The sequence below is a fragment of the Arachis hypogaea genome, chromosome 2, assembly GCF_003086295.3.
Source record: "Arachis hypogaea cultivar Tifrunner chromosome 2, arahy.Tifrunner.gnm2.J5K5, whole genome shotgun sequence".
NCBI lineage: Eukaryota > Viridiplantae > Streptophyta > Magnoliopsida > Fabales > Fabaceae > Arachis > Arachis hypogaea.
In genome coordinates, this window is record NC_092037.1 from 10899391 (window position 1) to 10971479 (window position 72089).

Genomic DNA, 72089 nt, shown 5'->3' on the forward strand with positions numbered 1-72089 from the left:
CACTAATTAGATTCATTTGCAGAATCATCCTTATCTGTTACCTGAAGAATTGGCTCAAGATATGAGACAGAAAAAATACAATAAATATTAAACGTAGAATAAGTTAACAACTAGTAAAACTAAATAATGCTTGTGGATAAAAGAAAATCTAATAAAGAACTGAACTTGTTAAAAACATAGTAAAATTAAGAATAATTGTAATGCTGCAATAACATTTGTTGACTAATATATCCCATATGAAAGTAATATATAAAAAAATATACATAAAAAATTATACAAATATTATTTCTTAAAAAAATTAGGCTCATTTTTTTTATATTGAAAACATGTGTGTGTTATGCTTCGTTATGGACACTAGGGGTGCAATACAGGTATGTGGAACAGCTTTATTTCAATCTTAGAAGAGAGAAATCGGACCGTCCGATTTCTTTGATATGAATTTTTGGTGTTACAAATCAGACGGTCCGATTTGTATGGAGGGAAAATTTCGAATTTTGGACATTGAAATCGGACCGTCCAATTTTAGTGGATTTTAATTTTTTTATCTTAAAAAATGCAAATCGGAACATCCGAATTTAGTATAATATAAATATTTCAACGGTCCAAATACAAATCGGGGGGTATGATTCCTTTTGTTTATAAGTGTATATATATATCTGTGTGCCATTCGAGTTTCCAAATCTCTTCTTTTCTTTTGAGTTGTTCTTCTTCTTCCTGGAGCTGTTCTAGTTCTTTCTTTAGTCTTTATGTGTATTTCTATTGTTTTAGTTGAGTGCTAAAAAATTGAGGGTGAAAAATTTATAGTAATGTGAGTGAGAAATATGGATGATAGAGTCCTCTTAAAAATATATCATTTTGGTCAGATTTTGTTACAAACATCTGAAGGAGTGAAATTTGTCTGTGAAAATCTATTAGATATTGTTATTTCGTTCATAATCTCATTCGAAGAACTAAAAGGTGTGATTTGTGAGAAGATAGATCCTGCGGTGGCAAGAAAAATATCATGCATTTTATACAGATATCCTATATCGGTATTTGGCAGATTCGTTCAATTTCAAACCAGATATATAACTGATGAAGCGAGCATGCAAGAGATATTTTCAGTGTATATGGAAAGTTGCGCTCAGATGCCGTTCATTGAGTTGTATATTGAGTTTGAGCAATCTGAGGCCGACTAAAATATCGAACGAGAAGATTACAAGAGTGATAGTGAAGAAGAGTTTGAAAGCAATTGCGAAGTTGTTGGTCAAGAGGGAGATGAAGTTCAAGGTGATTGCACTTGGGAGGCAAGTGTGACGGACGTGGCAAATGCGTTGGTGAACAACCATCCGTTTGAGGAACCATCTTTCATGCGAGCGTTGGATTTGGAAGCCATGCATGCTCCGGAATTTCCTGAATATATGAATGCAGATACGTGATGTAAAATTGAGATAATTACTTGATGTAAAATTTATTTATGTTAGTATAACTATAGTGACTAACGATTCTTTATGTTAATATTAAACCATAGATTAACATGGTAGATATCGATTTGACATATGAAGATTTATTTATGTTAGTATGAAATTTTTGGTATGATTGAGTTACTAGTTATAGATAGATTTGACTTTTAATTTCAGTTATGAAATATTTGTTTATAAAATTTTTAAGGTACGATTGTTTTTGTGGCAGAAATTCCTATTGTCGCAGATGGTGAATTTGCTGTTGGAATGGAATTCAGTTCCAGGGAAGCTGTTATTATGGCGATGAAAGATTATACTATTCGAAGAGGTGTAGACTACAGAGTGTGTGAGTCGGAGCCACTAACCTTTTACGCCAAGTGTACGCAGTATGGATCAGGTTGTGATTGGCTTATCAGGGTTAGCATGATCAGCAGAAAGTACTGTTGGGTTATAAGGAGGTATAATGGTAGTCACACTTGTACTAGAGCAACCATATCACAGAATCATCGAAGCTGGATTCAAACACTATTGCAGAAGCGATAAAGCCGTTGGTTGAGGCTGACCCCTTGATAAAGGTGAAATCAGTTATTGCGGAAGTGCAGTCAAAGTTCAATTACACCATTAGCTATCGAAAAGCATGGTTGGCTAAGCAAAAGGCAGTGAAAAAAATTTTTGGAGGTTGGGAAGCATCGTATGAAGCTTTGCCTATATGGTTTGAGGCAATATGTCATAAGGAGCCATCAACATTCGTCCATTTTGAGACTATGCCTGCATATCAAGGTGATGACTTGGTTACTGATATCCGGGTGTTGTCTCAAGTCTTCTGGAGTTACTATCCATGTATTAGAGCATTCAGACATTGTAAACCCGTTGTCCAGGTAGATGGGACCCACTTGTACGGAAAGTATAAGGGTTGTCTGTTGGTTGCAGTTTTACAGGATGGTAACAACAATATTGTCCCAATTGCATTTGCTATTGTGGAGAGAGAGACTTCTGATGCATGGCACTTCTTTCTTAGTAACCTGCGACAACATGTGGTTACTTGAGATGGTGTGGGACTGATCTCTGACCGACACGAATCCATCAATGCAGTTGTGGCCTGCAGTAACGGAGCTTGATCGCCTCCTAGAGCCTTCCACATGTTTTGCATCAGGCATATAGAGTCGAATTTTTTAAGAAAGTTTAAGGCACCTTACCTGCAGAAACTTGTGGTCAATATAGGTAACACCTAGTAATTCGAAGTGCATAGTTAACAGAGTTATCTTCATGCAGTGATTCTCATCTATGTGTTTTTCTCTGTTTTTTCTTATTGCACAGGATATTTGAGGGCAATCCACGCGTACGAGTTGCGTTTCTAGAGTTTACGGGAACGAGGTGAGGCTTATACTAACTAGTTAAGCCGTATCCCCTGCGAACAGTATGAATTGGCATTCGATGGTGGTTACAGATGGGGACACATGACCACGAATCTAGTGGAGTGTATCAACTCAGTCTTGAAGGGTGCACGAAATCTCCCTATCACTGCACTTGTCAAGGCAACGTTCTACAGGCTTAATGAGTTGTTCACATGAAAACGATCCGAGGCGGAGGCCCGGATTAATGCTGGACATGTTTTTTTTGAGATTGTGACCTCAAAATTGCATGCAAATCAACTTGCATCAGGAAACATCCAGGTGAGTTACTTCGACAGGCAGAATGAGGTCTTTGAGGTGCGTGAGATGCCAAGTGGAGTGGAGTATGCCGTCGATCTCCGTCGACACCGATGTGACTGTGATGAGTTCCAGGTGGACCGTATTCCTTGTCGACATGTGTTTGCATGTTGTGCGAATCAACGGCTAGATTGGCAAGTGTATGTACATGACGTTTATAAGATAGACCAAATTCGACGTGTTTACCGAGCCAGGTTTAGGCCACTTGAGAATCCTACTACATGGCCTGCTTATAATTGGCCTCGATTCGTGCCCAATCCGTTCTTGCGACGGGTTGCCAAAGGTCGCCCAAGGATGACTCGTTTCTTGAACGAGATGGACACAAGAATGCTACGTGGTCCTAGGAGGTGTAGGCAATGTGGTGCCGAGGACCACAGCCGTAGTAGATGCCGTCAAGCCGGAGGTGCAAGTGCCGGCAACAATGTTCAGTAGAGTTATGTATTTCACATTTTATCCTGCTTAATGTATGACATTTGTGACTACATGTTTTATCCAATCCCTATATGAATTTTCACATTTTACTCTAATCTTTGTCTTTTGATGGTTGTTATTGCTTTTAAGTTGCTTTAGTATTGTATTTGTACCACATAAGATTTTTTTTTTGGACGTGATACCAGATAATGTTTTAAACTTTTCTTTCTATCAAGTTAATGTATAGGCCCAATTAGCAATAAAGTTTTCACGGTAAAATATGCTATGTACCAAATTTGGATCAAAACTTAATCACATTCATGTGCATTTCCAATCAAAATTCAAGGTTGCAACAACAACAATAATTGAAGGAAAAATTATTGATATATGACGATAGCAACCGATATCAGTTCATGATATTTCCGCCTTTTTCAAACATAGTAATGATAGAAACAAAACCTAAATGATAGTCATGAAAAAGTAGTTAACAAGGACATAGAAAAGTTTAGTCATACACATAACTTCTTAAAAACAACATCCACTACTTTCTTATGGACCACTTTACATCTTTCACAAACTTCTTGCATTTTTTGGCGACCTTTTTGAACACAAATGGGGTGAATCGATTAGCACTACGACGAGGCGGATCAACCCTCAGATTGTAGGGTTTGCCTGTCTCAGCTGGAGTCTGTGTCTCACCTGTACATATCTTAATTTAACAACCCATCCAATGGTGAATATAAAAATATTAATTAACAGCACCATCTAAAGATGAATCTAATAATACTAATGAACCGCACCATCCAAACATGAATTTAATAATAGAAATGAGTAGCACCATCGAACATGAATCCCATTATAATACTAATGAACAGCACCATCCAAACATGAATCTAATAATAGAAATGAGTAGCACCATCAAACATGAATACCATTATAATACTAGTGTTAGCGGACCATCGATTTCTTTGTAGTCAAAACGAGAAGCCCTACATAACGACCTGTATAGGTGTGTTAGGCATGCCGAACCCCAACTATACTATCCGATACTGCCAAAATCACGAAGCAAAGGCAGAAACTTCCAGTGTACACCTACCCTAGACTTGTCTCCAAACAATATCGTACCAAATAACAACATAATATGGCACTTCACGTACCTCTGAATACTGTCTTCATCAATGCACTGAATACACTCCTTTAAATCCCGAAGCCATACCAACTTTATAAAGCTTCCTCTACAGTCTGACTTACTCGGCACAACTCCAAAAAGGTGCAAACACTCAACTTCTAAGGCTTCATGGCTACTCAAAGTCACTCCTGTCACTGGTATACCGTTGGTCGGAAGACCGAGAATCAAAGCCACATCTTCTAATGTCACAGCACACTCACCAACTGGAAGGTGAAAAATGTGTGTGTCCGAATGCCACCTCTCAACAAGAGCATTTACTAGGCCTTTCTGGCATTGAACTATTCCAATTTGAAAAACATGATAAAAACCAGTAAATCGTAAATGTTCCTCCATAGCATGATTGTATCTATCCGAAGACAACAGGTGATTACATGTCAAATTTCGTGAAATCTACAAAAACATAACAAATTATTAATAAATTAATAGTAAACCTAATTCAATATAAAAGGCCCTAATTCTCTAATAATAGTAACTAATTTACTAGACCAACACTAATTTAATAACTAACATGCATGCGCATATATAGAAACAACTAACTTAGTAATTATTTAACTATCATTATTAAAAACATTTCGATCGAACTAATTCCCTAATAGTAGTAGCTAATTAAATTTTTACAATAATGCTAATTCAACACTTTACATCAAAATTATTAATAATTATTAATAATTCTAACTTTTTAATTTAACTCCAACATACTGGTATGTTACGTAAATATTTGACTAAATTTCTTGTTACATAATTATTTATTTACATATTCATAGTTGAACGAATAATAATAATTCTTAGATCACCAATATTTATTATTACTAACTAACTATTAATAGCAACTAATAATTAAATAAATCTAATTCTTATTCAATTAATAATATTTCACCTATTATTAAATCCTCAACTACAACAATATATTTACATTATATCAATTTAAATATCCAACAATAAATAACAATATAAAATTACCGTAACAAAATATATCAATAACATATATCATATATTACACAAAATCTAATTCTTAACCATAATTCTCAAAATTATTAGAAGAAATAATTAGACTAGCCGTAAACACATAATCTATAAAATTATTACACCAAGATCTAAACATATATTTTCTACTAACCAATCATATTAATGTAATTCAAACATTCTTGTTCATTACAACTAATTAAATCTAAATATATAATTTTTTACCTAATCCTTAAATATACATTTCTAAACTTCTAAAAGTAGTAATAATAAATCTGTAATAATAACATAAATTTTGAAATAACAAAAATTAAAAATTTAACTTACATAATTAGAATGGCAGAGATAATTAATAATATGTAGTTCAGGACGATCAACATCTTTAACTTTTTTTTGGCATTATAATTTTTTTTACAGTGCAAGAAGCAAAAATTTGTCCTAGTAAAGATGAAGAAGCAGAGAAGAAATGATGAAACTTGAGATGCAGGAAGGGAAAATGACTTCTGAAGGAGAGTGAGACTTCAAGGGAGAGATAGTCACGCATGGAGGGGGCACCGCTGCTGGGGAGACTGCATGCTCGACACCTGGCCTGCAACCAACAAATCGGACGGTCCGATTTGCTCCCCTCTAATTGGACCGTCCGATTACTCACCCCAAATCCGGACCGTCCGATTTTAGTTACGCTGACACCACACTCCAGTATTGCACCCATGTACCCCATAATGATGTCTCACACCATTCCTAGCTCCATAACAAAAATAAAAAGCGAAAAAATTACTAGTTATTATTTTGTAGAAATTTCGGTGCAAGAGGAAATGCCAACGATCAGAGGGGATGGAGTGCTAAGATGATTAACAAAAGCAGAACCTTCACAAAAATAAAAAATTTAACAAATTAAAACAAAAATATATCTAAAAGCAAGAAAAAATCTGACAAAGTATAAAAAAACAGATAAAAAACAAGACAAAACTTAACAAAAAATAACAAAAAAAGATTTAAAAAAAGATAAATTTAACAAAAAACAACAAAAACATATAAAAAACAAGACTGAACCTTTAAGACGACAGTTGCGTGAGGAGACGAGGAGGAGGGTGGCTTCGTGACGGAGAAGTCAACGACAGCAATGTCACTAAGAGGAGGAGGCGGTGGCGTGACTGAAAGGATCGAGGAGAAGGCGTGAATGAGAAGAGGAGGTGGCACCGTGACTGAACAGAGGTGGCGTCAATAAGAAGAAATAGTCGGCCGCATTATGTGACACTGAGACTAAGAGAGACGACTGACTTTTGAGAGAGGAGATGAGTGAGTGGGACTGTGGGAGTGTTTTATGAGTGAGAGAAGATACTAATTAGTGATTAGGGTTTGTTTTTAGGTGGGGGCGCGGGATTAGGCGCACAAACAACAGTAAAAATAATGAAAAATGCTTAAGGGTATTTTTTGGGTTTTAAACCCTCTCAATGAAAAATACGGTTAAAAGTGAGTTTTCAATCTTTTTTTTTTCAAAGGTAACATGATATTTATTTATTAATATAAAATAAATAAGAGATGTGGGTCCACCTTGGACAACCATACATCAATGTAATAGAGGGAATTCCAAGCAATTAACATTTCTTTAACTAAAGCATGACTAAACACAACTAAAACCACATATTATGACTCATTTGTCTTCTGCATCTCCTCCATGGCTTCATGCGCTGAAGTGATAATTGAATCTGGTGAAGTACTTTTATTTTCAAAGACAAAATGGTTCCTCGCGATCCAAATCTTCCATAGAATAACGGCTGCCAGTGCTGAGCTCTTCCTCCAATGGTGTCTTCGTCTTGCTCCTTCCATGAACTGGCTCCATCGCTCCTGAAATTCCCCTGAACTGTTTTGCATCAGGTAAGCTCATAAATCTGACTTCTGTAAAACTTCTTGTGACCTTGGGCAATCAATTAAGCAGTGATTTACATTTTCCCCCCAAATTGTTGCATCTAGGGTAGATTTCTGGGACTGTTGGTATCCTTTCATGAAGTCGAGTACGAACTGGGAAGCCGTCATGCAGGGCTTTCCACAGGAATACCTTAATCTTCGGTGGACATTGAAGTTCCCACAACGAATTCCAGAGTCTCTTTTTCTTCCACAAATTGGGTAATTGGCTGATTGGAGAATGCACCATTTGAAAAGCTGTATTATAGCCTGAAGCCACTGTGGACCTGCCGTCCCTCTCATTTTCCCAGGTAATCCGATCTTCTCCAACTTTTATAATAGGAGTTTGTAAGATTTCTGATGCAATTTCTGGATTGAAATTATTTTTTATTATATCATCCTTCCACTGTCTATTATGAATGAGTTGATTAACCCAAATTAAATTAGGGTCTGTAGATGTTTGCTGTTGTTCGGATATTGACTTTACATTTTTAAGCCACCAATCCTCCATAATTCTAATCTGAATGCCTCGTCCCACTTGCCAATGATTACCTTGTTTGATAATTTTCCTTTCTTCTAGTAAGCTTCTCTAGGCCCAAAAAGGATTTCGCCCTGTATCTGCCTGTAGGAAAGAAGAAAATTTAACATATTTGCTTTTGTAAATTCTGCTGATTAGAGAATTAGGTTTCGTGATGATTCTCCAGCCTTGTTTAACCAACATGGCTAGATTAAATGCTTTCAGGTCTTTAAAGTCTAATCCTCCATACTTCTTTTCTCTGCAAATTATATCTCACCTGATCCATTGTAATCTTCTTTCCGACCCCCTTTGCCCCCACCAGAAATTTATCATCTTTCTCTGAATCTCGTCTAATAATGTGTCCGGGAGTTTGAAACAGCTCAAAATGTAGATCGGAATAGCCGTAGCTACTGCTTTAATTAAAACCTCTCTCCCACTGACTGACAATAATGATGGCTTCCAAGCCTGTAGTTTCTTATCAAATTTCCCCTTAATAAAGTTAAAGGTATGAGTTTTTGATCTATTAATCACTGCCGGCAGTCCCAAATACTTATTTTGTCTGCCTATGTGTGGAATCTGAAGTAGTTGAGATAAGCGTTCTCTGTTCGGACTAAGGGTGTTCTTGCTATAGAAAATAGATGACTTAGAGAAATTAATTGTCTTCCCACTAATATCACCATAGCACTCCAGTATCTCCATCAGCTTGTTGCATTCTACCTCGTTTGCCTTGCAAAAGAGAATGGAATCATCTGTAAAGAATAGGTGGCTGACTATAGGTGGTGCACGAAATCGCAATCACACTTTTGCAATTCCGCACAACTAACCAGCAAGTGCACTGGGTCGTCCAAGTAATACCTTACGTGAGTAAGGGTCGATCCCACGGAGATTGTCGGCTTGAAGCAAGCTATGGTTATCTTGTAACTCTTAGTCAGGATATCAATAATTCTCAGGTTTAATTGTGAAAAGTAAAAGAACATGAAATAGATACTTGTTTTGCAGTAATGGAGAACAGGTTGAGGTTTTGGAGATGCTCTATCTTCTGAATCTCTGCTTTCCTACTGTCTTCTTCTTCAATGCACGCAAGGCTCCTTCCATGGCAAGCTGTATATAGGGTTTCACCATTGTCAATGGCTACCTCCCATCCTCTCAGTGAAAATGTTCAACGCGTTCTATCACAGCACGACTAATCATCTGTCGGTTCTCAATCAGGTTGGAGTAGAATCCAGTGATTCTTTTGCGTCTGTCACTAACGCCCAGCCCTCAAGAGTTTGAAGCTTGTCACAGTCATTCAATCCTTGAATCCTACTCAGAATACCACGTGACTCTGTTATTGCAACACGTGCCTGGCGATTTTGGAAGGTTTCAGCAACCAACTTTGGCGCCAAAATGCATATAAGAGCCAAAGATTGAAGGGGATTGACACACATTCACATCCATAGACTCATTTTACAAGTTTTCTTAGATATTTTTAGTTAGTTACATATGTATAGAGAGAAACTCCAACCTCTCTCTAGGATTCATCTTCATTTTCTCAATTCTCAACCATTCCTTGGTGAGATCTATTGCAACTCTCATTTTACTGTGTTCATGTTGTAGATCATCTTCTCTAATCTCAATTAGTGTTTGTAATTGTTCAATTCTCATAGATCTTAGATTTAACTTTGTTGTTTTGGATTCTATTGATTCATTGAAGATCTCATTTTCATTGTTGTTCATTGTTGATTCTTGTTAATCTCTTGTGTTGAATCACTTTGATTCTAAACCTCTTCTCAATTTTACTATGTCTTTCATTCTTGCTCTCCAAATGTTTGAGAAAATGCCAACTTTAGATATGGAGTAGCATCCCCTCACTTGGCCTAGTGGTTGAGTCATTGGAGACACTTGAATAATGGATGTCAATTGTTGATTAAGAATTGAGAATTGCTAATTGACTTAGAGTGCACTAAAGCTAGACTTCCCTAGGGTAAGACTAGGACTTGTGACTCAAGTTAGTTACTTTTACTTGACTTTCCTCTATAATTAGGGGTTAACTAAGTGAAGCAACACTCCTTTGTTATCACAATTGAAGGAAGCTATAGTGATGGAACTTCCAATGTTCAACCTTGGCCAAGGCTTTTAATATTGATTGATTGTTGTTTTCTTTTATTAGCACTTTTATGCCACACTCTTCAAGCCACAAAAGATCACTTAACCACTAACATGCATCCTTGTAGCATTCCTAGGGAAGAACGACTCGGGAGACTAGTACTCTCGGTTATAGATTGTAGAATTGTTTGATGATGGATTTTGCGTCGGTTTAGACTATACTACGATTGATTACTCGATAATTTCTATACCGGCAAAAATTCATTCATCAAAATGGCGCCGTTGCCGGGGAATGCACATGAGTGCCATGTTTTTGGTTAATGTAAATATGTGAATATTGTGAATATGTTTGTCTTTTGTTTGTTTGTTAGTTTTCATTAGTTTTAGATCTCTATTAGTTTTGTTCCTATTTGCCACTATGAATTCTCATTCTTGTGGTTTTGGATATGACTATGACTATGTTGTAGGCGATGAAAACTTGAATGATGGCTCACATTATGGGAGAGATGAATTCTTAGGAAGAGAGCCATATCCACATGAGCAATCATCATGGCAACCTTCCCCTTCAAGTTACTATGAAGGTAATCCTTCCCATAATGCATATCATTCCTATGGATATGATGATTCTTATCATGGTTATACCACTCAACCACCATCATTCTATACACCATATTCTCAACCCACATCTTATTTCCACCAATTGCCTACATATGATCCAAGTCTATATCCCCTCTATGCATACCCTTATGACGATTATGAACAAGCAACCCTTGAATCACCACCACTCCAACATCTTTACCTTCCAACCCAAGTCCCCATGAATGATGCACTTGGTATCATTCTTCAAGAGCAAGAAGAGCTCCAAACCGCACTCACGAGTTTCACCTCTACCCTCCAAGAATTTACGTCCCGTATAATTCCACCCTCTACCAATAACCAAATAACTTCCCACCTCAAAGCGTTGATGAATCTCCTTTCCAACTATATCATGATTTCCCCTCTCCGCCACAAACCTCCATGGAAGCATATCAATGTCCCTTAATCCAAGAGCAATATGATCCCACTTATGTTAGTAAAGCGGAACAAGAATTAAGGGATCGTTTCAAGGAAGAAATGGATCGACTTCAAGCAACCATCCGTCAAAAGATAGATTCTTGGGATTCATACGACAAGCGAAATGAGTTCACGGATGATTGTGAAAAAGCAACCAAAGAGGGAGGTATGAGGGAGACTTTAGAGTCTCAAGTTGAGTGCAAGGAAATGGAGTGTATGTTGCAACAAGCGGAGGAAATGAAGATTGTTGAAGATAAAGAAGTGGAAGAAGACCTAGAGGAGGTTAAACAAGAAGAAAGTTCCATCGACGAAAATAACTCTACATCAAGTGACAATGGTGACCTTGTTGAAGCTTCTCCCATCGAATGTGAAACCGATGTTGCGGAGGTTGCGCAACCTCCAACACATGACTTGATCAATGATAAAGGTTTGGAGGAAGTTAGCAAACAAGAAGAATTTAAAGAAAGTTATCAAAAGATGGAAATCATCATGGAGGAGCCAAAGGAAGTGGAACCTACAATGTCAAGACCATTGGATATCTTCCTTGCTAAGTCGCCGTCCCAATTACAAATCGGGTGGGTAATCATCTCATCCTTTAATTTTCTTGGCCCATATCAATATGCGTTGTTAGAAACGGACGGTCAACTTAGAACTCTTTGTGGGCTAGAGAGTAAGAACGAATTAGATGTTGGTGGACAATTTGAATCAAGGTGCATAAAGGATGGAAGATCAAACTTTGAGTTTCAAAAGTGGAGTGAAACCAAATTCAATGGAATTAGGATGATGAGTATGAGTTACAAGGAGAATTCAATAAGTTTGTCACCCTATTGGAAGCATGAAGATCAAGAAGAAAAGGGGTTGACAAATAAAGTATGGGACCCCGGAACATACATAGAGCACTATCAACTTAGGGACCTTGTTACTTACTTAGGCCCCCTTGATGGCCTTGTACATTTAAATTGGGATCCCGGAGACTATTGGAAGAGCAAACACTGGTGGGGATTCGAAGAAGAGTTCAAGCATAAGCCACCCTAGCAAGGACTCCACCAAATGTCCAACTTAAGGACTTAAACTAAAAGTGCTAGGTGGGAGACACCCCACCATGGTAAACTCTTTCCATACTCTTTTAATTTGGCTTAATAAGTGATTTGAGTTACCATTGTAGGTAGTTTTTCATCTCATAATTAGCTTGTTTGTGTACATTAGTTGCTAGCATATTAACATGCATGTTGTGCTTAGTAGAAATAGAATAAATCTCAAAACCAACTTGCATTTTAGAAAGTATGTGGTTTTTGACTAAATAAGGTGTTGTAAACATCATGGGGAGTCTTTGGGCAATTTAGAGCTTTTAGTCAATTTCAAAAAAAAAGGGGGGGGGGGGGGGGGGGGGAAGACGCGTGCGCACGCTGCACGCGCACGCGTCCATGAGCGGATGCACCACCATACACCTTCCAGAGAGTTGGGCCTCTCCTAGGCCAGCGTTGTGCCTCAAGCCCAACTCCTAGCACGCGTGCGCGCACTACGTGCGTGCGCGTCCATACAGCAATAGGGAAATGCACGCGGACGCGCACCTGACGCGTCCGCGTCGATCTGCTGCTGCAAAATTTTGAGCCAAGCCCCAGAGAGTTGTGCTGGATTTGGGCCAACTTCAAGCCCCCAGCCCAACTCATTTCGCGCGGACGCGCACATGCCGCGTGCGCGCCCATACACCAAGAGAAGAAAAAAACGCGAGCGCACGCATCGCGCTTGCGCGCCCTATAATAAACTGCCAATATACGCGGACGCGCACATGCCGCGTACGCGCAGGTCTAGTAGTGCAACCTTCAGGACATTGACCAGAGAGTTAGGCCTAATTTGGGCCAACGTTAAGCCTCCAGCCCAACTCCTCGTATGCGTGCGCGCACGGTACGCGCACGCATCTTTGCCTATTTTGATCATCCACGCTTGAGCGCACCGCACGCTCACGCGTGGGGCCCAAGTTTTCTCAATGTACGCGGACGCGCAAGGTGCGCGCTCGCGTCGATTAAAAAAAAGGGACAACCCTAATACGCGAAGAGCGTTGCGCAGTCGCGCACTCTTTCTTCTCCCTCACCATTTTCATCTGCTTCTTCTTCTCACCCTCAACCACCGCTGCTCCGCCGGCTACCACCGCACGGCCAACCCCTTCTCTCACCATAACCCCCCTCACCCATTATCACTCCCTCTCATTCTCCCACTCCCCTCCTTCTCTCATCTTCCCCTTCCCTCAACTCCACCAACCACCATCATCACCACCGGTGACTGCACCGCCGTCGCCACTCAACCGCACATCTCTTTTCTCCCTACCATCTTCTTCCTCTTCCTTCCGCCGCTGACAGCAACCGCCGCCGGCCACCACCATCACACGGCCAGTCTCTCTCTCTCTCACTCATCCATTCTGCCCTGTCTCTCACACACGCCACCGTGAACACCCCTGACCCATTTTCTTTGATTTTTGCTCTGCTCCAGGTTTCTGCTCCAACTCCTGTAAATTTTGATTTTGTTAGCTACTGTTATTTTTCTGTAGTTAGTTAGAGTTGATATTTTGCATGTTAGGATTAGTTAAAAAATAATTGCGGTTAGGTAGCTAGGACTGGATAGAGGATTCTAGGCCTGATAAGTGCTCTGTTTGTGCATAATTTGCTATTTGTTTCCTTGGGTGCTGTATGATTGATTTTGGGTTGCTCTTCTCTGCAATTTGTGTTGCTAAATGCTATCTGATTGCCGTTGTGCTTAATTGATGTTGTTTTCTATGCTATTTGTGCTATTTTGCTATCCGAGAACGTCCGATTTTAAGGCGGAATGCTGCCCAATTTTCAAGAAATCTGTTTCCATCTTAATCTCTATTGTAATTTGGGCTAATTTCCGTTTCCTTTTGACTTCCCGGATCTGCACCAATCATGGTGAACATGAACCAGAACTTCTATTTTCTTTGAGCCTAAATATCATCATACCACTAATCCACCTTTCTACCTTACTAATTTCTTTAACCAATTAACCTCTACTCACATTTAACCCTCTTTAACCATTCTTTCAAAAGTATGATGATATTATTGCTTATTGAGTAAGAGTTGTTGACTTTAGTGAACAGTGCATTCTTGTTTACTTGTTCACTTATGCTTCCTTGTTTACCAACTCTTTTCAAATTCAGTTCACATCATGATTGTTTATTAGTCAATTGATATTCTGAACATGCTTTCTCTGTTACATGCTAAGTGTCTCATTGCTTATATGCTATCATATTTTTCAGGATGTCGGATAAAGGAAAAGCTATAGCCACTGCCTCCAAGAAAAGGAAACATTCTACACCTTCTACCCCCTCCCCCCCCCATTTATAAGAATTATGCTAAGAATCCTCTAAATGACGAAGAAAAAGAAAATCAGCTGTTACCTTCTACTGACCCGACTAAGTTCCTCAATCTCTACTGTGAGTTTCGACTTTCCAAGTATCGGACAACAAAACTGAATACCGAGAAGAAGCTTGTTCTCCCCAATGATGTCCGACGGTCCATTACTAGTCGGATCCTTGAGTTGGGTATAGATTTTGTTGACAGAGATTTGGGAGATATCAACATTTCTTGGGTTAAGAAATTCTATTGCAACTTCTTCTGTCCTACTTTGGATTCAGTTCAGGTGAGGGGTAGAGAGGTTATGATCACTGAGACTGCTATAGAGGAGGCATTACAGTGTCGGCACATTACTGATGACATGTGTGCCCGTCAGCAGGAAGAGATGGCTATCCATACCATGACCTTTGACTATGAGGCGCTGAGGCGCGTGATTGGTTTACCAGATGCTACTTGGGTCATGGATTCGGGCAACACAAAGCCCAAAGGGATGCTCTTTGCACACTTGAACAAGGTGGCCAAAACTTGGCAGATGATCTTCGCTCACTACGTCTTGCCCACCACTCACTTTTCTGAGATCCCTATGGAGATGCTACTCTTGATTGGCTGTGTTATGGAGGGAAAGGAAGTTTATTTTTCCCGATTGATCCGACATAGCATGTGGCGAGCCCATATTCGTGGCCTCCTGCCTTTTCCTGTCCTGATTACCAGCATGGCATCACTGGCGGATGTTCCTAGCCATGATGATGATGTGATACCACCGCCGCCAGAGGACAGTGCTAAGGAGGTCACTATTCCTTGGGGCACTTGGGTGACTGAGAGACCCCCGGCTAGACGCCGATCTAGAGCTAGAGCGGTGGTGGGACAGCCGGACCTTCAGCAGCCCCATCCGCTTCTACAGCAGCAGCCCCATCTTCGACAGCCCCTTCTTCAGCACCTGAGCCGACTTACCTACTGATCCAGCGTCTGTTTCGGTTTTTAGAGCGCGAGAGGCTCCATGTCAGACGCCGAATGGATCGGATGGATCAGGCGCTCATCTCTCTTGGTGCTGAATTACCTCCGCTTCCCGACTCTCCGGCCTCCGATGAGCAGGATCATCAGGAGGGGGATGCGGAGGCGCCGACTCAGCAGGATGCACCTCCAGTTGCTCCTGACACTACAGAGACACCGCGGACCCATGAGGAGCCGGTCCCACAGCCACAGCCAGAGCCAGAGTCTACCGTTGTACCTTCCACTGATCCTCCGGTTTAGCATCGAGGACGATGCTTGATCTTAAGTGTAGGGAGGGGACCGGTGAACTTTTCAGCTACTCTCCTAGTTATCTTATTTTGCATATCTTTTGTATATATTTTGATGCATTTTGAGTTTATTTTGGATACCTTTACTGCTTATTTTGGATTTTAGATATGTTGATGCTTTTGGATATTTTTAGATGTTTTAGATGATAGCTTTCATACTTTTAGTTGGATTTATCTTTATACATTTTTTGCATACATTTTCTTTTTGCATATCTTTCTTTTTAGTTTGTGGTTGTGATTAGAAATCATACTTTGAATTGCAAACACTTAGTCACCCTTTTTGCATAAGAAATTGGTTTTAAGCGGAAAAGAAAAGGGTAAACTAAGGAAATTTTTGCATTTTTCAATCACAACAATGCTTAGTCAAATATTGAGATTTTTCAAGAAATTTAAATATAGGGCATTAACCCAATTGATTGAAAGAAAATTTTTGGTGAAACTTGCTTGAATTCATACTTTGTGAAGCATGTATTGAATTAAGAACACAAGCTTGTGAGACTTGAGCCTATTAATGTGGTTACATTTTATAACCACTTATTTTCCATTCTTGTGTGAAATTGCTCTCTTTCTATGATTGTGATCATTGATTTGCTTGATTCTATATGTCCATTTATTTCTTGTATTCATGCATTTATATGATTGAGGCCATTATTTCATTAGCCCACTTACCCAAATAGCCAACCTTTTACTCTCCATTGTTAGCCAATTTTGAGCCTATGCTTAACCAACTTATTCTCATTTTAGCACATTACAAGCCCAAGGCGGAAAACCAATGAAAGTTCTTGTTTGGATCTTTGATTAGCCTAGGCTAGTGAGAGTGTTTATTATTCAAAGTTGGTGAGGCTTGGGAACATTGGATGGGACAAAAGGGGTAGTACACTTTCATATTTTAGAATTGGGAACACATTCATGTATTGATTGAATGTATAGACCTTATGCATTGATGTCCTTGTGTATAGTTTGAAAAAAAAATGAAAAGAAAAAAAAAAGAAATAAAAGTGAAAAAAAGAAGAGAAAAGAAAAAAAATGTAAATAGAAAAAGAAAGAAAAGAAAAAAAAAAGAAGAGCAATAAAGGGGACAAAATGCCCCAAAGTGAAGTCAATAAAAAGGAATCAATGCATAGGTGTTATGAATCAAACAAGAATGCATGAGTATGTAAGAAAAAGTGAAGAATGAGTAGTTAGAATAGTTTGAATGTGTATAGGTCATCATATAGTTAGGTGGGAAAGTCTATACTAATCAAAGATCTAAACTCTAGTCCACTTAACCATAAATGATCCTACCTTGACCCTAACCCCATTACAACCTAAATGAATGACCTCATTATGGATGTATGCATGCATTGAATAAGTGTTGATTGTTAGAGGAAAATCAAATTTTGGAAAGCATGATTAGAAGAGAATTGAGTGAATTAACCCTTAAACACTTGAGTGAATAGAGCGGATACACATCCGGTGAGGGTTCAAAAGTTCAATTACATGGGTTCACTCATATTATTTATATTCTTGCAAGTTTGAACTCTTTTTGATAATTCAATACAATTGTGGTTGGGACTTAATTCCTATTGCCCTAGCTCTTGTGCTTATGCATGTCTCTTGGGAATTGATTTGTTTGAACTAAGCATTTCCAACTACTTTAGGTAGTTGCATTTAGATAGGACTCATATAGTTTAGTTGCATTCAATAAATATCACACCCCTTAGTTCCTTCTTATTTTAGCATGAGGACATGCTAAGGTCTAAGTGTGGGGAGGTTGATAAACCCCATTTTTAGGGTTTATCTTGTATTGAATTTAGAGTATTTTGATAACCTTTTCTCACATTTAGCCTATGAATTGGCGTGGTTTTGTAATCTCTCCCGTATTTGTGCCTAAGTGTAAAAACATGCTTTTAAGCCTTTAATTTGATAATTTTAATTCATCCTTGATTCCATAAGATGCCTTGATGTGTTTGCTAGTAATCTCAGGGTGAAATAGGCTAGGCATGGATCAAAGGAAGCAAGGAAGGAAGCATGCAAGTGGAGGGAAGCACAAAAAGCCAAAGAATTGATCTCGGCCAAGCACGCGTACGCGCACAAGGCGCTCGCGCGCACATCGCAGAATTAGCCAGGGACGTGCACGCGTACCGTGCGCGCACGCGTCGTAGTCCGCACGTGATTCTGTTATTGCAACACGTGCCTGGCGATTTTGGAAGGTTTCAGCAACCAACTTTGGCGCCAAAATGCATATAAGAGCCAAAGATTGAAGGGGATTGACACACATTCACATCCATAGACTCATTTTACAAGTTTTCTTAGATATTTTTAGTTAGTTACATTTGTATAGAGAGAAACTCCAACCTCTCTCTAGGATTCATCTTCATTTTCTCAATTCTCAACCATTCCTTGGTGAGATCTATTGCAACTCTCATTTTACTTTGTTCATGTTGTAGATCATCTTCTCTAATCTCAATTAGTGTTTGTAATTGTTCAATTCTCATAGATCTTAGATTTAACTTTGTTGTTTTGGATTCTATTGATTCATTGAAGATCTCATTTTCATTGTTGTTCATTGTTGATTCTTGTTAATCTCTTGTGTTGAATCACTTTGATTCTAAACCTCTTCTCAATTTTACTATGTCTTTCATTCTTGCTCTCCAAATGTTTGAGAAAATGCCAACTTTAGATATGGAGTAGCATCCCCTCACTTGGCCTAGTGGTTGAGTCATTGGAGACACTTGAATAATGGATGTCAATTGTTGATTAAGAATTGAGAATTGCTAATTGACTTAGAGTGCACTAAAGCTAGACTTCCCTAGGGTAAGACTAGGACTTGTGACTCAAGTTAGTTACTTTTACTTGACTTTCCTCTATAATTAGGGGTTAACTAAGTGAAGCAACACTCCTTTGTTATCACAATTGAAGGAAGCTATAGTGATGGAACTTCCAATGTTCAACCTTGGCCAAGGCTTTTAATATTGATTGATTTTTGTTTTCTTTTATTAGCACTTTTATGCCACACTCTTCAAGCCACAAAAGATCACTTAACCACTAACATGCATCCTTGTAGCATTCCTAGGGAAGAACGACTCGGGAGACTAGTACTCTCGGTTATAGATTGTAGAATTGTTTGATGATGGATTTTGCGTCGGTTTAGACTATACTACGATTGATTACTCGATAATTTCTATACCGGAAAAAATTCATTCATCAATCACTGACCTTAGACCCATTATTTTGTGGTAATGGTCTGCATGTTCTTTGGTTAAGAACCTCTCTTGACTCCAAAGATCCTTTGGAGCATTCTCTTTCTTGCCCCTAGAATTGGTTTATTTTCCTTTGGGAGCCATGATCTTGATGAGCCTTAGCTTAGTGATCACGGAAAAGCACACCAAACTTAGAGGGTTGCTTGTCCTCAAGCAAAAGAAAAGAAAGAGGAGAGAGATGGGGAGAGCAAATTCGAATGGTGGGGAAAGGGGAATGGCCGAACTTATATTTATAAGGGAAGGGGGAGAGATTTCAAAATTTTGAAGGAAATTTGAGAAGATATGGAAAGAAATTGAGAGATATTTGAGTTTTTGAAGAAGATTTGGAAAGGATTTGAAAGAGATTTGAATAATGATTTTAATTTTTAAGATTTGAAGGTGAATGATGAAAGTTTGAAATGTGTTTATGCAGAAAATTATGGATCAAAACAAGAAAGTTTGAAAAAATTTGAAGTGGAAACAAAATCTCTGTCCCCCACCTATCTGGCGTTAAACGCCCAGAATGGTATCCATTCTGGCGTTTAACGCCCAAATGTTGGCCAATATGGGCGTTTAACGCCCAGCCAGGTACCATGGCTGGCGTTAAACGCCAGAAACCCCTTCATCACTGGGCGTTTTGCTAAACGCCCAGGATGCTACACACCTGGCATTAAACGCCCAGAATGGTGCCCATTCTGGCGTTTAATGCCCAAAATGGTACCTTTACTGGCGTTTAACGCCCAGAGTAACCCTTACTGGCGTTTTTTCGCCAGCAAGCTCCTTTTCTCTGCTTTTTGCACTGAATCCTTCTGTAACTCTGTGAATTCCTTCAATTTTGATGATCACCCTTTGAGAATATGTATCAAACTTTTATTAAATAAAACAGATAACCTGCTAATGACTGGGTTGCCTCCCAGCAAGCGCTTCTTTATCGTCTTTAGCTGGACCTTTTACTGAGATTCATTCAAGCCTCAGCTTTGAGCATTCTTGCTCAAAATTGCTTTCAAGATAATGTTTGATCCTCTGTCCATTAACAATGAACTTTTTATCAGAATCAATATCCTGAAGCTCAACATATCCATATGGTGACACTCCTGTAATCACATACGGACCCCTCCATCGGGATTTAAGTTTTCCTAGGAATAGTCTGAGCCTAGAGTTGAAGAGTAGAACTTTTTGTCCTGGTTCAAAGACTCTGGATGACAACTTTTTGTCATGCCACTTCTTTGCCTTTTCCTTATAGATTTTTGCATTTTCAAAGGCACTGAGTCTGAACTCCTCTAGCTCATTTAGCTGGAGCAATCTTTTTTCACCAGCTAACTTAGCATCCATATTTAGGAATCTGGTTGCCCAGTAGGCTTTATGTTCCAGTTCCACGGGCAGATGACAGGCCTTCCCATACACAAGTTGGTATGGAGAGGTTCCTATAGGAGTCTTGTATGCTGTTCTGTATGCCCACAGAGCATCATACAAGCTCTTTGCCCAATCCTTTCTGCGGGCAATAACAGTCCATTCCAGGATTCTTTTTAGCTCTCTATTAAAGACTTCAGCTTGCCCATTTGTCTGTGGATGATACGGAGTTGCTACTTTGTGGCTAATTCCATATCGGACCATAGCAGAGTACAGCTGTTTATTGCAGAAATGAGTGCCCCCATCACTGATTAGTACTCTGGGAACACCAAACCTGCTGAAGATGTGTTTTTGGAGGAATTTCAGCACGTTCTTGGTATCATTATTGGGTGTGGCAATTGCTTCTACCCATTTAGATACATAGTCTACTGCCACCAGAATATAAGTGTTTGAGTATGATGGTGGGAAGGGACCCATGAAGTCAATTCCCCATACATCAAACAATTCAATCTCTAAGATCCCTTGTTGAGGCATGGCGTAACCATGAGGCAAGTTACCAGCTCTTTGGCAACTGTCACAGTTACGCACAAACTCTCGGGCATCCCTATAGAGAGTAGGCCAGTAGAATCCACATTGGAGGACCTTAGTGGCTGTTCGCTCACCTCCAAAATGTCCCCCATACTGTGATCCATGGCAATGCCACAGGATTCTTTGTGCTTCCTCTCTAGGTACACATCTGTGGATTATTCCGTCTGCACATCTCTTAAAGAGGTATGGCTCATCCCATAGGTAATACTTGGCATCTGAAATTAATTTTTTCTTTACACTCTGCTGTACTCCTGTGGTATGAACCTCACAGCTTTATAGTTTGCAATGTTTGCAAACCATGGAGCTTCCTGAATGGCAAAGCGTTGCTCATCTGGAAAAGTCTCAGAGATCTCAGTAGAAGGGAGGGACGCCCTTGTCACTGGTTCTATTCGGGACAAATGATCAGCTACCTGGTTCTCTGTCCCTTTTCTGTCTCTTATTTCTATATCAAACTCTTGCAGAAGCAACACCCACCTTATAAGCCTGGGTTTTGAATCCTGCTTTGTGAGTAAGTATTTAAGAGCAGCATGGTCAGTGTACACAATCACTTTTGACCCTACTAAATAGGATCTAAACTTGTCAATGGCATAAACCACTGCAAGTAACTCTTTTTCTATGGTTGTGTAATTCTTCTGTGCGTCATTTAGAACACGGCTAGCATAATAAATGACGTGCAGAAGCTTGTTATGCATCTGTCCCAACACTTCACCAATGGCATGGTCACTGGCATCACACATTAGTTTGAATGGTAATGTCCAGTCTGGTGCAGAGATAACTGGTGTTGTGACCAGCTTGGCTTTCAGGGTCTCAAATGCCTGTAGACACTGTGTGTCAAACACAAATGGTGTGTCAGCAGCTAGCAGGTTGCTTAGAGGTTTTGCAATTTTTGAAAAATCCTTTATAAACCTCCTGTAGAATCCTGCATGTCCCAGAAAGCTTCTAATTGCCTTAACATTGGCAGGTGGTGGTAATTTTTCAATTACCTCTACCTTTGCTTGATCCACCTCTATTCCCTTGCTTGAAATTTTATGCCCAAGGACAATTCCTTTAGTCACCATAAAATGACATTTCTCCCAGTTTAAAACTAGGTTGGTCTCTTGGCATCTTTTCAGAACAAGTGCTAGATGGTTAAGGCATGAGCTGAATGAGTCTCCAAATACTGAAAAGTCATCCATGAAGACTTCCAGAAATTTCTCTACCATATCTGAGAAGATAGAGAGCATGCACCTCGGGAAGGTTGCAGGTGCATTGCACAGACCAAAAGGCATCCTTCTGTAGGCAAATACTCCAGAGGGACATGTAAATGCTGTTTTCTCTTGGTCCTGAGGATCTACTGTAATTTGGTTATAGCCTGAATAGCCATCAAAAAAGCAATAATAATCATGACCCGCTAGTCTTTCTAGCATTTGGTCTATGAATGGTAAAGGAAAATGATCCTTTCTAGTGGCTGTATTGAGCCTTCTGTAGTCAATACACATGCGCCACCCTGTAACTGTTCTTGTAGGAACCAGTTCATTCTTTTCATTATGAACCACTGTCATGCCTCCCTTTTTGGGGACAACTTGGACAGGGCTCACCCAGGGGCTATCAAAAATAGGATAAATAATCCTAACCTCTAGTAATTTAGTGACATCTTTCTGCACCACCTCCTTCATGGCTGGATTTAGCCGCCTCTGTGGTTGAACCACTAGCTTGGCATTATCTTCCAATAGGATCTTATGCATGCATCTTGCTGGGCTAATGCCCTTAAGATCACTTATGGACCACCCAAGAGCTGTCTTATGTGTCCTTAGCACTTGAATTAGTGCTTCCTCTTCCTGTGAGTTTAAAGCAGAGCTTATAATCATTGGAAAAGTGTCACCTTCTCCCAGAAATGCATACTTCAGGGATGGTGGTAATGGCTTGAGCTCGGGTTTAGGAGGCTTACCCTCTTCCTAAGGAATTTTCAAAGGTTCTTTTATTTCCTTTGGTTCCTTCAGGTCAGGCTGAACATCTTTAAAGATATCCTCTAGCTCTGATTCGAGACTCTCAGTCATATTGATCTCTTCCACTAAAGAGTCAATAATATCAGCGCTCATGCAGTCATTTGATGTGTCTGGATGCTGTATAGCTTTGACAGCATTCAACTTGAACTCATCCTCATTGACTCTCGGGGTCACTTCCCCTTTTTGTACATCAATGAGAGTTCGTCCAGTTGCTAGGAAGGGTCTTCCTAGGATGAGAGTTGCACTCTTGTGCTCCTCCATTTTCAGCACTACAAAGTCAGTTGGAAAGGCAAATGGCTCAACCTTGACAATCATGTCCTCAATTATGCCTGATGGATATTTAATGGAGCCATCAGCAAGTTGAAGACATATCCGGGTTGGTTTGACTTCTTCAGTCAACCCAAGCTTTCTGATAGTGGATGCAGGTATTAGGTTGATACTTGCTCCAAGGTCACATAGGGCTGTTTTGGTACAAGCACCTTCTAATGTGCATGGTATCATAAAGCTTCCTGGATCTTGAAGCTTCTCTGGTAAGCTTTTCAGAATGACTGCACTGCATTCTTCAGTGAGAAACACCTTTTCAGTTTCTCTCCAATCCTTCTTATGACTTAAGATCTCTTTCATGAACTTAGCATAAGAAGGTATTTGCTCAAGTGCCTCTGCAAACGCAATATTTATTTCAAGAGTCCTGAGATAGTCTGCAAAGCGGGCAAATTGCTTATCCTGTTCCGCTTGGCGGAGTTTCTGAGGATAAGGCATCTTGGCTTTATACTCTTCAACCTTAGTTGCTGCAGGTTTATTTCCTACAGAAGTGGTTGGAGAAGCCTTCTTAGAGGGGTTACTATCAGCACTCTCAGGTGTCTGATTCCTCATTGGCATTTGAACGCCAGGATTGGGTGAGGAATGGGCATTTAACGCCAACTTTCCCCCCTTTTCTGGTGTTTGAACACCAGAACTGGGCAAGGAATGGACGTTTAACGCCAACCTTTCCCCCCTTTCTGGCATTTGAACGCCAGGAGTATTCCTCTCTGGGCTCTTACTGTCCTCAGAGGGATTTTGGGCAGTGGTTTGGTTATCCTCTATCAGTTGTTCCTTTCTTAGCTTTTTGCTACTTTGAGCAGTGTTATTCAATGTCTTCCCACTCCTCAGTTGAACTGCTTGGCATTCTTCTGTTATCTGTTTAGATAACTGCTGTTTTGTCTGATTCAACTGTGATTCTATATTCTTGTTAGAAATTTTGGTTTCTTGGAGCATCTCTTTAAATTCTGCTAACTGTTTTGTCATTAGGAGTAATTGCTGATTAAGTTCAACAACCTGTTCTTGAGGATTAGGATTAGTAGTTACTGCCATGGCTACTTCTTTTGTAGAGGGCTCACTGCTAGAGTACAAATATTGATTTCTAGCAACAGTATCTATGAGCTCTTGAGCCTCTTCAATCGTCTTCCTCATATGTATAGATCCACCAGCTGAGTGGTCTAGAGACATCTAAGCTTTTTCTGTAAGCCCATAGTAGAAGATGTCTAACTGTACCCACTCTGAAAACATTTCAAAGGGGTATTTTCTTAGCATACCTCTGTACCTCTCCCAGGCATTATAAAGGGATTCATTATCCTCTTGTTTAAAGCCTTGGATGTCCAGCCTTAGCTGTGTCATCCTTTTTGGAGGGTAAAAGTGATTCAGGAATTTGTCTGATAACTGTCTCCATGTGTTTATGCTTGCTGTGGGTTGGTTATTCAACCACCTCTTAGCTTGATCTTTTATAGCAAATGGAAATAGTAATAATCTGTAGACATCCTGATCCACCTCTTTATCACGTACTGTGTCAGTAATTTGTAAGAATTGTGCCAGAAACTCAGTAGGTTCTTCCTGTGGAAGACCGGAATACTGGCAATTTTGCTGCACCATGATAATGAGTTGAGGATTTAGCTCAAAGCTGCTTGCTTTAATGGGAGGTATACAGATGCTACTCCCATATGCAGCTGTACTGGGGTTAGCATATGACCCCAGAGTCCTTCTGGACTGCTCAATTCCACTTAAGTCCATGATGGAGAAAGGGAAATGATATGGATCACAAGTAAAGTATATAAAAATATATATATATATTTTTTTTAAAATGGCCGAAAAAAAGATAAAATAAAACAAATGGGAAATAGAATAAAATTTTGAAAACTAAAAGAAAATAAAATCAAAGCAAGTTGACAACTAAATCAATTAATTAATTAAAAAGATTTTGGAATTAGAAATTGAAAAGATATGATTGAAAATTATTTTGAAAAAGATTTGATTTTTGAAAAGAGGAAAGAGAAGAACAACAAAATGACACCAAACTTAAAATTTTTAGAAAATCAAACACAAATTTTTCGAAAACCTAAAGGAAAACATACAGAAGACACCAAACTTAGAATTTTTAAAGATCAAAAAGGGACTAAGAACATGCAAATTCGAAAAAATTAAAAGAAAAAACAAAAGCATGCAATTGACACCAAACTTAGAATATGAAACTAAACTCAAATAAAAGACTCTAAACTAACAAAAATAAAATAGTCCTAATCTAAGCAACAAGATAAACCGTCAGTTGTCCAAACTCGAACAATCCCCGGCAACGGCGCCAAAAACTTGGTGCACGAAATCGCAATCACACTTTTGCAATTCCGCACAACTAACCAGCAAGTGCATTGGGTCGTCCAAGTAATACCTTACGTGAGTAAGGGTCGATCCCACGGAGATTGTCGGCTTGAAGCAAGCTATGGTTATCTTGTAACTCTTAGTCAGGATATCAATAATTCTCAGGATTAATTGTGAAAAGTAAAAGAACATTAAATAGATACTTGTTTTGCAGTAATGGAGAACAGGTTGAGGTTTTGGAGATGCTCTATCTTCTGAATCTCTTCTTTCCTACTGTCTTCTTCTTCATGCACGCAAGGCTCCTTCCATGGCAAGCTGTATGCAGGGTTTCACCGTTGTCAATGGCTACCTCCCATCCTCTCAGTGAAAATGTTCAACGCGCTCTGTCACAGCACGGCTAATCATCTGTCGGTTCTCAATCAGGTTGGAGTAGAATCCAGTGATTCTTTTGCATCTGTCACTAACGCCCAGCCCTTAGGAGTTTGAAGCTCGTCACAGTCATTCAATCCTTGAATCCTACTCAGAATACCACAGACAAGGTTTAGACCTTCCGGATTCTCTTGAATGCCGCCATCAATTCTAGCTTATATCACGAAGATTCTGATTAAGGAATCCAAGAGATATTCACTCAATCTAAGGTAGAACGGAGGTGGTTGTCAGGCACACATTCATAGGTGAGAATGATGATGAGTGTCACGGATCATCACATTCATCAATTTGAGGTACAAGTGATATCTTAGAATAGAAGCAAGCGTGATTGAATGAAAAACAGTAGTAATTGCATTAATCCATCAAGACACAGCAGAGCTCCTCACCCCCAACCATGGGGTTTAGAGACTCATGCCGTAGAAGATACAATAAGAAGCATGTAATGTGTCATGAGGTCCAGATACAATGTCAAAAGATCCTATTTATAGTGAACTAGTAACCTAGGATATACAGAATTGAGTAAATGACGTAAAAATCCACTTCCGGAGTCCACTGAGTGTGTGCTTGGGCTGAGCATTGAAGCTTTCATGTGTAGAGACTTTTCCTGGAGTTAAACGCCAGCTTTTATGCCAGTTTGGGCGTTTAACTCCAATTTTTGTGCCAGTTCCAGCGTTAAACGTCGGGAATTCTGAAGCTGATTTGCAACGCCGGTTTGGGCCATCAAATCTCAAGCAAAGTATGGACTATTATACATTTCTGGAAAGCCCAGGATGTCTACTTTCCAACGCAATTAAGAGCGCACCAATTGGGCTTTTGTAGCTCCAGAAAATCCGCTTCAAGTTCAGAGAGGTCAGAATCCAACAGCATCTGCAGTCCTTTTTCAGCCTCTGAATCAGATTTTTGCTCAAGTCCTTCAATTTCAGCCAGAAATTACCTGAAATCACAGAAAAACACACAAACTCATAGTAAAGCCCAGAAAATTGAATTTTAAATAAGAACTAATAAAAACATACTAAAAACTAACTAAAATGTACTAAAAACCTACTAAAAATAGTGCCAAAAAGCGTATAAATTATCCGCTCATCAATAGGGCATCTACCATTGAGTCTTAGACCTGAGATTTCTCTCCTCTGTTCTCCTATGTGGAGCAGATAGGAAAGTCTTTCTACACAAAGTAGAAAAAGGTAGTGGGAGAGGGGATCACCTTGTAGCAATCCCCTACATGGTTTGAAAAAACCAAGTGGTTGTCCATCCACAGTAACAGAGTAGGACACTGTGGTAACACACTCCTTAATCCAATCCACCCATTTATTACAAAAACCAAGCTTCTTCATAATCTCCTAAACAAAAGACCATTCAACTCTGTCGTAAGTGATGAGCGGATAATTTATACGCTTTTTGGCATTGTTTTTAGGTAGTTTTAAGTAGGATCTAGCTACTTTTATGGATGTTTTTATTAGTTTTTATGCAAAATTCACATTTCTGGACTTTACTATGAGTTTGAATATTTTTCTGTTATTTCAGATATTTTCTGACTGAAATTGAGGGACCTGAGCAAAAATCTGATTCAGGCTGAAAAAGGATTACTGATGCTGTTGGATTCTGACCTCCCTGCACTCAAAATGGATTTTTTGGAGCTACAGAACTCCAAATGGCGTGCTCTTAACGGCGTTGGAAAGTAGACATCCAGGGCTTTCCAGCAATAGATAATGGTTTATACTTTGTTTGAGTCAAGATGATGCAAACTGGCATTCAACGCCAGTTTCATGCTGCATTCTGGAGTAAAACGCCAGAAACACGTCACAAACTAGAGTTAAACGCCAAACAGACGTTACAACTTGGTGTTTAACCCCAAGAAAAGCCTCTACACGTGTAAAGCTCAAGCTCAGCCCAAGCACACACCAAAGTGGGCCCCGAAAGTGGATTTCTGCACTTAGGCTTATTTCTGTAAACCTTAGTAGCTAGTTTAGTATAAATAGAACTTTTTACTATTGTACTATGGTCTAGTCTTTTGACCATTCAGTCTTTTGATCATTCAAGGGGCTGGCCATTCGGTCATGCCTGGACCATCACTTATGTATTTTCAACGGTGGGATTTCTACACATCATAGATTAAGGTGTGGAGCTCTGCTATACCTCGAGAATTAATGCAATTACTATTATTCTTCTATTCAATTCAAGCTTATTCTTGTTCTAAGATATCATTTGTACTTCAACCTGATGGATGTGATGATCTGTGACACTCATCACCATCCGTTCTTATGAACGTGTGCCTGACAACCACCTCCGTTCTACCTAAGATTGAATGAATGTCTCTTGGATTCCTTACTCAGAATCTTCGTGGTATAAGCTAGAATTATTGGCGGCCATTCTTGAGAATCCGGAAAGTCTAAACCTTGTCTGTGGTATTCTGAGTAGGATTCAGGGATTGAATTACTGTGACGAGCTTTAAACTCACGATTATTGGACGTAGTGACAGACGCAAAAGAATCAATGGATTCTATTCCGACATGATCGAGAACCGATAGATGATTAGCCGTGTTGTGACAAAGCATTTGGACCATTTTCACTGAGAGGATGGGAAGTAGCCATTGACAACGGTGATGCCCTACATATAGCTTGCCATGGAAAGGAGTGAGAATGATTGAAGGAAGGTAGTAGGAAAGCAGAGATTCAGAAGGGACAAAAGCATCTCCAAACACTTATCTGAAATTCCCACCAATGATTTACATAAGTATCTCTGTCTTTATTTTATGTTTTATTTATCTTTATATTCGAAAAACATTACAACCATTTGAATTCGCTTGACTGAGATTTACAAGATGACCATAGCTTGCTTCATACCAACAATCTCTGTGGGATCGACCCTTACTCACGTAAGGTTTATTACTTGGACGACCCAGTGCACTTGCTGGTTAGTTGTGCGAAGTTGTGAAGAATGTGAGTGAACCATAGTAGTGTGCACTAAGTTTTTGGAGCCATTACTAAGAATTGTTCGAGTTATAAAAAGTGTAAATCACGATTTTGCCTATCAAGTTTTTGGCGCCGTTGCCAGGGATTGTTCGAGTTTGGACAACTGACGGTTCATCTTATTGCTCAGATTAGGTAATTTTGTTTTCCAAAAAGTTTTCAAAAATTTTTCAAAAAAAATTTCTTTGTTTTCATTTTTCAAAAAAAATAATACAAAAAATTTAATAAAATCATAAAAACCAAAAATATTTTGTGTTTCTTGTTTGAGTCTAGTGTCAATTTTTAAGTTTGGTGTCAATTGTATGTCTTTAAAAATTTGTGCATTTTTCGAAAACTCATGCATGGTGTTCTTCATGATCTTCAAGTTGTTCTTAGTAAGTCTTCTTGTTTGATCTTGATATTTTCTTGTTTTGTGTTTTTTGTTGTTTCTCATATGCATTTTTGAATTCTTAGTGTCTAAATATGAAAAATTTCTAAGTTTGGTGTCTTGCTAGTTTTTCTTTTCTTGAAAATTTTTCAAAAATAAGTCTTGATGTTCATCTTGATTTTCAAAGTGTTCTTGGTGTTCATCTTAACATTCATAGTGTTCTTGCATGCATTAAGTGTTTTGATCCAAAATTTTCATGTTTTGGGTCATATTTGTGTTTTTCTCTCTCCTCATTAAAAATTCAAAAATAAAAAAATATATTTTCCTTATTTTGCTCATAATTTTCGAAAATTTGAGTTGACTTAGTCAAAAATTTTTAAAACTTAGCTATTTCTTATAAGTCAAGTCAAATGTTCAATTTTAAAAATCTTATCTTTTCAAAATCTTTTTCAAAAATCAAATCTTTTTCATTTTTTTATTATTTTCAAAAAATTTTAAAATTTATTTTCAAAATCTTTTTCTTATCTTTATTTCAAAATTTCAAAAACTTTACTAACAATTAATGTGATTGATTCAAAAATTTGAAGTTTGTTCCTTTCTTGTTAAGAAAGGTTCAATCTTTAAATTCTATAGTCATATCTTTTAGTTTCTTGTTAGTCAAGTAATCACTATTAATTTTAAAAATCAAATCTTTTTCAAAATATCTTTTTCAATCATATCTTTTCAAAATATCTTTTTCAAATCATATCTTTTTCAAAATTAATTTCCAAATCTTTTTCAACTAACTAATTGACTTTTTGTTTGTTTCTTATATTTTTCAAAACCACCTAACTACTTTCCTCTCTCTAATTTTCAAAAATTACCTCCCTCTTTTTCAAAATTCTTTTTTTAACTAATTGTTTCAAATTTTAATTTTTATTTTATTCCTTTTCTTAATTTTTGAATTTTAACTTTAATATTTTTCTTTTATTTTAGTTAATTTTCGAAAACTCTTCTCTCTCATCTCTTTCTATTTATTTATTTATTTACTAACACTTCTCTTCATCTTAAAATTCGAACCCCCTCTTCCTCTCTGAGTTTGAATTTTCCTCTTTTCCTTCTTCTATTCTTTTCCTCTTCTACTAATATAAAGGAATCTCTCTACTGTGGTAAGGAAGATCCCTATTATTATTTTCTGTTCTCTTCTTTTTCATATGAGCAGGAGCAAGGACAAGGACATTCTTGTTGAAGCAAATCCTGAACCTGAAAGGACCCTAAGGAGGAAGTTAAGGGAAGCTAAAGCACAATCCTCTGGAGAGGACTTGACAGAAATTTTTGAAAAAGAAGAGGAGATGGCAGCCGAAAATAATAATAACAACAATAACGCAAGGAGGATGCTTGGTGATTATACTACACCTACTTCCAACTTTTATGGAAGAAGCATCTCAATCCTGCCATTGGAGCAAACAATTTTGAGCTGAAGCCTCAACTAGTTGCTCTAATGCAACAAAACTACAAGTTTCATGGACTTCTATCAGAAGATTCCTACCAGTTTTTAACTGAGTTCTTGCAGATCTGTGAGACTGTCAAGACTAATGGAGTAGATCCTGAAGTCTACAGGCTCATGCTTTTCCCTTTTGCTGTAAGAGACAGAGCTAGAATATGGTTGGACTCACAACCTAAAGATAGCCTGGACTCTTGGGATAAGCTGGTCACGGCCTTCTTGGCGAAGTTCTTTCCTCCCCAGAAGCTGAGCAAACTTAGAGTGGATGTTCAAATCTTCAAGCAAAAAGATGGTGAATCCCTCTATGAAGCTTGGGAAAGATACAAGCAGATGACCAAAAAGTGTCCTTCTGACATGCTTTCAAAGTGGACCATTCTGGATATATTCTATTATGGTCTATCTAAGTTCTCTAAGATGTCACTGAACCATTCTGTAGGTGGATCTATTCACCTAAAGAAAACGCCTGCAGAAGCTCAAGAACTTATTGAAATGGTTGCAAACAACCAATTCATGTACACTTCTGAGAGGAATCCTGTGAGTAATGAGACGCCTCAGAGGAAGGGAGTTCTTGAAATTGATGCTCTGAATACCATATTGACTCAGAACAAAATGTTGACTCAGCAAGTCAACATGATTTCTCAAAGTCTGAATGGATGGCAAAATGCATCCAACAGTACTAAAGAGGCATCTTCTGAAGAAGAAGCTTATGATCCTGAGAACCCTGCAATGGCAGAGGTAAATTACATGGGTGAATCTTATGGAAACACCTATAATTCCTCATGGAGAAATCATCCAAATTTCTCATGAAAGGATCAACAAGGCTTTAATAATGGTGGAAGAAACAGGCTTAGCAATAGCAAGCCTTTTCCATCATCTTCTCAGCAACAGACAGATAATTCTGAACAGAGCCCCTCTAGCTTAGCAAACATAGTCTCTGATCTGTCTAAGGCCACTTTAAGTTTCACGAGTGAAACAATGTCCTCCATTATAAATTTGGAGGCACAAGTGGGCCACCTGAGTAAGAAAATCACTGAAACTCCTCCTAGTACTCTCCCAAGCAATACAGAAGAGAATCCAAAAAGAGAGTGCAAGGCCATTGATATTAATCAATATGGCCGAATGCACAAAGGAGGAGAAGGACGTGAATCCCACTGAGGAAGACCTCCTGGGACGTCCTCTGAACAAAAAGGAGTTCCAAACTGAGGAACCTAAGGAATCTGAGGCTCACTTAAAGACCATAGAGATTCCATTGAACCTCCTTTTTCCATTCATGAGCTCTGAGAACTATTCTTCCTCTAAAGAGGATGAAGATGTAACTGAAGAGCAAGTTGCTCAATATCTAGGAGCCATCATGAAGCTGAATGCCAAGTTATTTGGTAATGAGACTTGGAAAGGTGAACCTCCCTTGCTCATTAGTGAACTAGATACATGGGTTCAGCAAACTCTACCTCAAAAGAAACAAGATCCTGGTAAATTCTTAATACCCTGTACCATAGGCACCATAACCTTTGAGAAGGCTCTGTGTGACCTGGGGTCAGGTATAAATCTTATGCCACTCTCTGTAATGGAGAAGCTGGGGATCTTTGAGGTACAAGCTGCAAGAATCTCATTAGAGATGGCAGACAAGTCAATAAAACAAGCTTATGGATTGGTAGAGGACATGTTAGTGAAAGTTAAAGGCCTTTACATCCCTGCTAATTTCATAATCCTAGACACTGGGAAGGAGGAGGATGAATGCATCATCCTTGGAAGATCCTTCCTAGCCACAGCAGGAGCTGTGATTGATGTTGACAGAGGTGAACTAGTCCTTCAATTGAATGGGGACTACCTTGTGTTTAAAGCTCAAGGTTATCCTTTTGTAAATATGGAGAGGAAGCATGAAAAGCTTCTCTCAATACAGAGTCAAACAAAGCCCCCAAAGTTAAACTCTAAGTTTGGTGTTGGGAGGCCACAACCAAACTCTAAGTTTGGTGTTGAACCCCTACATTCAAACTCTAAGTTTGGTGTTGGGAGGTCCCAACAATGCTCTGATGATCTGTGAAGCTCCATGAGAGCTCACTGTCAAGCTATTGACATTAAAGAAGCGCTTATTGGGAGGCAACCCAATTTTTATTTATCTATATTTCTCTTGTTCTTTTATGTTTTATTAGGTTTATGATCATGTGGAGTCACAAAACAATTGCAAAAATTAAAAATAGAATAAAAAATAGCAGAAGAAAAAGCACACCCTGGAGGAAGAGCTTACTGGCGTTTAAACGCCAATAAGGAGCATCTGGCTGGCGTTGAACGCCAGAACAGAGCATGAATCTGGCGTTGAACGCCAGAAACAAGCAGCAGTCTGGCGTTTGAACGCCAGGTTTGCACCCTGAGGAAAGCTGGCGTTTAACGCCAGAAACAAGCATCAGGCTGGTGTTAAACGCCAGAAACATGCTACATCTGGGCGTTTAACGCCAGAAACAAGCTTAAGTCTGGCATTAAACGCCAGGATTGCATGCAGAGGGCGTTTTACATGCCTAATTGGTGCAGGGATGATAAATTATTGAGACCTCAGGATCTGTGGACCCCACAAGATCACCTCAAGATCTGTGGACCCCACAGGATTCCCACTTACCTCAACTCACCTTCTCTCTTCTTCACGCAATCCAATAACACTCTTCCCCAAACACCCTTCACCAATCACCTCAATCTCTCTTTCCCATCACCTCTTCACCACTCACATCCATCCACTCTTCCCCATAAACCCCACCTACCTTCAAATTCAAAATCTCTTTCCCACCCAAACCCACCCTAAATGATCGAACCCTATTCCCTCTCCCTCCACTATATAAACCCCTCCATCCTTCTTCATTTTCACACAACACAACCCTCTCTTCTCCCCCTTGGCCGAAACCCACACATCTCTCCCTCTCCTTCATATCTTCTTCTTCTTCTATTCTTTTCTTTTCTTTGCTCGAGGGCGAGCAACATTCTAAGTTTGGTGTGGTAAAAGCATATCTTTTTTTGTTTTTCCATAACCATTGATGGCACCTAAGGCCAGAGAAACCTCTAGAAAGAGGAAAGGGAAGACAAAAGCTTCCACCTCCGAGTCATGAGAGATGGAGAGATTCATCTCAAGGGTCCATAGCTCAGTAATAGAGCATTTGACTGCACATCAAGAGAGCCCACTCATGGACCTCAACAAGAGCATGAGAAATTTCCTCATCAAGAAATCCATGAGATACCTCAGGGGATACACTTTTCTCTACACAATTATTGGGAGCAACTAAGGATAGGAACACCAAAATCACTAGGGATCAAGCAACAGAGGCAAGGAAGACACATAGAGGAGCTCAAGGACACCATTGCTCCTTCAAGAAGAAGGCGCCACCCTCACTAAGGTGGACTCATTCCTTAACTTCCTTGTTCTTATCTCTCTATTTTTTTATTTTTTGCTTTATGTTTGTCTATGTTTTGAGTCTTTATTACATGATCATTAGTGTCTAGTATCTATGTCTTAAGGCTATGAATAATTCCATGAATCCTTCACCTTTCTTAAATGAAAAATGTTTTTAATACAAAAGAACAAGAAGTACATGAGTTTCGAATTCATCCTTGAAATTAGTTTAATTATATTGATGTGGTGACAATACTTTTTGTTTTATGAATGAATGCTTGAACAGTGCATATTTTTTATCTTGTTTATGAATGTTAAAATTGTTGGCTCTTGAAAGAATGATGAAAAAGAGAAATGTTGTTGATGATCTAAAAAATCATAAATTGATTCTTGAAGCAAGAAAAAGCAGTGAAGAACAAAGCTTGCGAAAAAAAAGTGTGGCGAAAAAAAAGAAAAAGCAAGTAGAAAAAGCCAATAGCCCTTAAAACCAAAAGGCAAGGGTAAAAAGGATCCAAGGCTTTGAGCATCAATGGATACGAGGGCTCAAGAAAATAAAATCCAGGCCTAAGCGGCCAAATCAAGCTGTCCCTAACCATGTGCTTGTGGCATGCAGGTCCAAGTGAAAAGCTTGAGATTGAGTGGTTAAATTCGTGATCCAAAGCAAAAAGAGTGTGCTTAAGAGCTCTGGACACCTCTAACTGGGGACTTTAGCAAAGCTGAGTCACAATCTGAAAAGATTCACCCAGTCATATGTCTGTGGCATTTATGTATCCGGTGGTAATACTGGAAAACAAAGTGCTTAGGGCCATGGCCAAGACTCATAAAAGTAGCTGTGTTCAAGAATCAACATACTTAACTAGGAGAATCAATAACACTATCTGAACTCTGAGTTCCTATGGATGCCAATCATTCTAAACTTCAAAGGATAAAGTGAGATGCCAAAAATGTTCAGAAGCAAAAAGCTCCAAGTCCCGCTCATCTAATTAGAACTAATATTCATTGATATTTTGGGATTTATAGTATATTTTCTTCTTTTCATCCTATTTGATTTTTAGTTGCTTGGGGACAATTTATACACTTTTTGGCATTGTTTTTCGGTAGTTTTTAGTAGGATCTAGCTATTTTTAGGGATGTTTTTATTAGTTTTTATGCAAAATTCACATTTCTGGACTTTACTATGAGTTTGGGTGTTTTTCTATGATTTCAGGTATTTTCTGGCTGAAATTGAGGGACCTGAGCAAAAATCTGATTCAGGCTGAAAAAGGACTGCTGATGCTGTTGGATTCTGACCTCCCTGCACTCAAAATGGATTTCCTCGAGCTATAGAACTCCAAATGGCGCGCTCTCAACGGCGTTGAAAAGTAGACATCCAGGGCTTTCGAGTCAAGACGACGCAAACTGGCGTTCAATGCCAGTTCCATGCTGCATTCTGGAGTAAAATGCCAGAAACACGTCACAAACCAGAGTTAAACGCCAAACAGACGTTACAACTTGGTGTTTAACCCCAAGAAAAGCCTTTGCATGTGTAAAGCTCAAGCTCAGCCCAAGCACACACCAAAGTGGGCCTCAAAAGTGGATTTCTACACTTAGACTTATTTCTGTAAACCCTAGTAGCTAGTTTAGTATAAATAGAACTTTTTACTATTGTACTATGGTCTAGTCTTTTGACCATTTGGTCTTTTGATCATTCAGGGGGGCTGGCCATTCGGCCATGCCTGGACCATCACTTATGTATTTTCAACGATGGAGTTTCTACACACCATAGATTAAGGTGTGAAGCTCTACTGTACCTCGAGAATTAATGCAATTACTATTATTCTTCTATTCAATTCAAGCTTATTCTTGTTCTAAGATATCATTCGTACTTTAACCTGATGGATGTGATGATCCGTGACACTCATCACCATCCGTCCTTATGAACGTGTGCCTGACAACCACCTCCGTTCTACCTAAGATTGAATGAATGTCTCTTGGATTCCTTACTCAGAATCTTCGTGGTATAAGCTAGAATTATTGGCGGCCATTCTTGAGAATCCGAAAAGTCTAAACCTTGTCTGTGGTATTCCGAGTAGGATTCAGGGATTGAATTACTATGACGAGCTTCAAACTCGCGATTATTGGGCATAGTGACAGACGCAAAAGAATCAATGGATTCTATTCTGACATGATCGAGAACCGATAGATGATTAGCCGTGTTGTGACAAAGCATTTGGACCATTTTCACTGAGAGGATGGGAAGTAGCCATTGACAACGGTGATGCCCTACATACAACTTGCCATGGAAAGGAGTGAGAATGATTGAAGGAAGGTAGTAGGAAAGCAGAGATTCAGAAGGGACAAAAGCCTCTCCATACACTTATCTGAAATTCCCACCAATGATTTACATAAGTATCTCTGTCTTTATTTTATGTTTTATTTATCTTTATATTCAAAAACCATTATAACCATTTGAATTCGCCTGACTGAGATTTATAAGATGACCATAGCTTGCTTCATACCAACAATCTCCGTGGGATCGACCCTTACTCACGTAAGGTTTATTACTTGGACGATCCAGTGCACTTGCTGGTTAGTTGTGCGAAGTTGTGAAGAATGTGAGTGAACCATAGTAGTGTGCACCAAGTTTTTGGAGCCATTACTAAGAATTGTTTGAGTTATAAAAAGTGTAAATCACAATTTTGCCTATCAGTAGCCTTACTCATATCGAGTTTTACTGCCATCTCATAGTCTCCATAATTTTTGTTTTTCAAAAAATGCATAAATTCATGTGTAATTAGGATGTTATCACTAATCAGGCGCCCTTTAACAAAGGCACTCTGATTTTTACTAATAATTTTATCCAACATACCCTGCATTCTATGAACAAAAATCTTGGAAATAATCTTGTAGAAGACACTGCTAAGGCTAATCGGACGAACCTGGGTCATGGGTTCTGCATTTGGCACCTTTGAGATTAGACATATATGAGTATGATTCATTGCTCGCAGCATCCTTCCCCCTGAAAAGAAACTCCTTATGGCAGCATTTAGATCCTCTTTAATTATCTCCCAGAAGTGTTGGTAAAATTTAGCCGTGAATCCATCATCACCTGGGGTAGAGAATGCATTGATAGAAAATGTTGCTTTTTTTATTTCTTCTTCTGTTACTCGTCTAGTAAGTCTTCGATTTGTTTCTTCATCCACCTTAGCCTCCAAGTCCTCTAGTTCGCCCGTGGCTGGTCTGGGGTTTGAAGATGTGAACAATTTTTGGAAGTACTCGGTAGCTATTTGAGCTATACCTGCCGTGTCTGATCTGAAATTTCCATTACCATCTTGCAGCCTATAAATTTTATTTTTTCGGTTCCGAGTTTGAGCCTTGGCATGAAAAAATTTGGTATTTTGATCACCCCATTTCAACCATTGAATTCTGGATTTTTCTCTCCAATATCTCTCCTCTTTTAAATAGGCCTCGGATAACTCCTCCTCTAATTGAAGAATCTTTATTCTGTCTACTCCTGTGCCTTTGAGTTTTTCTTGTTCTATTTTGATTCTTAATTCTGAAATTTCTTTTTGAGAGTTGTTTGAACTTGATTTTTGCCATTCCACTAGTCCATGTCTACATTTCTTCAGTTTGGAAGAGAATTTGAACATTGGAGAGCCTTCAAATTGTGAGTGCAAGCTTCTTCCACAATATGCCGAACCTCTTCACTATCACACCACCTTTCTTGGAACCGAAATCTTCTCTTAGTTTTATGTACCTCTCTATCTGCCATTAATAAAAGCGGACAGTGGTCAGAACCCGAGTCTTCTAAGTGAAGGATTGCTGCTCTCGAATAATCTGCTCGAAACTGGTGAGAAGAAAGGCATCTGTCTATCCTTTCCTGGATAAGATTTTCTCCGTATTGTCGATTACTCCAGGTGAACTTCCTTCTTTCATATCCCAAATCCACTAACTCCCCATCATTAATAAAATTATTAAATGCCTCAATTGATGCAGCTGATTTTCTGCGTCCCCCTTCCTTTTCATGAGAAGCGGATATGGCATTAAAATCTCCTATCACAAGAAAGTAGGGGCTTGCTGACCTCTTAATATCCAGGATTCATTGATATTGGGCTGAATGAATGCTCTCATCACAATGTAAATGAACTGCCATTACTTCCCATCATTTTTGATTGGCAATGTCTATCCATTCGAAGTGGATGAAAAAGTTATCACTGGATCGTACTGAAATTCTACTATTCTCCTTTCATGCTAGTGCCAAACTTCCAGAACCTCCTCTTGGATTGACACAATAAACCTGCTGATATCCAACTTTGTTGCAGTGGCTATTTACATTTAGGGTAATATTTTTTGTTTCGCATAAAAACATTACCTCGGGGGAATGGGATCTACAAATCCCTTGTATGTTGTGAACTGTCAGGGGATTTTCCATACCCCGACAGTTCTATATCATCATCTTCATGGATCCTTGGGTGCCAAATGTGGGGTGGCACCCTCTCCCTCTTCAGCAATGCTAGCTTCATCCTCTGCTGAGCATATCTTCTTTTTTCTGGCAGTTATGCTTTCTCCCTGGGGCCTTCTTTTGCTTCCGGTCACCTTCAAAAAAAATTTTCGGGCTAGTTGTTTCAGGTTCTGTCCCTTCTCCCCATTCGTGGTGCTTCCGAACACAAACCCTTCCTCTTCTCTCCCCATTCCCAAGTCTCCACTTTCTTCTCCGTAGTTTTCCAACATTTGTTTTTCTTTCTTTGCCTGCATCCCTTGGAATAGTTAGAGTTCTGGTAAGTGTTTATTCTGCAATGTTTGGTCTTTACTCATTACTTCTTCTCCTTCATTTTCCTTCTGTTGTTGCTGTGACTGCATTGACAAACTAGCCAAACTCCTTATCAGATTCACTGGAATAGGCTTTGTAATCTTGTTCTGTCTGCTCTTCTCCTTTATCGGCACCTTAGAGTCAAAATTGTCTTCTGTGTGATTCTCTCTTTTACCAGATTGATCTGATTTCAGCCATTCGCCCCATCTTTCTTCTTTATCCTCTCCTTTTAAAGAATCATCAAGTTAAAAACTGCACATCCTTGCCTCATGTCCCACATAGCCACAATAGTTGCAAAAGTTCCCTATCCATTCATACTTCAAACCAACTTCCAGCACCTTGTTATTTGGACCGACTATACGCAGGGATCTTTTAATCAGTCTAGTAATGTCTAAACTGACTTGTACCTTAACTATGCTGTGTTCTTTGCCTCGAACTTGGAAGATATCCACATCTAGAACATCCCCGAAAGAGCATCTGAGCTTCCATCCTAAGTCCTTTGTTTTGTAATGCTCCGGTAGCCCCCAAAATTGAACCCACATCGGGACTTGGGTGAAATCTAGATCTTCAATATATTCGTCCTCCTTCCACCATTTTAAGTTTAAAATATAATTCTTAAAGAGCCATGGTTCACCCCGTTCGATCCTTATGACATCTTTTTCATCTTAAAAGAAGAATTGAAACACATTCCCGCCATGATCAATTACCTTGAATCCTTCTGGTTGTCGCTAAATTGCTTGCATTGCTGGTTCTATTATTCCTACTAAAAACTGTTTGTCTGTCCAAAGTCTTCTCACCAAACTTCTAGAACATCTCTCTACCCCTACTTGAATATCTTTCTCCTCGACGACTATGATTGGGTCTTCATCATCCTGTTTTGTGTGTTGACCTGAATCTGAAAAAGCAGCATTCGCTGCCATAATTGTGATCTATGTGACACACTTGATAATTGAGCACGTCCAATTGTAAAATTAGGATTACTTTTCAAAAATCCTAGCAGAACACAGAAAAAACCCTATGAGTCACTCTTTCCTTTTATTTAATTATTTTTTGAGTTTTCAATCTTTAGAGTTAACGCTTTTTTAAATTAGTATAATTTAGGATTTTAGTTCAAGTTATAATTTAAAACTTTCCATTCAAATACGTAATTTGAAAATGTCAATTAAATATAACAAATGTTGTAAAATTGTTCATATATTTTATTATTTAAAAGATTTAAATTATATTATTCAAATTGTATTAGAATTTTAAATTTAAATTATATATTATTTAAATTTTGTCTATCAAAATTTTTAAATTTTGTATGATTTTATTTTTTAGTACTAATTTAAATGAGATGGTTTCTAAAAAAATAATGTGAGGGCAATTTTAAGAGTTAATCGCTACAGTTTAAATAGACAATTTTAAATTACGCATTTAAATGGACAGTTTTAAATTACATGATTTGAGTTAAAACCGCCCATTAAAACTGTCTATCTCTCATGTTAATTAAAATGTTCCCATATTAATTTGAAACGTTGTTATATACAGGGATGACTTGTTATAAATATTATTTATGATTATTTGAAAAGAGTAATATATTTAATAAAATTATTGTCTCTTAGGTATTATTGTGTGATATTATTAGATTAATTTTATATTATATAGATACTATCTTACCATACCAATATACAAGATGGCATTATTAGATTAAGTATGCACGTAGAAGATAGCCAATTTATTTTTATACGCGCATGATTTAATTTAATAATGTCATTTTTCAAAAATTATTTTGCAATACTCATAAATTACAACAATACAATTATATTTGTTTTTATTAAATTAAATTAAATTAAATTAATAATTTAAATTATAATCATCTAAATTTTAAATGAAATATTTTTATAATTTTAAAATTTAAAATTATTTGAATTAAAATAAATGACCATATCTCGGGTAATGAGGTACCAATTCGCACATTGTGCATATCTCAAATACTGAGTCCTATATTCTATTTTTGCATGTATCTCGGATACTGAGACCCTATTTATTATTTAACGCTTTTGACAAAGATTGGGGTCTCGTTATCGAGATGTGTTCAATTTTCGAAATTAACCTCAATACCCGAGATGTAGTCAATTGTGTATTTATATAATTACGCTATATTTTATGTATTTTCTTAAATTTTATATTTATTTAATTTAAACAAAAAAAAACCCTATAACTTGTTTTGTGGTTTGAGTTGTTAATTTTTTTTCTTTTCTTTTAAATTTTTATTTTGAGTTTTTTGAAAAAAAAAATTAATTTTAAGAAATCTTTTATAAGATTTTTTAATAAACACAAAAATATTTATGTAAATATTAATTATTTTATATTAAAATAAATAAACTAAAATAATTAGTATTACTCTTTTAATTTAAAAATATTTTTATATTTTATCATTTATGTTTTCATAACTAAAATTTCATAAATCAATTCAATTTAAATATACATTATTAGACACTTTGTATATAATATAATTTATTTAAAGTATAATTTATAAAACAATATATATTATATAAATAAATAATAAGCAAATATTCGAGAACTTCAAACTTCACTTCAAATTAACAACAAACTTTCCATTAACGATAACTAACGATAAGTTTGTGATCTAATTAGGAAAAAAATCTTTTTTTAGGAAAAACTTTTGATTTAAATTGTTAGTGAAATTTTTGAGAATTGACATCTTACTAGAATATTATAAATTATTAGTTATTAAAAATTATCTAGCTAATTATTAGTTACGACTTTGGAATTTAATTATTCTCTCGTTTAAAATAACTTTAAATTAGTGACAAAATTGTGACAAAATACATTAGAGTGTTTGGCAAATTTGTTTCAAACTTTTCATGAATTTTTCATGGATTTATATAGAAGTTAGGGATTAGTAGCAATATGAAATAAGGACAACTAACGTGTTTCCTCACAAATTAGTAGCAACATGAAATAAGTGAGTGAACTCTTTCAGTTGTTAAGCGGTCACTAATTCCTCACTAAATAAGCTTTTGATTAGTGACACAATTGCGACCAATTACTTCTAACATTTTCTCGGTTAGTTTTGGACTGGTTATAACTCTGCGACAGACTCCAACGAGATTAGCGAGTAATTTGCTACAAAATAGGTAGGATATAGTTTTTGCTTTGCGACAAAATTGCAGTTGCCAAGTCGGTCACTAAATTAAACTTGCAACAACTTAGTGACAAATGTATTTCGCCCGCTAATCAACGACTTGAAATCAGCGAATGAAGTGTGTTAGTTGTTAAACGGTCACAAATTTCTTGCTACTTAATTCCTAGGCGCTCAATATCCGTATTTCCACTTTAGCGACTAATTAGCAAGGAACACTTCCCTAGCTGAATGATTTATCTGTTGCGACGAGTTAGCGACAACTGTTTTCTGTCGCTATCCTAATTTTGAATTTTACAATATTATGCGACAAATTAGCGAGAAACTAGTTGCTCGCTAAAAATAAAAACTTTGGTGACAAATTAGCTAGGAAATTGTCCTTCGCAAAATGCATTTCAAGTCTTTGTGTTGGATTAGCTAGTAACATTGTTCCTCACTAATTAGCCTTTTTCGCACAAAGTTCATTTAGTGACGAATTAGTGTGTGAATTATTTCTCGCTAATTGTATATCAAATACTTGCGATGGAATAGTGACAATAATATCCCTCGCTACTTTACTTTTATTTGATTGAACCCCTAAGTGACTGATTTGCTAGAACATTGTTACTCGCTAATTAATTTGTGACAAATTAGCTAGGAAATTTTTTCCGCTCTTTTTTTACCTACAAAAGTCAATTTGCGAGAAACTAACTTACTCGTGAATCTCTTACTAATCAGTCGCTTTTCTCAAGTTCGGATATTTTGTTACCGCTCATTGATTTTGTCGTTAGTGCGTCACTAATTCCTCGCAAATTAGTGACGGATTAGTGACAAAAAATATTTCTCGCAAAAATTCGTCACTAATTTGTCAAATTCTTGTAGTGTCCCTCCTTCTTCAAGCTTCCCACATCGCACTTGGAGCAGCCAAGTGCCATGTTCAGCTTGCAAAAAGTGGCCTCCATCTCCACTAAGCCTCTCACATTACATTTGCGCTAGCAACATTGCATGTCACCTTCTTAAATCCATGACCCCTCCTTCTCTACATCGAAGATGTACAACGTGGGGAGTCACGTCCCACATCGAGCCAAGCTCCAGGAGCCCCCTTTCCACCACAATCAAGGACATCGCACGTCCATATCACACGTCCCCCGATGGTTCCATGCATGCGAGGACACGAGACGTCCAGCCATCTCCCCCTTTCGAAGACGTCCAACATGGGGAGTCATATCCCACGTTGGGCATATGCCCAGAGACTCTTCTTCAGTGACGGATCCAGAAAATTTTTTTAGTGGGGGCAAGATAATAAAATAATAATTCAAAATAATAACAAATAATTTAGAATTCCATTCTTCTAGGTTTTATATTTTGAAAAGATTGAATAATCTTTTCATTGTCAATACAATCAAATGTCTCTCTTTCTATGTATGTCACTAAACAATCATTTAAAAATTCATCTCCCATACGGTTACGAAGTCGACTCTTTATGATGTTCATAGCAGAAAAAGTTCTTTCAACTGATGCAGTTGCTACAGGCAAAACTAAAGCCAACTTTAAAAGAAGAAACACTAATGGATAAACAATATTCTTTCGAGTCTCAACCAACCTCTGCGAAAGAGCACCAATTCCATTTAAGTCCGAGAAATGATCATCAGAACGCACATCTAGTATGAAGTTCTCAAGTTGACTGTCAAGTGCCAAAAGTTGAGTGGAAGAAAATTCTAATGGATAAAATTGAGCTAACCGGATCAACTTCTCCTTATCAAATGCAAAAAATGAGTGTCTTGGATTCAAACAAGCTATGCAAAGAAGCAATTCAGTATTCACCTCTGTAAAACGATTATTGAGTTCTTGAAGTTGTCTATCAACTACTTGATAGAATATCTCAACTTGAAAATGATGCAAATTTGATATCTTTTGAGCTTTGCGTCTTGATCTTCCTTGTGACACAAATATATCATCCATGATTGGAACAATAATATCATGTTTGTCACAAAACAGTGAGACTTCATCAAGTAAAAGAGACCAACCATCATCTCTTATATTTTGTAATCGTTGCTTAGACACTTTGACTAATGCCATAGCATTTACAATATCTTGATCATTCCTTTGTAACGCCTGAGATAACTCATTAGTAACTCCCAAGATATTTTTCATCAAGTGCAAGTTGAAAATGAATTCAAAGGATTGAATGACATTCAATAAATGACATGCTTCAGCTCTTTGTTCTGAATTATTTCCATCTTCCTCAACATATTCAAGAACATTAACCACAGAAGGAAATAAAGAAATTAATCTAAGTATAGTTCCATAGTGTGAACCCCATCTAGTGTCTCCAGCTCTTTTTAAAGCTGTTTCTTGATTCAAACCACGCCCACTAGAAATTTCTCCACTTTTTAATGCTTCAATTGTCTTAGTCATCTGACTATCACGAAGCATATCTCTTCGTTTACACGAAGCTCCAACAACATTGCACAAATTGGTTAACAAATTAAAAAGCAAAGCAATTTCAACTTGTTTTTTTGCAACCGTTACAAGAGCTAACTGAAGTTGGTGGGCAAAGCAATGTACATAGAAAGCATAAGAATTTTCTTTCAATATCAAAGTTTTCAAACCATTAAATTCTCCTTGCATGTTACTTGCACCATCATATCCTTGTCCACGTACTCTTGATAAACTTAAATTATATGTTTCTAATAATGACTCCAATGCTAATTTTAGAGATAAAGCATTAGTATTAGAAACATGAACAAGACCAAGAAAATGCTCCCTAACTTGTCCTTCTTTGTTCACATACCTTAAGCAAACTGACATTTGCTCCTTAATGGAAATGTCGCGGGCTTCATCAACCAATACAGCAAATAATTCATCACCAAGATCATCAACAATGACTTTTGTCATTTCCCTTGCAGCAGCTCTTACAATGTCTTTTTGGATTGAGGGTGCTATTAGTTTAAGATTTCCACGAGCATTTTTGAAAGCACGATCAATCTCTTCATTATGTTGCGCAAGAAAGTTTAGAAGTTCCAAAAAATTTCCTTGGTTAACAGAATCATCCGTCTCATCATTACCACGAAAGGCCAATCCTTGTCGCAAAAGAAATCTAATACAATCAATTGTTGCTGTCAAGTGAATTTGATAATTCTTTTTAGCTTGCTCAGATTGTTTTTCAATAGCAGCAGTGATGTGTTGTTTTGGTCTCATAAGTGCTTCACATTTTCTCCAAGCCTGATTATGAGCGCTATCATGAATCCCAACATGAATTTGTAGTCTCTCCTTTTTTTTCCATTTTGAAAAGCCATTAGTTACAAAAGCATCACCACCTTCCGTCTCGGGTTTCATAAGATAACAACAAAGACAAAAAATAGTATCTTTTGATATACTATACTCTAACCAGTTGCCATAGTCATCAAACCAATTAGGATTAAATCTTCGAAAAGAAGAACCATAAGCAGTTTGTGGAAAATCATGAGTCCTTGGTTGACAAGGACCTTTTTGCAAATATGCACATCTAACGTTGTCTCTATCATTTGGGTGATAACTTGAAATCTTTGGTCGTTGTCCTGGATCTGCTATAAGACTCTCTACTTCGAATTCTAAAAACCTCCTTTTATTTGAAGAGGTCGATGAATTATTTTGAGATCCAATCTCCAATGACGAGGTTCTTTTGAAATATTTCTCCATTACTAATAAGATAAAATTATAAATCTAAGTTAATTAATTAATAAAAAATTCACAATTCTACACAAATTAAAAATTATAAATACAAAATTGATATACATATGTCATTTAAATAAATTTCCAAGTTTCAACAAAAATAACAACAACTAATATCCCAATCCATTCTAAGCTCTTGCGGTGCTGATGCACACCTGATGATGAGACAAAATTGCTATAAGCCTGCCTATAAATGCCATCTAAGTCAATGAGGTAATATTACTCATTGAGTCATTGTTCAACATTAGTAGAATAATAGTCCAGACTCCAGAAACAGAAATTGAGCATATAAACTTATTTCAAAAGCTCTGTAAGGCTGTAATGAAATTTAAACAATACCATATAATATATATAAACTTATTTCAAAGCTCATATAAACAATACCATATAATGAGTCTTTACATATCAGATATTAGTCTTCATTTTTTCCCATCTTAAGCAAGTAGGAAAGACCAAAAGACACAATCTTTATATATCGAAGAAGAAAAAAAGGAGTACAAAAGGAGTACAGTGTAAATGAATAAAATTCAATCCCACTTCACAAATTAACAAACAAATTAATCCAAGAAGTGAATAAGTGAATTAACAAACAAATTAATCAAACTAAACTTGCAAATTTGCAATTACATCAGAACAAATTCAATCACAAATTCACAATTAACAAACCAACTAAATCAATTATCAAACAAATTAATCCAATTAGCAAATAAGTGAATAAACAGAATTGCAGATTGCTAAATCATTATTCATGAATGTACCAAGAAATAGAATAATTCAAGACTGAATCTGAGCGACTGAACAGCTGAACTGTAGGAACTAAGAAGCAAGAGTGCTGAACTGTAGGAACTAAGAAGCAAGAGTGCAGAACCCAATAGGCAGTAGCGGTGCGGGTGTGTGGCGTTCAGCGGCAGCAGGACGAAGACGAAAGGTTGGCATTCTCTGCTAAAGTCTGAAGAGTGAAACCGAAGAGAGAAGAGGAACTCAGATTCGCAGATTTGTAGTATTCGATGAAGAAGAAGAAGAAGGCACAAGGCAGAAGCCAGAAGGCACAAGGCAGGGGATGCTCGGAGACGCGGCACGGCAGCAGTGAGCCAGTGACTTTGGACTCTAGAGACACGAGGGCGGAGATGTCAGCGAGGAGAGAACCATGACACCATCTGAAACGCGGAGTGGTGGGCTGGTGCCTGGTGGCTGGTGGCATGTGACACGGCAACGGGTGGCTGGAGCTTGGAGGGAGGGCTGGAGCAGATGAAGAAGATTGGGGAAAAAGAAGGGTTAGGGATTTAGTTTGAAGTGGGGTCTGGGTCCTGGGGTCAAAATTAATTATATACTGGGGGCAATTTAGACATTTCACTAAGAACTATTAAGACATTTTTGGAATTTCACTGGGGGCAGTTGCCCTCACTCCCCAATGAATACATCCGTCCCTGCTCTTCTTCCTCTCCAGCTCGCAGATGTTGCACGTGCATTGTTCACGTTACACGTCCACTTGATCCATCCCCTAGAAGTCGAGCACGTCGCACGCGGGGAGGCCACGTTCCACGTTAGGCCTCCCTGCTTTATGGACGTCCCACGTGAGGCCTTCATGTCCCACGTCTAGCCTTCTCCTCTCAAGAATGTCACACGAGGTCACTGCCCACATCCCACGTTGAGCAATCCAAGCCTTTAGGAGGTGCACTTCAAGTCCAAAACTTAATTCAATCCCACAAAGCTTAAGGAAACAATCAAGCACCAATGATTGGGCCTCAATCTCAGGGATCATTCTTAATTTATGAAAGATAATTAGGAAAAGATATTATGTGACTTTGTTTAATTAATTTTTATTATTAGATTTTTTTTGGGGGTATTTAAGATTTGAGAAAAACCCTGAGAAAGATACCTATTTACGGCCGCAAACTTGAACCTTGGATTTTGTGTTTTTGCATCATGAGCAACTAATCTCCCCTGTTAAGATTAGGAGCTCTGTTGATTACTAATGAATTGATGTTATTGCTTTTCTATATTTGATTATTGCATTGATATTTTCTAAGAATTAAGGTATCTATTCTTCATTATAAGGAATTGAGTATATCGAAAGATAACTCAATTTTGATTCAATTTTGTTTTCAACTTGGAGAAGCTGATTAATTGAAATTGTGTTGAAACCATTTCTCATAATTCTATAAATTTTTGAAACTGGTTTTGATAAGTGACATCTAATCAAACCGAAATTGAGCTTTAAGAATTGTGCGGTGCTAAATCAGATATTTTGATGTGCTAAATCGGATATTGTGCTTAACCTCTTATCACAACAAATTGTTTAAGAAATTGAGAGTTTGTTAAGTTAAGAGAAATTGAATTTTCAAGGAATTGAGATTTGATTAACTATGATTTTGCATGGAAATATCTCTGCATGATTGAATTAGAAAGTGAGAAGCATTGGTTCTGAAGTTTCAACATCTCTGAAACCTTAACATTTCAATTCATATTACTTTCCCCTGATTATTATTGCTCATTGTTTGTGTTATATAAGTTTCTGCTTAAGCTCCTATTAAAGTTTCTATTTGAATCTCTCAAATCAAGTTTTGATTGTTTAACTAGAATAATTAATTAATCATTGTTGCTTAGTTCGTTAATTCATGTGGGAAACGAAGATAACTCACTCACTGTGGTATTACTTGATACGATTTGATGTACTTGCTGATAGTTTATGATTTTGCAAAATTTTGCATCAAGTTTTTGGTATTGTTACCGAGAATTAATTAATATTAACAATAAACCAGTTAATTGATTACCTATATTAGACCTTTATTTTTTGTCTTTTTTATTTTTATATCACGTGGAATTTTCTTCACTATGACATTGGAAATTCCAGTTTTCTTTGCTATCCCTGTGTTTATGCAAGGCAATAAGAACAAAAAACTACTCTACTTTGATCCAGAAATTGCGAAAACACTCTTTTGGATAAGGAAAAAATCTAGAGATCAAAGAGAAGAAGTTGAGGCAGTGGAAGAGATTGAAGAATTTGAGGAGTTAGATACAATGGCTGACAATACCAACAACCTAGTCAATGATAAAAGAACTCTTGGCTCTTTCACAAAACCCACTGTTGAAAATTGTGGGAGCAGCATAGTAGAACCTGCTATGGAGGGAAAACAACTTTAAATTAAAGTCTCAATTCATCATCTTGGTGCAACAAAATTGCCACTTCAATGGGAACCTTCAAGAAGATCCTAATTTGTTAATCTCCGGCTTCTTGCAGATTTGTGACACAGTCAAATTTAATGGTGCCTTTGCTAAGGCTTATCGATTGAGGTTATTCCCGTTCGCTGTAAGGTACCAAGTCAAGCAGTGGCTTGAAACTCAATCAAAAGAGAGCATAGCAACATGGAATGATTTGATTAATAAGTTCTTAACCAAATTTTTCCCACCACAGAGATTGGCAATGCTGAGACATGACATCCAGACTTTCATGCAGAGAGATAGAGAATCTTTTTATGAAACTTGGGAGAGGTACAAAGGTATATTGAGAAAGTATCCCCCATATATATTTGTTGATTGGGTGCAACTTCAATTTTTTTATGATGGGATCACTCCTACTTCAAGAAATTCATTAGACTCCTCAGCTAGAGAATCTTTGCACATGAAGACAACTGAAGAAACTTTGAAATTAATTGACATAATGGCCAATAATCAATATTTGTATTCCTCTGAAAGAGTCATGAAGAGAGGAGTGATGGAACTAAACACATTGGACACTATTCTAGTACAAAACAAGGCTATGTCTCAACAGATCAGTGCAATCACTAAGTAACTTGGACACATGCAAGTCTCTGCCATGGGAACACAAGGCATCACTTATGACATGGGAGGAGAAATTCCTCACAGTGAAGTTCTGAGTCATTTAATCATGATCAATTCCCTGTTGAGTAAGTCAATTACATGGAAAACTCCTCTAGGCCACACAATGACCCATTCTCTAAAATCTACAATTCTGGATGGAAGAACCATCCTAACTTTGCATAGAGAAATCAAAATCAAAGAACCAGCAACTTCAACAACTACAATAACCCTCACCAATCATAAGCACCTCCCACACAACCATCTCAAAACCAACTAAAGACCACCCTTTCAGAGAATGCCTTAGAAAAACTCACCCAACACACCTCCATATTCATCCAACAAACCACCAAATTTATGCGAGAGACTGGATTTTCCATCCAAAACTTATAAGTGCAAATGGGTCAACTTGCCAAACAATTTACGGAGAAACCCACAAATGCTTTCCTAGTGACACCATTCCGAATCCAAGATAAGAATGCAAAACTATTAGCTTGAGAAATGGAAGGTTGGTTAAAAAAAAGGATGGAGATCCCACTGAAGCACACAATGAAGACATTGAAGAGGAGAAGCAAGAAAAATAGATCATTATTCATGAACCAAGAATTGAAGTTCTAAAGGAGAAAAAAATAGTGGCTCCTTACCAACCAAAAATGTCTTTCTCAAAGACTCAAGAAACAGCACCTTGATGGACAATTTTCCAACTTCTTGGAGGTATTTAAGAAGTTCACATCAATATTCCATTTATAGAAGTTTTGGAACAAATGCCTCTTTATGCTAAATTCATGAAGGAGTTATTATCCAAGAAGAGGACTTTGAAGAGAGATGGAACAGTAGTAATGATCAAAGAATATAGTGTCATCATTTAAAGAAATTTGTCAAAGAAGATGTAAGATCCGGGGAGCTTCCAAATTCCATGCACCATTGGAAACACACTCTTTGAGAAAGCGTTATGTGAATTGGGAGCAATCATCAATTTAATGCCTTTATCTGTGATGAAGAAACTTCAAATTTGATAGGTGAACCCAACAAGGATAGTCTACAAATGACGACCAAATCAATAAAATTTGCACATTGAGTAATTGAGAATATCTTGGTCAAAGTAGAGAAGTTTTTTCTCCTAGCACATTTTATGGTTCTTGACATTAAAGAGGATGAGAATGTCTCCATCATTCTAGGGAGACCATTCCTAGCCACTGGGAGAGCTCTAATAGATATGGAAAAAGGTGAGTTAATATTGAGGGTGCATGATGAGCATTTAGTTTTTCATGTCTTCAAAACCATGCATCATTCAAGTGAGAAGGAGAATTGCATGAAGGTTGAATCAATTGATCCAAGCCTCCAAGAATTCCCTTATGAAGCATCTCTAAAGGCTCCACATCATTGCTTGAAGGAAAAAGAAGAAACAAAGGCGATGCAACAAATTGAAGACACAAAAGAGGTTAACAAGAGTTTGCAACCCAAGCCTCCCTTTGAACTCAACAAACCTCTCCCTGACATCAAACCTATGCTTGGTATTAGGAGTGCATCATCAAATGAAAAAAAAGATATTATCCAGGAAGAAGACCAAAGGTTAGAAGAACAAGAAGATACCCACAAGTGATTTCTCACCTGGACAGAGAGTGCTACAAGTATATCTACTAGGGATATAGTCAACAAGATCCCCCCACATGGTTAGGATCTTACACAGTAAACAAGATTCTCTTCTTTGAACACATTGAGCTCAGAGATGAAGACAATGAGAGAATATTCACAGTGAGAGGGGAGGAGTTGAAGTATCATGATCAACCTCCACCATAGCAAGAACCAACCGTCAAGCTAGTGACATTAAAAAAGTACTTATTGGGAGACAACCCAATCATTGGTAGCCTTTTGTTTTGTCTTTAATTTCATTTGTTTCTGTTTTTATTTGAATAAGCGTTTGCATCACTTATTTACTTTTACTAGATAATCATAATTATTCATAATTCTATAACCATTGTTTTTGTTTGTTGCTTGAAGATAAGCAACCACTCTAAGTTTGGTGTTGGAGACTATTCCCTACGTAGCCTAAAAGATGATGAAGAGGGAGGTAACTCTATCTTTTAGCTTTTATTTCTTATATCTTGCATATATTTTGATAATCATGATTCATTCTTCTTCATTTCACTTTACCTTTGAAATTGCTTGTACCCAATATCTTTAAGCATGCAACGAAGAGATTTTGAATGGAAAAATTTGAAGAAAATTTTTAAAATTTGGGGTAAGTAAGATTAAGAGAAGTGGAGGTTTTGATAATGTGCGTATGTCATGAGGTTACATGTTTGTGAAACTTGCATGGAATATCTAAGACATGGAATGAAGTTTAGAGAAGTATCATAGAGGTTTTCAAAAATCTTTAAAACCAAAAAGCAACAAGAAAAGAAAAGACAAAAAAAGTAAAAAAGTAAGGCCCAAGGCTCTGAGCACCAATGGCTAGGAAGTTTAAAAAGAAACAAAGCTCAAAGAGTTGTTTTACTAGTTAAGTACTTGTGATGTTTCTGTGTCAAAAAAATCTTAAGATAGAACATTTAGTGTCAAAGCCAAGTATAAATAACCCCCATAAAAGAGAAGCCCAAAGCTCTGAGTACTACTAACTGGGAAGAATAAAAAGAAGCATGGACTCAAAGAGTTCCCCAATTAAGTGCTTGTGATCTTTCTGTGTCAGAAAAATCTTGAGATAAAACATTTAGAGTCAAAGCTAAACTCAAGATGCAAAGCACCCAATGAAAGAAAAGGGGAAGCTCTCTTTAAAGTGAAAATAAATAAAGAGACCTCCATAATATCATCCGAAATGAACTCCTACATTCTAAGATTTTCAATTATAAGCCTAGTAAGCACTGGAATCTATACATGATCACACAATTTGGACTTTATCCCACTGTCACTTGATCACTTCACTCACTGAAATGTCAAATAATTCTTCAAATCACTCCCATTTAGAGGACTCTTTTATGCATAGTTCTTTTCTTACTTAAGGACAAGCAAGATCTTAAGTTTAGTATTATGATGCATGAGCATTTTTAGTAGTTTTCTTTATTATTTCTTTAAATAAAGTTAGTGATTTTCTTGTTATAATTGAGATCTTTGTGCTTTAATCGATGTTTCTTATAGTTGCTTTGTGCTTTGATATGTTTAAAAAATTCTTGAAAGATTTTAGACAAGGACAAGGGAGGAGAAGGACAACCAAAGAAGTCCTTGGTAAAATTAAGGAAGGTGCCATGCAAAAGGAACCAACCTCCCAGGGAACCAAGAATTGAAAACTACTTCAAAGTGAATTTGTACATGCTATCACCCTGACCTCTTCATACTCTAGCAAATATAACTTGAACTACAGAAGTCCAAATCATACAGCTTCAGCGGCATTAGAAAGCTAATATTCAGGGCTTTCCAATGATATATAATAATCTATGGTGGAAGTTCAGTTTGGACCACAAACAACCCTCAACTTTAAGCTCAAAATTTTAACGCGATGCACTCGACGTGGAAACATGGAAAAGCCAACATGGGACATCCAAATCACCCTGGAAGTGCACCACGAAGACGTGAGGCATCCTCACATGTCCAGCCACTCTTCCCATGTCCAAAACATCCCCAAACACACACCAAACTCCACCCATGCATAATGTGACACTTCCCCAACACCCACCAGTCTCCATGCTCCAACATTCCACGTTACTTTCCTCACATCCCACATCCATCCATGATCCATCCTTCTTCAAGATTCCCATGTCACACTTGGAGCAGCCAAGTGCCACATTGGGCTTGCAGCCAGTGGCCTCCATCTCCATCAAACCTCTCACATTGCATTTGGGCTAGCAACGTTACACGTCACCTTTTTGAATGACTTTTTCTTCCGAATTTTTTTGATGTCATGGTTCACCTAACCATTCATCTTGCCCATGAAGTTAAGTTAGTTGGACCAGTTCAATATCGTTGGATATACTTTGTGGAGAGGTTAGTCTTTTGGGTTTAACAATAACATAGAATCTACATTATACTATTCATTATGTAGATTTTTAATCTTTCTTGAACATTTATTTTTAGATATTTGCGCATACTGAAGAGTTATGTGGAAATAAAACTCGTCCTGAGGGTTTAATAGGGATGCATTTATTTGATGAGATATGGATACTAATACATAGACATGGTGGTACACGTCTACCGTTTATTTTCTGAGACATAGATTTTTGAAGGACACAGTGACACACAAACATATATAAAATATATGTATTTGGTGTCCTTCAAAAAAGATGAGACACTGAGACACATTGAATAAGACACATATTTACTCTTTTATCCTTAATAATTTTTTTTAAAATTGCACTCTTATTCCTAACCTTAATCCCTCTTTCTTCTTCTTCTTTCTCATTTTCTATTCAGATTCTACCTTTTTTCTTTTCATTCCTCCTTCACCCTCCTCTTATTCTCTTTGTTGTTGTCCTTTCTTTCTACCAACGCCATCGCCACTACTACTGCCACCACACCCTCCTCTCTTCGTCTTCCTCCTCTCATTCATCTCTCTATGTTTGCTCCACCTTCTTTCTCTCTTCTTCACTCCTTTTCTCTGCCTTTGATCTACATATGTGCTCCTATTCTTACTCCTTTTTCTGCCTTTACTCCATCGTCGTCCTCCCTTTTTCATTCCTCTCAGATATATTTTTCTAGATCTATTATTTAGATTTGAAGAACAAGAGGAGATTGTTACAATGTAGAAGAAAAAGTTTTCTTGTAATAAATTTATTTATCAAATTTAAATTTTTTCTTCGTTTTCCTGAAAAAATTGTTGAATTGATTATTGAAAGAGTTCTTGCTGAAAATAATTTAGATTAATGTTGAAAGGTGGTGATGGTAAAAACTGAAAAGCAATATTGGTGGTAGTGATAATGATAAAGCATTGGTGAAAGACACTAAACAAATGCAGCCTAGCTGAGGGTTATATTTTTTAGGAAGCAATGACCCTTGTATCAAGATATTTAGATGAAACTTCTAAGATTGTTGACCATGGTGAGAATGAACCTATGCAAGACATATCTATTTTCAAAGTTGTTGACCAATTTTTTTTGTAAAAGGGCATACAAAGAACTTAATATCTTATAGCATAGAGAAGCTCAATTCTATGTGCTGAAGAATTGTAAAAAAGTTCAACCATGGGTTGATGAACATATGGCATATCCAACAAGAAAAACTCTAGAAATCTATAGAAAAGGAACCAGAATCAATTTGTGAAATGGTTTGAAAGGAAGGTAATTGAATCAACTTTGATTATTATAGATATGAAAAGTCTTTTGATAATTTAGTTCTAATCTATATTCTTTAATGTGGATTTTATATTTACACAAAAAAGGGAGTATATGAGTTAACAATCAACTACTTTCTCTAGCAAGAGGTTTTAATCGTCATACACATTTCTACAAAACATATGCTATCAATGGTTTTACAGTTTATAGCAAAAACCACAGAGCATTTTTGAAGACTTAAAATCATAGAGTAATTGTGAAGGAAAATGAATTGACTGGTGGTGTGGATTATTATGACATATTGACTGATAGTATTGAATTGGATCATGCAAAAAAATATAAAGTGATTTTATTTAAATATGATTGGTTTGATGTTCCTCCAATAAGACGAAATTAAAGTAGGAGATATTATAAAGATGAATATGAATCTGTAGATATGAATGTTACATATATTAGATATAAGACTGAGCCTATTATTTTAGTATGTCAAGCTGCACAAATATATTATATATAGGCAATTAAAAGACTCAACTGGTGTACTGTGTTACGAGTAAAGTCTCGCAATACATACGATGTGTCTGAACAAGATATCATGCAAAAAGAGACATACCATCAAGCTGAAATGGAAAGCTTTAATTAAGTATTTATTGTGATGATGTCAATTTGGTGATCGATTTGATCATAGGTGACATAAAGAGATCAAGTGTTGATATGCCTATTTCTATGGATCAAGGTAGTTCAAATGATAGTGCTAGTGATAGTGATTAAGTTCTTAATAGTTTTATTTTGTGGTTCACATGATATTTGAAATTGCTAACTTATCAACTTTTTACATGTGATGGTGATTGAGTTTATAGTAGTTAAATTTTAGAATTTTACATGATATTTACAATTGCTAAATTATCCACTTTTTACTACTTTTGCTTAACTTTTTTAAAAAGTATAATATATTTTAATTATGCCAACTTTTGTTGATGTGCTTTCTCTGATATAATTATGTATAAAGTTATGTATACGTTTTATTATTTTATTTTTTTCATGTTATCTCTATGAGTTTTAATATATATTACGTATCATGATAGTATCTCGAAGGATTCAAATAAGAGCTACTGCATCGATATCTACAAACACCATCAGCTGCTCTAGCCCCAACAACTCCTGTTCCAGCCCCGGCAAACCCCATTTCATCACCAGCATCCCCTATTTTAGCACCAATAGCTGCTCCTATTTCATCGCATATTGGTAAAAAGAGACTTTCACGTGAAATTGCAACAAATAAGGTGTTAAAAACAAGCACAAATGAAAAATTAAAATTGTCAATGTCTTTGGAGAATTTAACACCTAATGACATCAATGCTAATCTTACAAGATAAAATGCTTATTTGGATGTAAAAAATGGAGCTAAATTAGAGATGATGTCAAACAAAAAATATGCAATCTTATTTTGGTAATATATATTTATATTTTTGGCTATTATTTATTTTAAATCTTATTTTTGCTAACTAACTTTGAGCAAATTTATGTAAAAAAAAAATTTGATATGGCAAATATGTAAGTAATGCACAAAATAATTTTAGCTAAAGCTAATATTGCTTATCAAAGTTGGCACTCAAGATGGTGTCAACATTATGAGTTGTATCAAAGTGATGAAAAGCGCTTTTAAAATAATTCACCTAACAATGTTCTTTCAAAGACATAGAAGATGATGGTGTGTTACTTTGGAACTTCCTCTTTTTAGATTTGGATTTTCATTATGACAACCATGGAAATGTTCTTATTTTGTCTTCTTACTTTAAATCAATCATATAATTATAACTTAACTCCTTTTTTCTTAGTGAATTTGGTATTTTATAGAAAAAAAGTTTAAGAAAGAAAGACAACATAAAGCATCACGTTGTACCACATATTACTGGTCAAAAATTATTTTAAGTTATTAGGCGTGATCGGGTAAATAATCTTGAACTCTTTAATTTAGTGTTATATTTTTTGTTATATGTCAAGTTTGCACTTACATGTGATATTTTACACTTTAAAAAAATCGCAGCGCAATCCTAAAACTGGTGAGAGTCTAATATTCAAAAATTATGACAAATTACTCAAAAAAAATGATGGAAAATGGGTCAAAAACTATGTTAAGGATTCGAGTACAATTTGAAGAAGTAATGTAAGATTGTGAGGAGCTAACAAAGAAAATAAATGTGCTCAAAGAAAAATTTGAAGAGCAATGAACATGACAAGAGGAAGAGTTAGCTCAAGTGAAATCTCAATTGGAAGCTCAACAAGTTCTTGCGAACTCTTTAATAGCGTGCTTTGACAATGAAAATGGTTAGATAATTAAAAGTACATATAAAATTGTTTATGATTTTATTACATGTTTGTACATGATTGATATATTATTAATCTAGGTTTAATTACATATGGATCTATTTATTATATTTTAGTTGTATTATGATTCAGAAATGACAAATATCTTATTATTTGGTTTGATAAAAATTAGTTGTATAATGCTTAAGAAATAGGTGATGAATTGGTTATTTTTTTATGGAACCATAGATAGTTAAAATATTCAATTTTTAGAAAAAAAATTTGCCAAAATTTTTTTACAAATTTTGAATAAAAGTGAATGAAAAAATTCTAATTAGTGTTATATATTATTTCTGATTTTTGTTTTAATTTTTTACATTTAATACTATTTTACTTTAAAATAATCTTAATGAAATGAAAGATGTTTGAATGATCTATATTATTATATATTATATAAATATCAAATTTTTCAGTAAATTAATTAATATATCAATTAATTAAAAAATAATATAATTTGATAAATTATGTGTATAATTTATACTAAAAAATAAAACAAAATAAATATTATATTTTTATAATTAAAAGAATAAAAAATATTACAAAATCAAATTATATTTTATACCAAATTTTATGATATAAAAAATTATATTATTACAGATAGTATTTCACAGGACAAAACTGATAATGATTAAATTCAAATAATAACAAACTTTCATTTGAATAAGATAGAAAGAGTAAGACCTGAGCCAGCTTCGGATAACATGCATGCTAAGGGCAATATGGCAAATGGGCTAAGTTCATGGGACCCATATAAATATATTATATATCAAAGACACCGAAATGAGGCCTTTTATGGCTTTGGATTGTCTTGTAACTATCCATAATAAATATTCACTATTTGGGCCCTATTACATGTCCTAACAACTACACATGCCAAAGTTTTGCCAAGTTATGTTTAATTTGTGATAATTTTTATTTATTTTGTATTTAAATTGATATTAATTAATTTAAGGTTAAAATCAAGTGAATATAAACATAATTAATTATACAAAATTTTGGTAGCACTTCTACAATTTAACAATTTTTCAATTGTAGTTAATTATAATAGTTAAATCATTTTGTTTTTAAAAATTGAGTAAAGCATATTTTTTATTTCTAACGTTTGCAATTTTCTTTAAAAATATTCCTAACGTTTAGTTACATTCAATTTTTTTCTTAACGTTTTTAATTTAAGTCAAAATTATTCTTCGATATTAATTTTATGTAAAATTTTAGGGATAAAATTAAAAACTTTTAAAGATAATTTTGACACAATAAAAAATGTTAATGACAAATTAAAATTGAATAAAATTAAATATTAAAGGTATTTTTTTAAAAAATCGTAAATATTAGAAATAAAAAGTATATTTTATCCATAATTTTATTAAAAATTGAGTATCAATAAAAGCATGACAAAAGAACTTCTATTTTTAATTTATACGTAAATTTGAATGTTTATATTGTAATTTTTAATGTACTTGAAAATATATTGAACAACGTTAAATTAATTAAAGATTTATACATATAAGCTTTAAGATAGCAATAACCTTGAATCTAACACATTTTTTATCGTAATAAGAATTTCTTTTTTATGTATGTCAAACCGTGAATTATACATAATTTTCTTTTTAGTTTGCTTTATTATTGAGCAGCTATGTTAGATCCGGCAGGTTAAGGATTCATCTGCTGCTGCATGTATAAGGTGGGATTCGAATTTTCGACACTTGCTTAAATGAACTAGTGAGTTAATTACCAGACCAATCCAACTTGGTTATTTATTATTTATTTATTTATTTATTTATTTATTTATTATTATTATTATTATTATTATTATTATTATTATTATTATTATTATTATTATATGTAAATAATGGTGTATTGATCGATGGGAGAGAATCTAGTAATAGAAGAACCCGTGAATGATGTATGGCCCGCATGGAGAGAAATCAACTATCAAGTATTATTCTTTTCTACTCATCATCATCTCTCTCTCTCTCTCTCTCATGGGTGCAGAATATTTCAGAACTATATATATGTTCGTGAATGTGATACGATTAAATCAAAGTAGAAACCCAAGAAGCTAAGCCCCTGAAACACTATTATCATGAGAATGTTTGTTATAAGGTAGTCAATAAAATAGTCAACAATTCAAAAAAAATATTTAAAATTAAAAATAATAAAAATATTTAAAATTTAAATAAAAGTTAGAATTTAGTGTTTAGGCGATTCAGTGTTAGAGTTTCGAATTTATAATTTAGATTTATTATTTATGATTTAGTATTTAGAATTTAGAATTTAACATTTAGATTTAAAATTTAGGGTGATTTATAGTAGGTGGTCGGCGGTGTCCAAATGTGGTTGCCAGCGGCAGCAATGGTGGCACGGTGGCTGATGGTGGAGATAAATGGCCTGGAATAGTAAGTGAAATTGAGGTGTTGAGAAGAAAAAGAAAATAAATTACAAAAAATTAATTTCAAAAAAAGATAATGAATATTAAAATTTTTTTTAGATGGATTATTAATTCATGTTGATTATTTTATTGTTGGTTAGGACCTAACATAGTTGATATAAAAAGGTTATAGATGTTTAAGAAATATTAGTATTTTAGTAATTTTAATAATTAATTTTTATTATAAAATATATACATAATTAAAATCAACAGAAAAAATTATTAGAATATCAATGTTTTCCGAACACATGATAATGTTTCTATATATTCGTTGTCACCCGCACACATACATAACATATATAATATGTGATCAAGGAGAATGGGTGTCGTTTACTTTTCAAATTCCACTAACCTTTCCATTCTTTCTTTTTCAAGGAAAGAGAAAACTATATAACTTGTTGACGTGCATTATTTTGGGGATAATGTTTGATATACATATTCCAAATAAAATTTAGGGTCAAATATTTTTTTATTTTTAATATTTTATTATTTTTTCTAAAAAACATTCATAATATTTAGTTGTGTTTAATTTTATTTTTAATTCGTGTCAAAACTACTCTTAAATGTTAATAATTTCATATAAAATATTAGAAATAAAATTAAAAATTTTAAGGGATAATTTTGTCAAAAATAAAAGATATTAAAGATAAAATTGAATTAATAAAAAATATTAAAAATTAAATTAAATAAAATTAAATGTTAGAGGTATTTTTAAAAAAAAATCACATAACAAAAAATATACTTTTTTCTAAAATTTATTTGTAGGAGTATGATATTTTGAAGAAAAAACAATTGTAAAGTAAAAATATAAATATTATAAAAAAATTTCAAGTGTATTGATATACTAATATTTCCGTGATTTTTAATGATCGGTCTTAATTATAATATATATATATATATATATATATATATATATATATATAAAATTAACATTAACAGTTAAAATTCACTGAAATACTAGTATACTGATATACTTAAAAAAAATTTAATATTATATTTATATTAAAAATTAACGTGTTAATGTGCTTATTTTAAATAGATAGTTCATCCTCTCTATTATTTAAAATGTACTGTTTATCTTTCTTATTATTTAAAATTGTCTATCTTTCCTATTATTTGAAACATTCTATTTTTTAGAGTTTGGTCCAATTTAAATTATTAATATTTTTTATTATTTTCAAAAATTATATTTAATTATTTATATATACTTATATCTCGTTTACAGTATAAACGAGATAAGAGAAAAATATTTATTTCAATGAATATTTTTTAAATTATTTATTTAGTAATTATTATACTTATTTTATTTATTAAAATAAAAAATTCTTGATTTTGAAGCTATTTTTATATACATGCAAATATAATTGATTAAAGAATAATGATTAATTATTTTTAGATTATTTTTGTAAAATTATTTTAGAATAAAAATTATTGATTTAATAATAGTTTGTATCTTTTTTATGACTTTTTTACTCTAAAATATTTAAATATATACTATCTTTATTTTTTATGTTATTTTGTCCTTTTTTATTTAGTTTCATGCTATTTTCATTCTCAGTTTTTCATGCAAAATTTTTATATTGAATTTATCAAACATACATTTAATCAATACAAATATTAAAATTATTTTATGAATTTAATTTTGATATACTAATAGTTTAAAAAATTTTATACTGCCATTCAATTAAATTAATGCATTTAGATGACTTTTAAAACAGTAGTGTGAAAATTAATTATTTTTATCATGTGAGTAGTGAACAGTTGAGCAGTAGTTAGATTAATTAACAAATTGGTTACACACTTATCGTTTTGGAAAAGTTAGTTACTCAGCTTTAAATAATAGTAGTGAAGAATTAATTAGCAGATATTTATCACATGGTTAGCTAAGGCAGTATATATATATTAGACCGTGTAATTAGATTAGTTGAGGTTTTGCTCTTATAAATCTCATTTTCTTGCTCTAGATAGTAAAAAGGAACTTGTTTCTGATCTAAGCTTTCTTCTCATCTATTTTCTTCTGTTCTTGTATCTTCCATTACAAGAAAAACGTGAAATGCTGTCGAATTTTTAGTTAGAAAAACAAATAAAATCTAGGTAAATAAGTTATTGTCGTAAGAAATCGAATGATATAAATTTTGTCGGTAAATATTTATTGTCGAATTTTTTTTATTAGACGATAATTATCGACAGATTATTTGTTCGAAAAATTATTTGGATATTAGCAGATTTTTTCGACGATAATATTAGCCTCACAATATGTTATTTTTTGTACTATTATCGTTGGATTATTTTTTCGATAAATTCAACAGTAATATTAATTTAAAAAAAAAAGTGAAATAAATGGTCAATTTTTATTTTTTATTTAAATTTACTTTTTACACAATTAATGGTCAATTTATAAATAATAGAAATCTATTATTTAAAATAAATTATCAAATATTCAAATAAATTAAAAGTCAAGTAAATCAAATAATTAAATACAATGAAACAATAAAAATGAAGCACTAATCACTAAAGATCCAGGTAGTCCTCATCGTTGTTCTTATTGCCCTGATGAAGCAGCGCAGAAGGCGGTGATATCTGTGTGCCACCAGCAGGAATGATGCCAGCGGCACGCATATGAGTCTAGTACAGCTCCATCTGAGCCTCCATCCGCTGAAGTCGTTCCAGCTGCTTCATCCACTCCAGCAATCCGTGTCTGTCACGCATGCGAGGATTTCCTGATACCTCTCCCAATAATCGTTCAGCTCCTGAGCTTACTAGTGAAGGCTGCGAGTGAGCTCCTGCACCTGCAGCCTCAAATCAATGACTTTCTCGGGGTCGACGGTTCGACTGGTAGCAGAGGTGGACGATGGCGTCAACGTGGAGGTGCAGAGGCTACTGGCGAATAACGATCCCAACCCGTATACACAGTTCTTGTACGGCGCTGAGGCGGTCTCATGCTAAACCGAATTAGGATCGACGATTGAAGCATCTGAGCCATCGGCATCCTCCCCGCTTTGTTGAGATTGCTGACTCATGGCCTCTAATCTCTGTGTGTAGGACTTCTGTGTAACACATGTTTTTATAATTAGTATGATAGCTATACAGTTAATCTCTAATTTTATATCAGAAGATCAGATGTATATATACTCATATAATGATCCTGAGGGCGTCGATCAATAAATCTCATTTTGTTCTCCTTCAACGTGTGGGTGTACTTGAACGTCTTTGTCAATGTCACATCACGATCCAACGACTTTGACTACACATGTTGCATTGAAACAATATGATTAGGATGCCTAGTAATGATATGTAAAAGAATATAGCTAAGTTAATAGCAAAATTAAAAAGACTATATACCAGCCTGTCCTTAGTCTCCATGAAGTTCGCTGAGCCGACAATATACTTGGATGCTGGTTGATGCCTTATAACTCTGTTTGTGAGACGTCAATGCCTGAACCCTCATCGGTCTCTTAGTAAACTAATAGAGCCTTCTTTATTTGCGAGTGGAGGAAGTCCTGAGGTGGTCCGTGGTCCCACCCCTCACGAACATTCTCCAGCATCTGCTGCAACCGCCAACCCATTCGATGGTCGTATATCTTCCTCATGAGGACATCGTACTCAGCGTCCCATATAAAGTGCAGCTACATAAAGAAACTTTAAAATTAGTTAATCAAAATAGAAGATATAAACTAGTTAAGAAAGTTTGAAACTTAAAAAAAATTAATTACCGCCCACTTCTAAAACCATCACTCTTTGGTCTCAAGGGGGATCTTCTTGTAGCTGGGTCTTGGATGGTCGTACATCAGCTTGATGATGTTGGTCATCTCCTAAGTACATGTGTTGTTGTTTGGTGCAAACCTATTAATAATCCACAAACAAACCAACATGGCAATATAAATTAAAATTTCAAAAGCAAATAACAATAATATATAGAGATTTTTTTATACAAATTTTGATAGAGTTTTATCTATAACTGGAATACAGCACAAACTTTATCCATCAATAATTAATTTAAACAGCACCAAATGTCAATAATCAAGAGCCAATATCCATAAATCTACTAAATTCACTAAATTCACTAAACTAGAATTAATAATCAGACACTTTCAGTAATTCAATAATCAAAAAATATGAAACACATTCAGTCATTCAAACCTACAACCCTAAATCTACTAAACTGGAATTAATAGTCAGACACTTTTAACAATTTAGTAATTAGAAAATATGAAACACTTTCAGTAATTCAAACCTACAACCCTAAATCCACTAAACTAGAATCAGTAGTTAGACACTTTCAGCATATAGAAGACTTAAAGTGATACTTACCCTGTTTTGCCATTAGGCCAAATCGTCAACCGTACGATAGATGGTGGTAGAGGGATATTAGCTGCCTCACTTCCGTGAGAGGATTTCAGGGCCATGGTGTCCATCGATGTAGGCGGCATTGCTGTAGAAGGAGGAACGTAGTTGGGGTTAGGGACCATGATGAACGGCTGGTCCGATAAACCCGCAACCTGTGACATCATCGGGGTATTTGGAGTAAAGGAAAAGGATCTAGAATTTGCAAGGGTACCAGAAGAAACCCTCCCTCTACCATGACCATGACCATGACCAGTAGGTTAATCCGCAACACCTCTATCTGTTGTCATGTCAGCAAATAGCATCCAATTAACAGAAATTCAGAACAAAAAATCAATAAAAAATTATAATAATATCAATTTTTTCTTATAACTAATACCACAACATTAAGTTCACCATTTGATAATTCAAACACTTTTTAAAGTTCAAATTCAATTCAATTAGTGCGCCTAAGATGATTTCAAAATATTTGCGAGTTAAAAATAAGAAAACAAGTAACAAAAAACTCAATAATCACTTAGGCCAATCAAAAGTTGATGTAATGTGATGGATTATGCAAAAAAAGAGTTTTAGAGTATGTGATGTTGTGATTGAAATTCAATTTTCAAATAATTCAATTATGACAATTATGCATAACACATATACTCAAAACTCAATTAATGAGAAATAGCATCTGGAGCAATCTATCATATCAAACTAAACTTGGTAAATTAGAAACATTCACATTCACATCAATGTATAATAACACTAATCATGTAAAAACAAGCATTAATATTTAAAGATTGAACCAAATTTTCATTTAGAACCATTTGAGTTATATTATCAAACACTTGGCGTGTCAAAGTATCAAACAAGCAAACATCAATACCAAGCATCAATATACAATCACAATTCCAAGTCAACAAACACACTAGCAACAGTTAACGGAAAACAAGCAGCAATCAAGCAGAATCCAACAATTTTGATAGCCATATCTCAGCGAAATCAGTTGTAACATAATGAATCAATATAATTAGATAATCCAACCACTTTCAGCAATATCAGAACTAAGTAATTTACACCTAACCTATCTTAACAACCTAAAATCTACTAGAAAATTAAATCTAACTAAACTAACTAAAACCAAACTAATGAACCAATACTGACTAAACAGAATTTGAAAAATAGAGTTTAATAAAAAATCTGTGATGTAGGACAACAGATAAAACAGAAACGAGGGAAGAGAAGGGTTGCAATGGCACTAAAGGATGGGGAACTCGCCATGCAACTGGGACAGAGGCGAAGCTGAGCAGTGGTAATGCTAAAGGTTGGACCCGCGGCAAAGCTGGGCAGCGGCGGCACGATGACAGTGGCTCTGTGGTGCGGTAGTTCCGAAAAGGGAGAAGAGAAAGGGTGAAATGGCAAGAAAAGAAGAAGGAGAATGGTGCTGTGCTACGAGAAGGAGGGGTCGGCGGTAGGTTGGCGGCGACAGAGAGGGGGTTGTGATGGTGGTGGTTTCGGTGGTGGCAAATGGTGGTAATGGGAAGGGTGGAAGAAGAAGAAGAGAGAGAGAGAGAGAGAGAGAGAGAGAGAGAGATTCGAACGAGGAGAAGAGAGTTTGTGCTTTGATTTTACTTCCCAGTTACTGTCGGATTAATCGTCAGAAAAAGTTGACGATAAACCATTGCAGGTCACCAAAACACATCGTTTCACTAAGTTGGTTTATCGTCGGATTTTTTCCAACAGTAAATTCAACCCTAAAAGACGCGTCAATTTATTTTTTGTTTCCCTCCAAAAATTATCGGTAAAGTTACTATCGAAAATTTAAATCCTCCGGTAATTATATAACCTTACGAATTTAATGTTATTACCGACGATAAATTTGCTGCTATTCTATAATGTTAAATTTAATGATATTCAGCGTTTTTTTTTTTAGTGTTCATTCTCTCTGAATTCACTACATAATACACAATTAGTTATGTATAAAACTATTTTATATTAACCGTGTATATAAAGTTAAATTCTTATTCTATTATTGTTTTTCAAACTAATTAATTAAGGATTATTAGTGGCATTATATTTAAATTATTACTTTTAAAGTTTTCTGATAATTATGTATTTAGCCAAAACCTAAAGTGACAAATAACCTGTAATTCCATTCATCAATAATATACCCTTACCGTATAAGATGAAACGGAGGGTATAAAATGAAATGAATCTATTGCTATAAATATTTGTTAAGAAATAATTTTATCGAAAAGGTAATTAATAAGATATTTAAAATTTTAATATGGTGAAATAATTAGAAAAATATATTCTTTTGTTTTTATTTTTTAAAAAGTATTTTTAAGGAAATATTTTAGTTAAACTTTTAGTTTCTTATGTTAAACATAATTAAATGGATTTTCTTTTCTTTTCTTCTTTAATTTCTTGGCATACCGTTCAGCAAAATACCGAATTTTCTGCATAAAACAATAAAAGTTAGGCGCCCACATATATATCGAATAATATCTTAATTAATTAGTCAAAATAAAAGACCACTCAATAGCCATAATAATATTCAATAGTTTACTAACAAATTCCTACAAGAAACTTGGAGAAGAATCATCAATATAATATAAAAGATACCAATTTCAAAAATAGTACAGATCAAACTTATATGTGATACGTCATTAATTAGATTATGTATGTTATTATGTGAAAATAATTCTTTACGTCCCAAACAAATGATTCCTTACTTTTTGAAGTATGATTAATATTATAAATTTTACATTACATCTCTTAAAAGTAAAATCTCTAAAAAGTTTATAACACCAAAATTTTTTTTTTTATATACTGAAAGTTTGGTATACTAATTTTGAAATCAACGGATCAATTTATTTAGTAAATCAATTCACTTGATGAATCATGTACTCATAAATTATCATGTACTAAAGACTACCAAAATATTGATAATTTGAACTTTTACTTTACCCTACCTAAATTTATGTTTATCGGAAAAAAATAAATAAAAATATTTTATATATATATTAAATTTTGGTATGACTATGTTATAGTAATTATAATAATTATATAAATATTATTAAAATTAAAGTCATATTCTTTTAAGTAACTATTTAAAAATATTATTTAATAATAAAAAATGTTATTTAATTTTAATAATATTTTTTAAAATATTATAATCCATACTATATATATATATATATATATATATATATATATATATATATGTATATATATATATATGCATGTATTTATTAGGGATGAAAAGGCTATTAACTTTAAGAATCTACTAACTTTAATAATTAATAACTTGAGATGATAATCCAAAACTAAATGATCACTTGAGTAGCATATATATAATATCATCATTGTCATTGATCTCCCATAGAGAAAATAATTAAAGAAAAGGATGAATAATCTAATCCTTATTATTCCAGCTGATTCCAAACTCTTGGAGGACAAAAGCCCACATAGGATTCCAAATTAAATTAATGGAGAACAAAAAATATACATTTCTATAGAAGAAATCTAAAACTGTCCTTGGGTAGTTTCAAAGGGCTAATTTGAGATGGGTCCTATTTCATACACGCCTAAGGTTTATATGGAATGTGATTTTTGCATGGTATGGTGGCTAATGAAAACCAAAGCTTTGTGACCACAAAGACAATTTTACCCTCTAAAATGGACAATTATATTTGTGCTACCCCTTTTTTAGCTTTAGATTTGGGTTTGGAATAAAGAAGGTAAAAAAAAGAAGCCTTTGCAAATTCTCTCCTTGGTGGGGTTTGTAGAGCACACACTTTCTCTACAAACTAGGATGTAAGAGAATAATAATATATAACACTGAAAGATAGAGTGACACAAAATCCTCAAGTGTTATAATGGAAAACAATCATTTGCTATAAAATTCCACGAAACAAATAATAAGCATGAGGAAAGTATATGTACCTAAAAGAAAAAATGAACATGCCATTTTGATGACATTATGGATTATTATATATCTATTATGTTATATAAAATATATAATATGTGCAGGGTCTAATATTTAATTCATTATATACTCACATTTTGAAGATAGATATATTTATAATAGAGAAAAATTAGGAGTTCTTCTAACTCATTTTTTAAATTATTCTTTTAAATGTTAGATAAAGAAATTTTTTATTTTTTTATATTTTCAAAAAATAATACGTATTTAAATTTTACTCACTTAGTATTAAGAAGGTAATTAAATCAGAGGATAAATTAAAACTTTGAAACATTACTCAAATTCATAAAATTTTTAAGATACTAAGTAATTGAATTAAATAATAAATATTTTTACTGACGTGAAAACACATATAATTAAATAATATTTGTATAGTAGATATTTTATGCAAAATATTATAGTGGCTAGAGATTATATATATGCACTGTATAAGTTGAATATCAATCAGTGAATCAATAATGTTTGCTGTGGGGTTATCTCTGCCTTTCTACCTTCCCCCCATCTCCCTTTATTATTATTATTATTATTATTATTATTATTATTATTATTATTATTATTATTATTATTATTATTATTATTATTATTTAACTTTTAGTTCTCTTAAATCTTAATTAAGCAGAATGTATATATGTCTCTTTTTTAAAATCATTCCATGGCTCTTTTAAGATTTGGGTGTTTTATAACAGAAACAAAGGAAAAGACAGAAAGTTCCATGCATGCATCTGGCCCTTTCTCATCAAAAACAAGGATTAACCAATTTAGTTTTTCGAAAATATTTGATAATAAAAGATATTAGTAAAAAAATATTAAAATGTATTATTTTTAGTTTTATTTAATAAATTTATTATAAATAAATACTAAATAAAACAAGTTTAGTTGTTTAGTCGGATTATTTTTTTGTCTTCCTAACATTTACATTAATTTTTATTTAAAAGAATGAAAGCAAAAGTAAAGAAAAATTAAAGTGATTATTTTCCAAAAAAAAATAAATAAATTTATAAATTTGTGAGTCAAGTGATTTAGGATATTTCCTAGTCTTTGCCTTGCCTTGCTTTCTCTATCTTTGTCTCTCTCAAGACTTCTTAGTTCTTAGCTTTTTTTTTTCTTTCTGAGTCTCCTTGCACAACTTTTCCTCATCAAATCACCCATGTTTTTTTTATTTTAATTTTTCATTTTGTTTCTCATAAAATTTTAATTTTCCATGCCTTTTTCAATTTTTTGCCACCATCACTTCCTCCTTATTAGTCTCTAATTGTCATCATCACCTTCTTCTCTTCTCTTACAAATTCCACTCATTACAATTTCTCTTTGCACACTCAATTATAGATTAAGAAAAAAAAAGAGAAAAAAAAGTAGCTATATATATAATAATTCTACTTTAATATAGTTTTTTTCATCAATTTCTTTAATTTTGATTATTATTATTGCATGTTAATGATGATTCTCTTCATGAATTCTACATAGATATAAACACAACACACATATATAGAGAAATAGAAAGAGATATGTCTGAAATAGTTGTTCAGAGTTGTTCAGACAAGTAATCCATGGCATAGATAGCGACTTCAAAAAAAAAAAAAAAAAAACATACACACACCACCATCATCATCATCTCCTCTCTTCACGAGATTAATTAATTTCCCTTTTTTTAAAAAAAAAATCTTTTTTTTTTGTTTATGATATTGCATCACAAAAGCAAATGATTCCTTTCTCTATCTATATATATCTTCCACCTATGTTCACTAGCAAGGTTTCTTTCTTCTTAGTTATTTTGTGTTCCAAAGCTTAAATATTATTTATTTATTTTTGGTTTGTTAATTATAGAGACAACCAAAGAAATTAATATACACAGAGCTATGATTTTGGAAACAAACAAACCAAGACATTAGAATATCGTATCTTTGCTTCCTCTTTTTTTTTCTTTTTTTTTTTCCCCTTACCCACTATCTTCTTTTTTTTTTTTTTTGTTCTAAGTTGGAGAATTTTTCTTAAGGCATAATGTTCCCAGCAGTTATGTCCAATTCTACTTCTTTGTCTGAAGAAGCAAGTGTCTCTTCTGGCACAAGAATTCAAGACTTTGGTGCTACCTTAAACCATGTTGTTTCAACAATTTCTCCTCAACAACAACAACAACAACAACAACAACAACAACAACAACAACAACAACAACAACCTCCTCAAAAGATCAAGAAAAAGAGAAGCCTCCCTGGAAATCCAGGTACCAATAATAATTTCAATCATTTAAATTTTTATATATCATATATATAAGCTTTTGTTATTATTATCATCATTATTATTAAGTTTTATAATAATATCTTGTCTGCCTGAGAATTAAGCTATTATTCTTAACTATATTATTAAAAAAATTAAAAAAAAATAACTCATGCTATTATATATATTGATAATTTTTTAGTATATAATTTTTTTTCCTTTTTTATTTATTTATTTATTTTTTTTTGGATATGATTTTAGACCCAGATGCTGAAGTGATAGCTTTATCACCAAAGACACTATTAGCAACAAATAGGTTTGTGTGTGAGATCTGTAACAAAGGGTTCCAAAGGGATCAAAACCTTCAGCTTCATAGAAGAGGGCACAATCTACCATGGAAGCTGAAGCAAAGGAACAACAAGGAAGTGAAGAAGAGAGCATATGTTTGCCCTGAACCTTCATGTGTCCATCACAATCCTTCAAGGGCTCTTGGGGACCTCACTGGAATCAAGAAGCATTATTGTAGAAAACATGGTGAGAAGAAGTGGAAATGTGACAAGTGCTCTAAGATCTATGCTGTTCAATCTGATTGGAAGGCTCATTCTAAAACTTGTGGTACTAGAGAATATAGATGTGATTGTGGAACCCTTTTCTCCAGGTATCTATTCATTATTTTTACTTGTACGAGTTTAATTTTGATGAACTGAAATTGCAAACTTTTTTTATAATTGTTCAATTACTATCATTCTTTTAAATGAATATTTATGCAATTAATATAACGGACAGTTATTTTTATTAACATAACTATACGTAATTACATTTTGATGTAAATGTTGTGGATAATTACTTACCACAATTTAATTAAAACCATGAATATTATTACACCAAATATGTTTCTAGCAATTTAAAAATAATGTCTATATTTTGGTTTTTGGTGTTTGATGTGTTCTTGTTGGATGATTTGGATTAATCTTTTTCTAATTAACCCTAATTGATTAGCTAGTTTTTATTATTTTTTTATTTGGGTAATTATAAAAAAACATGGGGTGTCCTCATGTTACATAAAAAGGGGATTTTTATTAATTATTTTAATTATTTGTTTTCGGTGGATGTTTGTTGTTATATGAGAATGGTAAACTACATGTATCTCCTGGAATTTATCTATGCAATAAATGTTTAATTGTTATGGCAGTTTGCATGGAAATGGACACAAGTAATTATACAAGTGTCAATTGCAAAGTAAAGAAGAAACTGAAAAAAACTTTTACCTGTTTTCTGAATCCTAAAACTGCCAAATGAATGTGCGGCAACAACAAAAAATCCAATCCACACATCTTTTGTTTTTATCTACTGTATTATCTGTGACTCAATAGCTTCATATAATTAATTTTTAATATTTAATTAATTTATTTATTTAATGCATTTTATAACCTTATGATGCATTCACATGCATGTCTGCATGAGAAGCATGATATATACTATTTCTACATTATGTTCCAAAAATTTATAAAATTTTCAATTAATAGGGTTTTATTTAGGCTACACAAAAATTCCAAGTGTGTCAGAATTGGTGCTCAATTGTTTTCTAGACTTCTACTACTATTTTTATTATTTAATATTTAATTTCTCTCTCTCCTTTATTTTCTTTTTCTTTCTATGCACAAATATGTGTGTAAATGGAGTGGCTGCAGTCTCTAAGAAAATGATGAACATCTATTTTTGTCCACTGAAAAAAGC

General features: G+C 35.2%; 2 protein-coding genes and 2 non-coding genes across 6 annotated transcripts in view; 1 reads left to right on the plus strand and 3 right to left on the minus strand.

Annotated features, from left to right (window-relative positions):
- Positions 1 to 3927: 3927 nt before the first annotated feature.
- Positions 3928 to 7066, minus strand: LOC112737314 (uncharacterized). 3 transcript variants are annotated; one of them, XR_011871395.1, is made up of 4 exons: positions 6768 to 7066; positions 6042 to 6581; positions 4720 to 5141; positions 3928 to 4261 (listed from the first exon to the last, which is right to left on the minus strand). It is a non-coding gene; the product is annotated as an uncharacterized protein (transcript). The 3 variants fall into 3 exon arrangements; XR_011871391.1 differs by lacking the exon at positions 3928 to 4261 and having other exon boundaries at positions 4365 to 5141; positions 6768 to 7064; XR_011871392.1 differs by lacking the exon at positions 3928 to 4261 and having other exon boundaries at positions 4365 to 5141; positions 6042 to 6455; positions 6768 to 7061.
- A 24141-nt stretch (positions 7067 to 31207) lies between these two features.
- Positions 31208 to 31315, minus strand: LOC112766942 (small nucleolar RNA R71). The gene has a single exon (XR_003184633.1). It is a non-coding gene; the product is annotated as a small nucleolar RNA R71 (small nucleolar RNA).
- A 7450-nt stretch (positions 31316 to 38765) lies between these two features.
- On the minus strand, positions 38766 to 45925 carry LOC140176555 (uncharacterized). The gene is made up of 4 exons (XM_072208079.1): positions 44272 to 45925; positions 43708 to 44040; positions 39126 to 39343; positions 38766 to 39056 (listed from the first exon to the last, which is right to left on the minus strand). Exons 1-4 carry the CDS (start codon positions 45923 to 45925, stop codon positions 38766 to 38768), a joined length of 2496 nt encoding a protein of 831 aa, XP_072064180.1.
- Positions 45926 to 69148: 23223 nt separating this feature from the next.
- The window catches only part of LOC112737325 (protein indeterminate-domain 12), a 6241-nt gene continuing 3300 nt past the window's right edge, over positions 69149 to 72089 (plus strand). The window contains exons 1-2 of the mRNA XM_025787173.3: positions 69149 to 70359; positions 70614 to 71010. Of these exons, the coding sequence (XP_025642958.1) occupies positions 70140 to 70359; positions 70614 to 71010 (617 nt within the window). The 5' untranslated portion in view covers positions 69149 to 70139. The remainder of the gene's footprint in view (positions 70360 to 70613; positions 71011 to 72089) is intronic.

Bases quoted from the DNA above. Each gene is read 5' to 3' on its own strand.
- LOC140176555 (XM_072208079.1), bottom strand. From the start codon at position 45,925: ATGGAGAAATATTTCAAAAGAACCTCGTCATTGGAGATTGGATCTCAA. The intron at 39,344-43,707 runs GTATGGGAGATG...ATTCTTTAAAAG, and splicing joins AAAGAGTCGACTTCGTAACC to GAGAGGATAAAGAAGAAAGA. The intron at 39,057-39,125 runs GTAATGAGTAAA...CAAGGGATGCAG, and splicing joins AGGAAAATGAAGGAGAAGAA to GCAAAGAAAGAAAAACAAAT.